This window comes from Pagrus major, chromosome 2 (assembly GCF_040436345.1).
Source record: "Pagrus major chromosome 2, Pma_NU_1.0".
NCBI lineage: Eukaryota > Metazoa > Chordata > Actinopteri > Spariformes > Sparidae > Pagrus > Pagrus major.
The window spans coordinates 17,411,393-17,482,583 of NC_133216.1; the positions used below are offsets into that span (position 1 = coordinate 17,411,393).

General features: G+C 40.2%; 6 protein-coding genes across 7 annotated transcripts in view; 4 read left to right on the top strand and 2 right to left on the bottom strand.

The window, feature by feature from the left end:
- The first annotated feature begins 4,862 nt into the window (after positions 1–4,862).
- foxn1 (forkhead box N1) lies at positions 4,863–10,267 on the top strand. Its single transcript, XM_073492841.1, has 8 exons — positions 4,863–4,982; positions 5,448–5,645; positions 6,285–6,380; positions 7,277–7,398; positions 7,541–7,637; positions 8,933–9,140; positions 9,257–9,697; positions 9,978–10,267. The coding sequence occupies exons 1-8, from the start codon at positions 4,863–4,865 to the stop codon at positions 10,265–10,267; spliced, it is 1,572 nt and encodes a 523-aa protein (XP_073348942.1).
- A 3,893-nt stretch (positions 10,268–14,160) lies between these two features.
- unc119a1 (unc-119 lipid binding chaperone a1) lies at positions 14,161–33,888 on the bottom strand. Its single transcript, XM_073491838.1, has 5 exons — positions 33,765–33,888; positions 16,821–16,934; positions 16,479–16,569; positions 14,393–14,565; positions 14,161–14,273 (listed from the first exon to the last, which is right to left on the bottom strand). The coding sequence occupies exons 1-5, from the start codon at positions 33,886–33,888 to the stop codon at positions 14,161–14,163; spliced, it is 615 nt and encodes a 204-aa protein (XP_073347939.1).
- Positions 33,889–36,223: 2,335 nt separating this feature from the next.
- Positions 36,224–39,878, bottom strand: crybb1l3 (crystallin, beta B1, like 3). The gene is made up of 6 exons (XM_073489724.1): positions 39,806–39,878; positions 38,110–38,183; positions 37,902–38,020; positions 37,679–37,811; positions 36,554–36,696; positions 36,224–36,392 (listed from the first exon to the last, which is right to left on the bottom strand). The coding sequence occupies exons 2-6, from the start codon at positions 38,173–38,175 to the stop codon at positions 36,224–36,226; spliced, it is 630 nt and encodes a 209-aa protein (XP_073345825.1). The 5' UTR covers positions 38,176–38,183; positions 39,806–39,878.
- A 3,393-nt stretch (positions 39,879–43,271) lies between these two features.
- Positions 43,272–45,517, top strand: cryba1a (crystallin, beta A1a). The gene is made up of 5 exons (XM_073493752.1): positions 43,272–43,310; positions 43,462–43,580; positions 43,746–43,887; positions 44,318–44,460; positions 45,370–45,517. Exons 1-5 carry the CDS (start codon positions 43,272–43,274, stop codon positions 45,515–45,517), a joined length of 591 nt encoding a protein of 196 aa, XP_073349853.1.
- Positions 45,518–47,796: 2,279 nt separating this feature from the next.
- Positions 47,797–69,078, top strand: cpda (carboxypeptidase D, a). Of its 2 annotated transcripts, none has more exons than XM_073493736.1 (21): positions 47,797–48,549; positions 49,710–49,957; positions 55,140–55,282; positions 55,372–55,541; positions 56,606–57,015; positions 57,097–57,288; positions 57,927–58,094; positions 58,384–58,493; positions 58,696–58,798; positions 59,185–59,327; positions 59,423–59,592; positions 59,715–60,017; positions 60,256–60,451; positions 60,638–60,773; positions 60,942–61,088; positions 62,024–62,122; positions 62,217–62,281; positions 62,567–62,698; positions 62,833–63,018; positions 65,237–65,339; positions 66,266–69,078. In XM_073493736.1, exons 1-21 carry the CDS (start codon positions 47,900–47,902, stop codon positions 66,490–66,492), a joined length of 4,101 nt encoding a protein of 1,366 aa, XP_073349837.1. In that variant the 5' UTR covers positions 47,797–47,899; the 3' UTR covers positions 66,493–69,078. The 2 variants fall into 2 exon arrangements, with proteins under 2 accessions (XP_073349837.1, XP_073349843.1); XM_073493742.1 differs by having other exon boundaries at positions 62,220–62,281.
- A 1,291-nt stretch (positions 69,079–70,369) lies between these two features.
- The window catches only part of gosr1 (golgi SNAP receptor complex member 1), a 20,443-nt gene continuing 19,621 nt past the window's right edge, over positions 70,370–71,191 (top strand). Inside the window, exons 1-2 of the mRNA XM_073493565.1 lie at positions 70,370–70,435; positions 70,885–70,993. Of these exons, the coding sequence (XP_073349666.1) occupies positions 70,402–70,435; positions 70,885–70,993 (143 nt within the window). The 5' untranslated portion in view covers positions 70,370–70,401. The remainder of the gene's footprint in view (positions 70,436–70,884; positions 70,994–71,191) is intronic.

The following is a 71,191-nucleotide window of genomic DNA, read 5'->3' on the forward strand; positions in this document are numbered from 1 at the left end:
GAGTAGCCAGCGCTTTTGGTTGAGTTTGCATGTGCTCTTGCATGCTTTAAAGGCACAAATAAACCTTCTCGTGTTTACTTGTGTGCACTTTATGCAGTTAAGTTGAGATAGATCACCATTACAGTATGACAGCCTTCGCCATGGGCGAGCTCAGAAACCAGGACACGGCGCCCGCTCACTGCCACTGGCTGTGATCACTCGTGTATCTTATGTCCCATTGAGACAAGTAACCATTCAGTCAGGCAAAGAAAGACTGATGGAAGGCGGAAGAGAAAGCTGCCAGCTGCCAATGACTGCACCAGAAGATCTTTTGGAACCTGTTGCAGCAGGTTTTTTGTGTCTGTATATCTTATTCCTGGGCTGGCCAGGGCGAGAGCCAAAGACACACACACACAGATGCACGCATGCATGAACACACGCACGCACGCACGCACGCACGCACGCACGCACGCAAGCACACACATACACACACAAACAGAGACTGAGGATGATATTCAGAGCTGCCAAAATCTAAAACCAGCCCATCAACCATTTCCATACAACATATTTAGAGAGCAGATCTAATAGAAGTGGCTCAGTGTCAGGGTGCATGGGCCATGAGGAGTGCTGATACACAAGGGAAGTGAGCTCAGATGTTTCAGGTCTGAGGTCTGAGAAAATCCAGGCTACAAATCCATGAAGAAGAGAGGGGGCAGCAATTGATTGGAAAGGTGAGGTGAGTTAATTTGACAATTTTATAAATTTTTTCTACATAAACTGCTGCAACAATTTTGCTCTTTTTGCTCTGATAAACTCTTTATTTACACTTTTAAATGATTTTTTTTTAACTCATATGGGAGAGAGAACAGAGTATTGTCATGATGTTGGTGTCACTGCTGATGGTGTTGAATGCTGCTTGAACTCTGTGACATTGAGCGGCAGCTCTATCATGTCAAGTCTCCTGATGAAACACTGTAACTATGTAATCTTGACAATGAAGCCAAACCTGTTTATGTCATTTGATAATTATAGACAAAACATATATCCTCCACTTCACAGACATGTGTTGATTGCGTCTGTGCGGTCTGCAGTAAGACATCTTTCGAATCAGTCTCAGAGTTAATCAAAATCTATTATCTGTTATTATGTATCTTTATTTATATCGCATGATCGTCTGGATCACGGGCTGTTTTAAACTTAATTAGTGTGAATACTACTTTGGATAAAATATATTTACTCTTGCTGTTACATTTGTGGGATGAAATTATGTAATTACTTCATAATTTTCACACAGTTCTGGTATAACAGCCCAATCAAAATAATTCAATGCAGTCATGTCATTAAATTATGCAATGAGATGCACTGTAATAAAAATGTCTGAGGCCTTGGGGAACCACAGTAAAAATATTCCAAAAGAAATGAAAAAAGTTCATTCACCGTTTAGTGGCAGTCATCAGATGTGGGCCTATGTACATGTAAAACCTTGGCAGTACGAGTTACTTTCGATCATATCTCAGATTTAATCACAAAGAATGAGAAATGTCATTGATGATATTATGATATGATGTTATTTTTAAAAATAATGTCTTGAATCCTCGATGAAAGTCAAAAATATGTGATCAATGTGGCTGGTTGTCGAGGTGACATCATTCTGACGATCCCTGAGAAAACGCCCCGAAACCCCAATGGCGGAAGAAGTACTCAATACCACAATGTAAAAGTACTCTATTACAAGTCAAAGTCATTCAATTAAAATCTAACTGAAATAAAAATATATAAGTATCATAATCAAAATGTACTTAGGTGTCAAAAGCAAAATGTGAATCACGTATATTATTTTATCAGATGACTAATACTGATGAAACAACGCACAAGCCGTGGGCAGCGGTGAGTTATAACAACCTTATACAGTGAAGTTCGGTAGTTTAGTGCAGTGGTTTCTAACCTATAGGGTTCGTGCCCCCTCAGAGGGCCACCAGATAAGTCTGAGATGGTTAATGGGAGAACAGAGAAGAAAACACAAAGTGCTGTTAAACACACTTCATATTTATATTTGAGACTTTTCTTTGACTTTGAATGAAATGTTGGAGAATGGGACCTCTTAGGGGTGCGAACAGTTACTTAAATGAAGCCATCAGAAGCCAGCAGTGGAGTAGAGGTGGAATTGGAAATATACAAGTCAAGTACAAGTACTCCAAAACTGTACTCACGTACAGTGCTAGAGTAAAACTACTTAGTTACCACCACTTTGAAATACACTGCACAACATGCAGCAGGTGAGTTATTAGCATACAGCTTTGTGTCCTGCCCAAAAAAACCCCAAGGGAACTTTCATTAATTCATCCAAACCTTCTAAGAGTGAATGTAAACAAACTACTTCTACACCGCTGTCTACAACTTGTTGGCTTCGACTTGCTGGCTTCAACTTTTGACATTTGTTGGCAGCCTCTCAGCCTCGCCCATTATTTTCCCTGGCTTGCCTCATCAAAAACAACCTGATTATTTGCATATAATACGAAAACGTTTTGGTACATGATGCAAAAAACACGTGAGATCTAATGGGTGGTGTGTGGCTTTTTATGTCATGTTTTATGACGGGGCATCCCGATAGAGCTCAGAATACATCACCTTCTTCATAATGAGCTATATGCTGTAATGAGCAGCTGATAAGCAGTGTTTTGTGCCAATAGGGATTTAGTGTTACATAGAACAAGAATATATGATTATACTTTTATAAAATAATGAAAAAATCAAAACATTTAATGAGATTCTTGGAGCAATGTGTGTGTGTGTGCCCCTCCTCTACTTCGGTTATTTAGAAGAATGCTGTAACGTTGTTTTGCTGTGAAGCTCCAGAAATGTTTTGTGGACAACTTTCCACCAGCATGGGGATGAGTTTGACTGAATTTTAATTTTTTGGGTGAACGTATCCTTTAATGGCACACGGGCACCTGATTATCGTTTTCAAAAAAAGAGTTGAAAATTGCGCACCTGCCCTTTAATATTGGGGGCACAGGAGGTGGAAATGCTGTCGTTCATCTCAACACAGAAAGAGCTGACATGGACAGAAAGAATAAGATCATTATCAAACAGGAAAATAAACAAAACCTAATCAGCTATATTGTTTCTCCAGTGATGTATGTTGTCATAAACAGCATATCTTTAAAGAGTGGGTTAATCTGAGAAGCAGTAGAAGCAGTAGAAACACACTTTTGGCTGAAGATACAGAGACCACTCCTTAAATTTTAAGTGCCAGTAACATCTCACAGTAGCCAAGAAATGTGGGCATGTCCTACTACCCTGTCAACTCAGGAACAAAGCCAGCATTGTTTGTACAGTGCCAGGACGATTAACTTACATTCTAAAAATAATATGCAATACAAATACTAACTAATAACGAACATCGTCTCTATTAATCCTCACAGTTGAACCCAATTATTGTTTTTTTGCTCGTACACCATCTGTACCTCTTCTGTATTGACATGCATCTGATATCCTGAAAAATAAATACCCGGTGATATTTGAAAAACTCAGAAGAAAGTAACTCTCAAGAAAAAGTTCAGTCTGTTGCACCAAGAATTTTAACTAGTTTCTCAAGGTGCGCCTGTGTTTCCCGTAACCTGGTGGCTGGAAGTGACGTGTACTTGGTTTTCATGTGTCAACGCAACTGATGACAACTTTATCAGTTTGGGTTCACAATGTATTAATTTAATGAGACTTATGTAATTCTTGTTAACCATTTTTGTGTGGATGAGGATAAAGAGGCACAACTTGGAAAACAAGTGAAAAAATAATTTTTCATTGTGCACAAGGTGGAATAGTTGTTAGAAGAGTCTTGGGGGGATTCTGGAAACACCTTCAGAACAAAAATATACTGATCTAAGAGAATAAAACAGCCAAAAAGATTTTTTTTTTTTTTTTGTGGTCTTAAAGATTAGAAAGTGACACACACGCACACACCACTGGTGAAGTTTCTACTTCTCTTACTGTAAGTGCATCCGTTCTGGCTGGTGGCAGCGTGTCTGTCAAGCAGAAGAGAGGATTTGTTGCCACAGTGGTGAAAAGGTGATCTCTCCACTTTCAGCTCGACACTTTAGCCTCCTTTGATCTGAACAGAAAGAGCTACTTCCCTCTCTCTCTCATTCGTACACAATACAGGTCAACCCTACTTTCTCTGCCTCAGCATTTTTTGGCTTTATGTGACCTAACAGCCATGGTTTGTTGGCAGTTTTAATGAGCTTGGTGTTTAGGTTACCTTTACCTGGAACGCGAGCCACGTGTCTGTCAGCTCCGCTGATATCAAATGTCACTTTTTAACACTCGACCCCCACCCCGTGTACATCCACTCCAACGTCAAACTTAGGTGTTTTCATAAACCGGCACTGAAAAGGAACTCAACTGTTCTCACGCCTGCTCTCATGCTGTCAGAGGACACAGTATAGTGTATCTTGCAGATTTACGGTCGAATAATGACTCTGTAGATATGATCTCAAAGGATCAGTGACAATAAGTGCTTTGTGCTTCCTGTCATGTGCTGAGAGCAACATCAATCAAAAGTACAATCAGAAACATCCTGATTTTACGTATATACTTTTATTATCTGAATCCACAATTTAAAGCAGGGATGCCTAAACATTTACCTCTCATTTATTGGTCACCCACGGGCCAAAAGGAAACACCTCTTTATACCATTGTATTATACTGTTAAAATGCATAATGGCAAAAGGATCAGACGTTACATTAACTGACTGACTTCTTGCACAGAGTCACTCTGCCCTCTGGCTAGGTCCGGATTTTATAGGATCTGCATTGATCTGGATTGATTAAAGTTTTCCTTTTTCATATTTTTTTAATCTCTTCACAGAAGCAGATTTTGGTGCAGAATGTCAGACTCCCCGCAATTTTACCCCAGCAGCAGCAGGTCTCAAGCATCAACCCCTCAGGCTGGTCTACACACCTGTGAACCCTGTGGGACCTCCTGCCAGCAGATGGCAGAATCACAGGTACTGAGCTGCCTCAGGCCTCAGTGTCTTAACATTAACAGATTCCTCTGTGTAATACTGGAAATATAAAATCAGTTCTGACTCTGTCTCATCCAGCTGCTGTCTGCAGTCCAGTATGTACAGACTGTCTCCAGGCTAGATTTCTATCCTTGTTTCTAATCTTTATGCTAAGCTAAGATAACCAGCTGCTGGTTGTATCATCTAATTCTTCCGTATGTTTCCTAAAAGCGCTCCTTTAACTTTAAGCACTGGTTAACTTACAGAGGTATGTGAGCATGAAAGGCTGAGAGAGTTGTACGTGTGGTATGTTTACTATGAGAGAGGAGATTTTGTGGCCTCCGGGGATTCACACTTGGCAGTGTCTTGGTCTTGTTCCCAGCCCTTATTGGATTGTCAACAGTTAGCATACGTGGTAAATTACATCTTGAATAATTTGTATGTACTGTTTTAATGGTCATACCACAGGCTGATGAAGGCAGGGATGTCTGCTTCACCCAGCATGAGAGCAACACGTTCAGCCTGAGGACTGCAGCTGTGAGCAAGAGCTACAGTGATGATGAGACCCTCGGCTCAGGGTCAGGATCAGCACCAGGACGAGGCCCCGTTGACTCTGATCCTTTCCATTCGTACCAGCGACAGTTCAGCGATGGAGCAGTGGTGGCCGCAGGTCATCTCCAACAGTGCTCGTCGTCCTTCAGCTGTCTGCAGGAGACGCACAGCCCCGACAATTGTTCACACAGCTCAAGTGGCGAAGCACCGGCATCCTGGGACCAGCACAACTGCAGCTTTCAGGTTGCTAGCTTCATGGTACACTGATTTTTATCCCCACCAGTTAGTTATTGCTTGGTGCAATAGTTGATGTCAGGAGGGTGACCACATGTAAGGTTTATTAGAAAGAAAGAGAGCAATAAACAGAGTGGATGACAGAAATGTGTAAAAAATGCACACCTCCTCACGTCTTCATTCATAGGAAAATTAATTTAAATCCAAATTATAAAGCAGCTACTGTGTAAGCAATATTTTTATAATAACAATGTGACAACGTGAAAAGGGTCACTCATAGTGATAACCTACAGAGAATGGTACAAAGTATCCTTTAGCATCTTTACTACTGGAGACTGCCAGAAAGCTTTTCTAACATGTGGTTAAAGGGATAGTTCGGGTCTTTTGATGTGGGGTTATATGAGGAACTTATCCCTGGTCAGTGTATTTCCTGCAGTAGATTACACATAAAAGCATTCTAGTCTAGTCCAGTCTAAATTGCTTCTTTTGAACAATTTCTTTTTGCATTCTCACATTTAGAGTTCGTACACAGAACCACCAGCTGTGCCAGTAGAGCCCTCCTGCTTTCTGTCTCAAGGCTACCCATCCTACAGCTCATCGAGCCCTCCGAAGCAGGTTGGTGTGTTTGTGGGCTAAACCGAAGGATATGATGTTTGTGTTACACACTATGTATGAGCGACAGGTACTGAGGTTATGACTTGATGGTGTCACAGTAATCTAATTGAGCCGAGATACTGTCACCCAGGGACGTTGGAACTATTTGTCGGAGTGGGTGCTGTAAATCAGTCAGACTTATTTCTTTATGAGCCTGAACTAAACTAGACAGTAAGATTTAAGCACCTTTATTGTTTTGACGATAAAAAAACGATGCATAGTCTTGTGTTCATGCCCATATCAATCAATCAATCAATCTTAACAGCTCGAAAGTAATAGATGTGGAAATGTGTGAAAGTGTACAGAAACTTTGACCCATGTGTACGAACATTTTGGAGACTGGAAACTGGCAACACAGAGGTGGTAAATTAAAGCCCAATTGTAGAAATTAAATGTGAGAGGCATTATTTTACACATAATGATGCATCTCACATTTAACTTCACTTCATATCAAACCTTGATAATAGATCCATGTTTCCATAAACATTCAGATAGACAGTGTCACTCACACACACACTCACATACACACGTCTTCCTCACGGTTTCGGCCGTGAGTCACTGAAAAGGACCACTGATGAGACAGCTGATCCATGGGCGCACCTTTCCAACTTGATTTGGGATTTATAAAAGGAAATTTCCGTGCTGGCGTGTCACAATCGACTGCATTTCCAATCATTAATTCCAACTTTATGACTCAAATACAGTTAGAAATTAAAGTCAGACAAACCTGTTTTTTCAAGCATCAGAATGAATCATTGTTTTATAGACAACCATGACTCAGTGGTGCCTTACATAACACACAGGCCTTTTATTAGTTTTTAGATTATTCATAGTTTTTATGTGTTTGTGTTCTGCAGGTCTCATCTAGTCTGTACACTAATCATGAGCAGCCCAAGAGCTCAAAGTATTCTCTGTCCACTCAGCCACACCAAGGGGGCACCACACAGACGCTCTTCCCCAAGCCGATTTACTCATACAGGTAACTTCGTATTTCACCATATTTTTGTGATACGTTTGTATATGTGTACAATTCATATGTGATTGTTATCTTTAAGTTAATCTGATGGCATTGGTTTGTGCTAAAAAAAACCCGTCTAAAAACGTTTCCGTCCTGATTGCAGCATCTTGATCTTCATGGCTCTGAAGAACAGTAAAACTGGAAGCCTGCCGGTCAGCGAGATCTACAGCTTCATGACAGAACACTTCCCCTATTTCAAGGTATCACAGTTAATTTTTTCACCTTCACCTGCTGGAATTAACCCACTGAACTACATAGTTCAAATGGCTTGTTCTTCAAAGGTCATAAAACTGACCATGTTTCTGAAGATGTCAAGTCTCTAATAAGCCCTGAATCATTAATTATCCTTCTTTTCGTCCTGTCTCAACCTCTCAGTCATTATTCATAACATGTGGTCGGTTTGCAGTCTGACAACAGGCTACTAATAACTATAATAATGAGTTGTTTCTTCATTAACTCCTTGTGACACCAAATAATATAAACACTCATAAGAAGCATTGAAGTGCATTAAATGAGAAGTTGGATTTCCCCGCGTGGGTCATGATGATGCGCCAATGATGCAGGATGACATTTGTTGAAACTGCTGAATCAACAAGTCACCTGTCAGGCTGTATAACTTCATGTTAACTCCTCTCCGTTCGTTTGTAAAAAGCAGAACTAAAATGCAAGAATGTTTCATTCTTCTTTCGGACCAAATGAACCCAACTACAGGCGTGAAAACACCCAAAATGTATGCCTCTGCACTATGACTGCGATTAAACTATCCAGCTGCAGGGTTTCACCTCTATTTGGGTCGTTATGTACATTTTCCAAAGGTTTCCACATAACTACAAATCAAATAAGTTGAGACTCACCTTTGGAAGGAGCTCAAAGACTTGCTGCCATTCGTGTTATAGGATGAGCTCTATAGATGGCTGCGTTCCAAACAGCTGCCTGTCACATTAAACCTAGACTGCAGGGCCAGAAAATAGATGAGAAAGATAATTAGTGATATACTTGGGGAAGTCGAGGCTTTTTGCAGAAGGCACAAGATGTATCTAAATACTTTCTGACTGTCAGGTATAGAGTTCAGTTCAGTTCAGTGGACACTTGCTATGGCATGCAGATATCAGACGTTGCAGATGGTGGACAAATTATAACATGTCTTGATATTTCCTCCAGGCATGGTTGGGTATCGTGGTTAATGTATTTGGATTTAAGTGAATTTGTAACAACTGTCATAACATTTGGACACTGAAGCACAGTCAGGCGGTGAGTGAGAGCCTTTTATAATAAGAATAAGAATAATAAAGTGCTTTGATAGATGAATCTTAAGCAGGATACTCAGAAGGCAATATAACAGGAAGACAAAGTCGAGAAAAAGTTCATTCAAGACAAAAGACGCAAAAATGGAAAATGCAAAATTTCAATATAAAAACAAATAAAAGGATAAAATCAGTAAAAATCACGTGTTAATTTCTTTCTTCTGCTTGTCTCCTTCCCTCTCTGCTTTCAGACAGCTCCTGATGGATGGAAGAACTCTGTGCGTCACAACCTCTCCCTGAACAAGTGCTTTGTGAAGGTGGAGAACAAAAATGGTAACTCGTCCCGTAAAGGCTGCCTGTGGTCTCTCAATCCGGCCAAGGTGGAGAAAATGCAGGATGAGCTGCACAAGTGGCGTCGCAAGGACCCCATCAGTGTTCGCAGGAGCATGGCGAGGCCAGGTGGGTCATGGCTCTGAGAAGACTGATTTCCCCAGGAATTCATTACAGTATAAGTTTAAAAGAGTTAATCAATCTTATTTGATTCAAACTTTATTTGATACGCACTTTTTTCACAGAATGCCTTGATCGTCTGATGGCAGAGAGACCAGAGAAGCACAGGTCTTTGCCACCTTACACCACGCCAGCATTGTTATCCAGACTGACTCCTATCTACAGCACCAGCTCGTCATCTTGCACCCCAGCCCAAGTTCAACCACCCTGCCCATCCATTTGTGGTCCACAATATGCCCATATTCAGCCTCAGCAGCCCTGCTACCAGCCTCCCATGGCTGCTCACCCCAGCATCTCATTTGCCCTGTACTCACCCTGTGGAGAGCCAGCGGCCGATGGGAGCCTGAACTCACCCATAGCTGGTAAGATGCCACCTCCTTACAACTGTAGCCTTCAGGCTGAGTACACTGTTGGCCCGAGGAGCATGCAGGACTTCCTGATGGAGGGAGACGCCGGTTATGACATCGACACGCTCAACCCTAGTCTGACTGACCTGCAGCTGCAAGGTATGAAAATCAAGTCGAGGCAATATGATTGGTAGAAAACAAGCAGGTTCAGCTTCATCCAACGTCTGCACATAGTTTCATGAGATATCAACAGAAACATCAGCGTTGATATGATCAGTGAATATTAGCTTTTAAGATAGATCACAGATATGTAGGCTGATAACTGAATACAGAGATGTAAAAAAAAATTTAAGGTTACATATTTTGTATTTTGAATTGTCTTTATTCTCTAATCATCTTTAAAAACTGATCATCATCTGATACTTCTTCATTTTCTCAGGTAACTTATGGGAGGAGTTAAGAAAGGACAGCCTGGTTTCTGATCCACAGGTCACCACCACGACACCGTCCTCCGCCTCTGCCCTCCAGGAAGTCCAGACCAGCTGCATGCAGGTCTCGCCTCCTCTTACTGGGCGACGAAAATCAGAGTACGAGGACGAAAACACAGACAGTGAACGAAATGTCGAGCAGAATGGCTGCTTGAATGGGCTGCATCCTGTGGCTTATTCAGGGGTGGAGAGTTTGGCAGGGTATCTGACCTCCTGTACCACATCCATCTCCTTGATGTAAAGACCTGACTCTTTCACTTCCCCTGACCATCCAAGTTCTCTAGTAACCAGAATGGGGAGTGTTACTGCAGGCAACTTCATGCCACAGTATTAGCATTAGCGGTCATTAGCATTAAATCCTGTTTTTGATGTAAAAAAGAGCTCTTGTAAAATATTTTGTTTGCATGTTTCAGCACACATTTCTTTTCCTGCATTTTTTAAAATTTGCGGCAGCTTCTGTTATGTCTCATTTTGAATTAACGAACGCTATTAAGTTTGATAAAAAAATAATGATTAATATTGTAATTACATTTCTCATGTATTTTGATTTGTGCTTGTTTTTTTTACCCTTTTACAAATTGTAATGACAAATTTGACATTATTATGGTATTTTTTAAATTTTTAAATTCAATTTCAATGACCTATTTTTAAGGGATTAGTTTCTTTGAGCTTTCTCCCACGGTCCAAAGATGTGCACTTTAAATTAAAGCATAGGTGTGTCCATGTGTGAGCCCTGTGATTGGCTGGTGACTATGATAAAGTCCCAACTGCATCGGCTCACCCCTCAGTCTTTCAAAAAGAAAAACAGATAAATAGATATCTTCTTACCGGCTTATAACCTGAAACTCATGTACAGTTTCCTGGATTACTGTGCACGAGGTTTGTGAGCTGATTTAAGTTTAAAATTTTAATTATTGAACCTGCAGCTTTATGGAGCTTTATAGTGAGTTTCAGCTCTGCACCTTTACTGTTTTGGTTCACTCTCCACACTCTCATGATGTCATTTTCGGCTTCAGAGGGCAGCTGTTTTCATCAAAAAAGCTCTAAAAAAGTCCGCTGTACACTACCTGCTAAACACCAAATAGCAGACGCAACTAGCTGGTGAACAAAGTGGGGCATTTAGCAGCTAAAGAGCCAGACATTTTGCTCAGGAGTCAGTGAAGACCAAAAACAAAAAACAAAAAGCAGAGCTAAAAGAGAGTGATGGTTGCACGTAATGCTCCAAATTAATGCTATCTTGAGATTATTGCTAATGTTGCTCTGTAACTGCTTCATGTGTAAATATACAAGTTTGCCATATCAGCTTAAAAGTTAATTATATGTGACAACTTGTTTCCACTGATGTCTAGTGGCCAAAAAAATCTGTTCTGATTTGCTTTTGTATGTTTCAACATCTTCAAGGTCAATATAGTATTATTATTACTATTATTATGATTATTATTGTTTTAAAAACAAACCAGTAAGATAACTTATTGTAGATTTTAGCCATGGGCTTGGCAAAGTCAAGAGCTTCATTTGATGTGAAGTAAAAGTGCCATCCTGGTGGATGATGATTGGTGGGGTCACAGCAACAGTGCAGTAGGACTGTTGTCACAGAAGATGGCAGCAAAGACAATCAGTGAGCTGCAGCTTGTTCCTCATGAGGAGCTATCTTCTGCTGTAACTGTCACATCTTTTACTATCTTCATCTACATCACACACCATCTGCAAACTTTATATGACATGCTTTATTTTAGCACTCCGGTTTACTGCTTTTGTAGCTGCTGCTTTTGTAAAAATGTTGTGCTAAATTGATTCAAGAGTGTTATTTTTAAATAAATCTAAAAGATTTCCCTCTGCAACTGTCTTTTTGAATTCTTACTTCACCGTGTCAGACACAAATTATTAATCCAAGCAAAGTATTTTACGTCTTTAAACATGTCTGGAAGGGATTTTTAATCAGCGCTCTTTAAGTGATTGTTGGTAAATTTCCAAACCTGTGTCTTGAAATGAGTAATACTGTATTTAAAGCAACATTAAGTAGAAAATTACATTTTGTACGATTTTGTACACCCCATGGTTTTTGAGTGCGACACCACTGTGGTAAATACAAATCCCAGGTCTGTAACAATTTGTCAGACATAATGTAGGTGGTTACTACAAACAAAACACATTACATCATAACAATGTTATGTGTTTAAAACTTGTATGTTGAAGTAAACATGTATGTAACGCTGTGATCCTACCCTCTCACTGTAGTTACATAGTGCAGAAACAAGTGACAGAGACACCATTCAGCCGATTACAAGACACTGTACCCTCAACATAAGGGCTGAACGATATGGTCAAAAAGTGACATTGCTATTATTTTGACAGATATTGCAATTGTGATATAATTCATGATTATTGAGGATAATTAAATTTGACATCACAATTTTCATTGTCACTGAAAAACTAGTAAAATCATGATGATGTGGAGTTTCCCCCGGTCTCTGCCAAACAAACACATTTTATTACATCTGGAGAACAAGCTTTGTAGGCCAGAGAATCTCTGCAGCACTACAACATTTCATTAAAACACTGTTTTGTGACACATTTTAACTTTATAAAACAATTGCAGTTCTTGCGATTTGGATATTGCACTTAGTTGTATTGCGATTTCGATTATTTTGTGCAGCCCTTTTGAAGCTGTAAGTTTAAAGGAAAAAGATAACCTTTAAATTTTAACTATTAGCTTACATTTGACTATCAGGTAACATCGTCACTCAGGAACAAATCTTCATTTCACAAATATTGAAGTAAGGGAAACAGGGCTGACAAAAGAAATCCTGTGGAAGCCTATAAGTGACTATATTAAATTGAAAATGAAAATGTAAATACAAAATAGCATTGCAATTTTCCTCATACGTATGTGTTATTTGATTGAAAATCAAAATCAAAATGCATTTATCGCATTTTAATTTTCACATACTCGTACAGACGTTCTATGAACAAAACGAAAACGGAAAAGCTGTTTCACATTTCAATTTCAAAGACCCGCTCCATGTAAACACAATGCCAGCTGTATTCCTCATGTCTACTTGGTTTTCATACCTTTTATTTTGTCTATAGTATTTGTACTGATTCAGATTTTTTTTTGTAACCAACATGAGTTTTACTCAACTGTTATATTTCTTTCTTTACTGATCGTCATCTTTTTGAAGAAAACAAACAAACAATGGATAACAAGATTTCGAAAAAATCCCATATTTATTGCAGTGATGGAATTTCCGCTGTCAAAACTTTACATACTTTTTCATTTTATACTTAAAACATGAATCATAATTAAAGTGTACACAGTGTTCAGTACTACAGAGAACGTACCGGATATCAAAATTGGTATCTGACTTTTGGCTAACGTAGGTTTCCTGACACCTTCAAAATGGCTATTTATTTAAAAAACACTCCTGAAGTAATAGTAGTAGTACTATGCACATGAAAACATACAACAAATGACACATTCACATTAGACAGAGTACACGTTTCTGTTTGTCATTCAAATGGACGACGACGGACCGAGATCGTAGGAGGAATCACTCAGATGTGTGCTACTAGAAATTTAAGAACCTTCAGGAGTAAAAATGTAATGAGATTCCTATACAAACTATATAAATGTACATCTGAATGGATTCATTATTATTCAAGTTTTTTTTTTTAAGGTTAACTTAATTTCTCTCTTTGTTGCCTCGTCTGGTTTAGTGAAGACAAACAACACTCACTGTCTCCTTTTTCTCTTCATGTTAACAGCTATCAAAACACACAGAATGTAAATCAATGATGTGAATCAATGTTTTCCTGATGATCCAGTGGAACCCACATACACAGACTGAAATCAACAGTATGTACAGACACTGCATGTGTTTGCTGCCCACACACTCACTCACACACACTGATGATAAAACTGACAGAATTCAATGTTCCTGCAAAGAGAGAAATCTTATTATGGCCTGGCAGCTGAATACCTGAATGGAAATTCATGGAGTTAACAGGAGTGAGACAAGAGTGTTTAATGCCAGCGAACTGTCCATCAGTTCATCTGTTTCTGGTCCTGAAGTCGTACATGGATTCTGGAAAATGTCTAGAACAGGGAGGAGTGAAGGGTGGAGGCTGCTCTTCCTACGGCCCCCCACTGTAGGAATAGTCTGCCTTGTTGTGCATCACCAGCTTGTTGTCCACAAAGTAGAAGCTGTCAGACTGCGTCTCGTAAGGGTGCAGGATCATCTCACGCACTGAGAGAGAGGAAAGAGACACATGATACTCGGGAGTTTGCATCATTAAATCCTGTAAGATCTAATAAAACGTCTATGTGTGGGTGTGTGTTTGTCTCTGGTGGTTACGTGACACTCACTGATATCCTCAGACAGCGCGGGGAACTCGTAGATGTGCTCACATGTGTTCTTGCTGCTGGGCATGCAGAAGCCGAACTCAAAATCAAAGCTCTTGAGCAGCTGATCGCGGAAGTAGTGTCTCTCAATCATACGGAAGTTGTTGATGGGTGTGTCTCCCACTGTGAACTCCACTCTGCAGAGACATGAGGGGAAAGTTAATTCACCACCGCTGAAGTTGACTTTTTCTCATAACCTTTGGGGCCTTATTTTTGTAGTTTTGGCTTCCTCTTCTGGGGCCTCAGATGGTCTTACAATCAATTCAGTTCCTTCATTTGACATGGAAATGATCTTATCTCCAGGCAATGTCTAGACTTATTGAAAGTTATTGTCCTGCTGGTTATGTAGAGGTATTGCACACAATTTAGTTATGTGTGAAGACTTCAATCTCCTCTATTGCTGGAATCTCGTCTTTGTTTGCTTTGGTTTTCTCTTGGCTGGCAGCGTATAAGCATGTAAACAAAACGTCGGAAATTATGTTAACTGTAAGTATGAATCTAGGAACATTTTATAAATGAGGACCCTGTTGGTAATAATAACATTGTTCTTACAAAAATAATTACCAACATATGGAAACATCATTACCACAAAGTCCATCAGGGCAAAAAAACAAAAAATTTGGAGGTAAAAATAAAAGTGTGCACACCAAAATGCAACATCCATAATGATTTCACACAACTACAGTAAGCACATTATGTTATCCCAATTTGTGATCAAAGCACTTGTTACTCATTTGGTCACAAAGAAATCCCTATGCAAACTTTGAAGGTAAAACCAAAACATTATTTATTATCCAGGAACAGGTTGGATCCTTGTAGAGTCATTTTAGTGATCTCATGGATTTCCACAATGGTGTACGGTTCGAAAAAAGCACACAGTTTAATATATATGGAGCTGGTTTATCTCGATGAGTCAGTTGTTGGGTTGGACTGAAATGAGTGACAGCGTGGGAGTCTGATGATGAACACCACTCAGGAACATTGACAGATATTTGGTGTGTGACTCAGCAGGTGGGCTGGGCCGCTCTGTGTGTTCACACTCATCAGCGCCAGCCTGGGGCCCCACGCTGACACCCACACACACCTCCTACATCCGGGATGTGTCTTCTGTCACTGTGGCAGGATCGACCGGACGTTACTGCATCATTCAGCTTTTTCACTCAGACTATGTTTACATGCACTAAATATTCCAGTTTTTGCCCTTTTTCTAGAAAAGACAATATTCCTTCTAAGTTGTTTACAAGGCTGATGGAAATGAACATCTGAATGATGAACAAAGCCTTCCTCTTCCAACTTTTTTGAAAAGGTAGGCACTGTGATATTTGTGCATATCCAAAAATCTGTTGATCTGACCTGACAGGTGTGGCAGATCAAGATTAAACAACATGATTAGTGCACAGGTGTGCTTTGGGCTGGTTTCAATAAAAGGCCTCTCTAAAATGTGCAGTTTTATGTGGAAAAAACTCATTTATAAAGTACTGAAATATGGACTTCACATGACTAGGGTTACAGATATTCCAAGATTTCCTAATAACTTTGCACGTTCTTAACTTGCATACAACTCGCCTTTTCTTCAGTGGGGTTACACATATTTTATTGGTCAGAGACAGCCAAAAGAAGAAGGGATGAGGGGGACATAGATCAGAAAACCAGTCAGTTTCTGGTATGACCACCATTTGCCTCATGCAGTGCGACACATTTGCTCGAAAATGGGAACAAAAACAAAATTGTTTATATTCTTGTTGAGTGTTGGTGACCAGAAATGTGGACTTTTCTTTGATGCATGCATCTCTACCAAAGCCTTACAAATTGTTGGCTATTGTTGGTGCTGTATGCAAGTTAAAGGATGTTCCTTAAACCCCAAAAATATCAGCATATTCCACATGTCTTAATCTAAAATGGCACATTCTGAATATCCAAACAGAATATGGTCTTCACAGGATCCCTATCAATTTCAGAATATTGTCATATTAGGAAAAGATGTTGAATATTAGTCTGCACATAAACATAGTTTTCATTTGGAACAAATACACACTTAAGGTTAACTTACGTAGCTCCAACCTGCCGCAACTGCAGGAAGGCGGGGGTGAACTGGTATCGGACAAAACGGCCGGCATTGGGGTCACATTGCCTTTTGCCTGCTAAAGAAGAGGCAATAAGAAGAAAAAGAGTGAAAAGAGCTTTTTTTTACTTCCACAGGCCACAGTGTCTCTACTCGTTTATCCTCTGGGACAAGAAAATATCACACAATACCATTTAACAAATTAAAAACACTTAATTAACACTTAAAAGACAAGTAAGATAAAAAAAACCCATTTGGCTCACATATAACAAAACATCAACCATAACTCAGTCTTCATACTATATAATAATCATAATATGCTCCAGTGACCTGGTGCTGGAGGTTTGGTGATCTCAAACAGGACTGTCCCTGTTTCCATGTCGCGGATCTTAAACCTGGTGAAGTCGATCATGTGGACATTTTCTTCTGGAGAACACAAATAATCTGAAAAAGAGAGAAAAATACTCATTAGACTGCTTTCTCTTCCTTCTCTTGACATGATATCACTGTGAATGTAGCAAACCTTTCATGTCAGGCGGCAAGCTGTCAATTAGTGACAAACTGGCACCTCAGCAGATTTCTGCCAAGATTCAGTAATCTCTGTTGTTATTGGCATGTCTGAACCAATCTAATTTACAATAAATTCATTCATGCATCAATGCTTTTGGATGCTTACCACTGTAACCTCACAATAAGGCCAAGGATGTTGTTTGTTTTTTATATGCCAGATCTTTCTGTGTGCCAAAGTATGACGCAAATAGTAAGTACACACCCTCTGAGTACCTCTGCTATAATAATACAGACTCAGTCATTCGATGAGGAGGATACAAGCTGAAAAATGCTTTTGTGTTGCGAAGTCAAAATATGTACAGCCCATTCAGCATGTAATGTAAAATTAGTTCCCTAAACCTGACCAAGAATGTCCGTTCCCTAAACCTGTCCAAGTATTTTAGTTGCCTAAACCTAACTACGTATTTTGGTTTCTTAACCCTAACCAAGTATTTTAGTTCCCTTAACCTATCCAAGTATTTTAGTTCCCTATACTTAAACAAGTATTTTAGTTCCCTTAACCTGACCTAGTATGTCTGTTCCCTAAACCCTACCAAATATTATAGTTGCCTAAACCCGAACAAACAGAAATCTTAAAAAAAAAAGAAAAAGAAAATAATAAATGAACCATATGATAATATGTTCCAAGCAGGATTTGATCCTCAGTCTCTTGATTAAGAGTCACAAACATAACCCACTCAACCACAACAGCATGTTTAAAATGTGGTCTTCAATGTACTTTCGTGGTCCTAAAACAACATCAACTATGATGTTCTGGGAACACCAATATGATGATATCAGATACGCCTAGCAGTCACACCTCCTTACAACAATATTGCTGAGTAGACAGGTTGCATCGCACCATGTATGTTTTTTTTTATGTATTTACAGTCATGGAAACTTTCTTCTCACAGGTTTCTGTTTTCATTGAACAGCAGGATTGTCAAGCTGAGTGAACACAAGCCCACTAAAAGACAGAAACCCAAGTACCCTGAGCAGGGTGACAGATTTGGCCATGCTGGCACTGTGTGTGTGTGTGTGTGCGTGTGTGTGTGTGTGTGTGTGTGTGTGTGTGTATGAGACACCCCCCTCCCAACGGGGCAGGATTAGACCTAAGAGGCTTATTGTGTTTTACCATCACATGGACCGACTGGTTGGGATATACACACACACACACACACACACACACACACACACACACACACCCCTACTATCTCATTAGGGTTAAGGTAAGGGCAGTTATTATTGGCAGTCTAAGTTGCATAAGGGTTAAAGGGTCTTTCTTGCTGATGACCTTCTCATGCAAACAGAGTCAGGGGGCAACAATGGAGGTCAAAATAACATGTATTCATGCACATGTGTCTGCGCATACACACTCTCACACTGCTGCATCCTCTACTGTTTCCGAGGGTTAGTGAGCAGATGGACCACACAGGCTTTAGCCACCTGCTTGAAGATATTTATAGACATTTTCATTGCAGCACACTTTACCTGACAAACACCTTGTCTAAAAATGTCCCTCTTGTGAAACAGGACTATTTAGAGCTTCTTGCTTAATACGGTGGACTGCATGTTCTGACATTAATTATTTAAAGCTGAAACTTGAGCAAAGATGACAGAACATTAAGTGTCTTTTTTTCTTAAATTATTGTTCGTCCAGCGCAGACAAATACCACTGAATAATTAGGTAATTTAAATGTAAATATATATGGGGTACAAAAGAGATTGAGTCAGGCTGCTTCATTTCCAAACCACATGCGACGATGGGACCGACCTCATCAACACTTCTAAGCAAATGAACATGAAGAATGTGTTGTATTTATTGTTTAAGTGTTTCACAACGCTTCACGCCACGTATGGATCTTGTGATATGTTAATTCAAAATGTACAGGTTTCTAAAAGCAATCTCTAAACTTCAGTTATCAATCATGTCTATACAAATCAGTGATGTTTTGATGAATTATGCATTAAAGCATTCAAGAAATTGCATTTACAACTACACTAAAAGGCCGGCTTTTACATACATACATCAAATCATATTAAAACAGAACTCTTTTCTGTGTATGTAACATTTTATATTAGAGCAAAGTACGTTATGTCATCATTTTGACTTGTGTAATTAGTATTTCCATGTTCTTTAATGGTCATCCGTCTGAAATGCACTTGATGCTAAAGTTAGCCACATTAAATGACATGCAGCGCTGAAAAAATAATATCTAGATTAGTGCCAGTTATTAACAATTAACAACCACATGACTCGGCTGCACAAACATGTCAAGAATTAATGGGCAAATCATCAATAACTGCAAAAAGGCATTTGTCTGTGTAAATGCTGATGGGAGGCAAGGAAAGTTTATCTTTATAGCTCCATTCAGAAAAAACTTGAAGGGGTTCTTTGTAACACTTTACATGTGTTAATCATTTTTTTATTGGCCATGTGTGAGCGGAATGTGACATGTATTGTAAATATTGTATTGTATTGTATGTATTTAAACCCTGACACTTGGTCCACAGGTGGGGAGCATGGAAATAATAGCTTCTTCCCCTTGCTTGGGATGGATGTTTTCTTCAAACATTGTATATATGCATGTATGTGTGCACAGAATGCATGTATATGTATTTTCCATGAGGCTCATCCATGGTGATTATGTCCATATGGACGTGAGTGTTGAACATTATAAGACTGGTCAAGACATTTCAACGTAAAGCTGCTCTGGCTCATAAAGTCTCTTTATTTTGCCGTCCCAACTACAGTAAGAGGGTTAGAGAGCGGCTGTTTGATGCAGTGCCCTCTAGTGCCAGTTCATTTGATGTGAGGAGCTTATCTGCTCTGAGAATATTACTGTAAGCCTACTGTTAGTCTGAGACTTCTGAAGCAACAGCAAGGAAACTCTTTCACACACTATTTATAGAGCACTAATGTATGTGGCCTGAAGGTAATCATGGTGGGGAGTGAGTTTGAGATGGACAAGCTTCAAATAATCATCAAACTGGACTAAATACGGTTATATAATACTGATCCAAACTCTCTTTAGCTCACAGAGATGAATGGTGGCCACTCGTATTAAAAATATTTGCATCTATAACATGATTTATACACAGCAATTTAAATTTACTGCTCCTCTTTACTGTGACAGTAGATGAGTGGTGTAATGTACATGTACACTTGGTCTCAGGCCAACTTACTGATGGAAAATGTCAATCCAAATGCAAACTATAATGTAATTGCAGCCTGAAAATGATCAGAGTGGAGGATTTATTGATTTGTATGTTTGTATATGTGGTACTGCTGACAATGAACTTCATATCATGCCGTACTGAAAACAAATATCACAAACTCCAACGCGTTGTGTGGTCAAGTCTCAATATCTATAAAGTAATGTGATTAATAAAGAGTTCATTAATAGGATTCATAACGAATCAATACAATTTGTAGGACTGTACTGATTGTAATTACCATCTACTGTATGGAATGCCAATTCAGTCAATATTAAATAAAAAAGTAAATAAAATAAATAAATTAATTAATATGCCAATGAAATAAATCCTGAAATAAATAAATAGGGAAAAGATATATGAATAAATCTAAATCTAAATATATAAATCAATCAATTTCTTTCATTTCAGGGTATTTTATTTCATTATTTATTTTATAGGCACATTTATTTATTTTATTATCATATGTATTTATCTAATATTGACTAAAATGACATCCGTACATCAGTTTCTCATGTAAATAACTTTAACAGAATCACACAAACCTTTTTGTCTGTCGTACAAAATAAAACACACCATAACCACACTAGAGAATATTTTATTATCCTTAACTTGTTTAATACCTTCTGAAGGCAGCGGCGATGTTCAAACTACAGTCACATCATATCAGTAGATGTAAATAGTGAGAGAGATCATCTTCCTTTTCCCTCAATGCAAAGCCCATTTCTAAAGGGTAAAATCTACTGGGTGTCTAAGGGTGTCATCTACTGAATTTATAATTTCTGTCAAAAACGGCACCTAATTGAAAATCTGCTGGCAGAGCGCTCTGAATGCATCTTGCGTATTTGTCACTGAGCAGCTCTCTTTGTGGGCAGATGACCGATAGATGTATTTTGTGAATTGGCTACTCGCCAAGCGTGCTGAAAAAGGCAGATGGAGCATTTCATCTGATAGCACAGCCAGTGAAGTCACTTTCTCCCAGTCCAGTGCAAGTATTCACACATATAAGCATGTCAGTCCTCCAGTCTCATGGAGCCCGGAGCTGGTTACAGACATGAGATTTTTACAGCCTCTGCACATGGAGCAGCTTGACTGATGAAGCATGACTGTACTGTCTTTTAGAGATTTGTAGGAGTAGTAATAAAATCCTGCCCTTCTCAGAGGATCACTGTTTAGTGACAACAAAATGAAGTGTGAGCTGTGGGGCGAGAAAAGGAACAAAACACGCACTCTGAATGATGAGAGTCATTTTCAGTTTGTGTGAGACAGAGAGGGAGAAACATGGAGAAAAGAGACCGAGGATACAGAGGAGGAAGACAGAGACAGCCTTAACTACTGTATCTGATGAATGAGGCGTCTTTTACAGGCCTCAGTCTGTCTGTTTTTATGATGGAGCTTGCATTTGGGATTATTTAGGATTATTATATAATGCATTTCTTATTTTGGGTAAAGCATTCTCATTTGTCAAAGGGCAGACAGATTTCAAACTGGTTTCTGAAAGCACCCAGTGGGGACAAATCCATTCTGGTACACTTAGTCTGTCAATTAAATCATATTCATATCAGTAAATTCATAGTAATTAAATCACATTACACATAGTGAACATTAATACTTTACATGGGAGCTTCAGATAATGAGTACAACTTTAACTACTACTCAAGTCATGTACTTGAGTACACTTTTGAGGTACTTGTACTTGAGTATTACCATTTTCTGCTACTTTATACATCCATTCCACTGCATTTTGAGGGCAGTTATTGTACCTTTTACTCCAATACATTTATTTGATAACTTTAGTAACTAGTTGCTTTGCAGATTGCATGCTGCATCAGAGCCAAAGCAGAGCCAGTTACTTACTAACACTGTCTGCTATAAAAAGAAGAAGGCTGAATATTGGATCCAATAATCGCCAAAGTAACTTTTAACATGATATATTTACTTTTACTTAAAGTATGACTCTCGGACACTTTTCACAACACTGGTATCAAACCACTTGGATACTCACAGTACATTTTATAATAATAAAATATACAAACCATTTGAAATACAATGGAAACTTTTTATTGAAAGCTAGTGTGAAATATCTCCAGTGACGTCTGCAGTTTGTCTGTCCATTTAATACAGGGCTACAACCAGCATTCAGTTAGCTTAGCTTAGCTTGACCATGGACCATATTCACACGGTGGCCATTTTCTTCCGACGTCACGTTCAGTAGGGAAGCTCAAACGCTTGGATAAAGTTATATAAACGTAGGGAATCAGACACGTTATTCATTATTGATCGGGAACTGAAAAGACGATAGTTCATGAAAATCTGGAGGGACATATTTGATACCCGCTAGCTACATTAGCCTTCACCACGTCATAGCTAACATTACTCTGTGATTGTGTTCAGTGTGTTTTACTTCCAGGCTTAAATAAATGTGCTCAAAATGTGCATTATTTCAGAATTAATTACTCCTTTTTTCTATCTTATCGTGTAACACTATCAAATGGTAATGTTAGGTAGGAAGTGGCTGAATGCTAACGCTAGCTGTTATCTAACGGAAGCTACTAGGTTACCTTGAAATATGACCCAATGTCCCTCCAGGTTTTCACTATCCGTTCTTTTCAGCTGGTGACACATCAGGAGGCGATGAAACTATAACAATATGTCAGATTCCCTGCGCATGACGTCAGAGGAAAATGGCCGCCTAGTAAAACGAACACAGTTTGTTTATCGTACAGATTAAACAAGATATAACATGTCTTTCTAGTCTGCTAAGCTGCGCTAACAGTCTGCTGGCTTTGGCTGCATATTATCTATACAGATATGAGATCAGATATCTGATCCCGTTACTCTTGGCGAGAAAGTGAACGCAGTAAGCGTATTCACCAAAATGTCGAACCAGTAAGTTAAAAATGCGCTCTAGCTCCAACACAAGTCGTCTGCTTCTTTCAACCATACTGGAGACGTTGTTGCCTGAGTCATTGTTAGGCGACTGTGCATCTAGCATCCATCTGCAAACAGCAAACTATTAAAAATAAATTAAAAAAAAAAAATCCCTGCTGACTGAATCACCTTGTCTTGAAACTATGAGGGTAAATGATATACATGTTCATACCTCAGTCCCTTCTTTCTTTCACACACTCAAACACACACACACACACACACACACACACACACACACACACACACACACACACACACGAAGTGCTCCACTTCACTTCCTTCAACACTGTCACCTAGCAACGCTCCTTCTGATAGTGTGCCAGCTCGATTAGCCTGTCTTTTCCCTTCCCCTCATCCACCTGGCTGCTCCGCAACAACAAGGTGCAGCAGCGAATCAAAGGAGAGTATCTCAGGTTAGGCATCAGTGGTATGCAAATGAAATGTTCCTCGTAAACCTGAGGCCTCTTCCTATAGACTGAGGGCATCTTTTTGTCTGATTTAACAGCCTCGGAGCGCAGGAAGCCTAAGGAGCTGGAAGACTCGATACAGAATATTAAGAGGGTGTGTGTCAATTACAACATGACATGATAGATTACATTTTATTGTCCCTGTAGGGAAGCATGTCATTAACACCCAGCACAGGTGATCTGCCATAATTACACACTGCTCTTTCTGCACTTATTCAGAGGAGGAATTTACAAGTCCACGTTTACTTTTCACATCTTATCTTGATTTCATTGTATCTAATTTCTTGTTTTTAGCCGTACAAATGATCTGGCTGAGTGTTTTCTAACATTCACTCTCATCTATGCTAACACACATTAATCACAAGCCTCAAGACCAACAGCAGACTCTTGTTAAACATAGCACTTTTCACTCTACTGGAACACAAAGTCAACAAAGTCCTGAAAAGATCCGTTTGGCAGAAGCCTTTCTGAAGAGAGTAAAATTAGCACCAAGTCTTGAGTCATGCTGTGTTCCTGTGTCCAGATACACAGAGCCTGTCTGACACCAAAATGGCATTCATAAAGAGCGAGCGAGCTGCCACTTATAGCTCCTTAATCCCCAAGATTAGCATGGAGTTACAGACTTTCAGCCACAGGGATTGACTTCACATGCCTTATTCTTTCCATTTGACTCTGTGGTTTCCGATCAGTGCCGAGACTGCGTGTTCGATTAATCCCACAACATGAAGAAGAACAATGCGGACATGTTTACTTATCTCCATGGTGAAATCCATAGCCAAAGGCAGCTAGTGACATTAGCATTACATCTTGATGTTCACATCATGATTTACAGTGCACCTGTGTATGGCAGGCTTTTTCATGTCTCTCCGTTAACAGCACCTGTAGGCAAACTGCCGAACCTTGAGGTTCATGCAGAGGTTGCATTTATGAGCAGCTGAATGCAGATGAGATTTTGTCCTCTTATCTTTCTCCGGCCTGCATCAACGAGTTGGAAAAAAAGAAAGAAATCTGTGAAAGGGTGTTACGGGGACGGATACTGTGATATAAGCTCTCTGGGTAAGAGTGGCACTAAAAAAGACACCTTTATATTTGTGCCTTCGATATGAACGTACAGTTAGCTTAGCTTAGCATAAAGATTGGAAATAGGAGGAAGCAGTTGGCCTGGGTCTGCCTGAAGGTAACATAATTCTTCTACTAGCACCTAAAAAATTCACTGATTATTAGATAGATATGAGGATTGTTAGGAGACACACCAGGACTGTCTTGGTGAGTTTTATTTTGATTCTGTCAAGTTTGAAGTGTGTTGAGTGTGTGTGCGAGGCAGTTAAGTTCATTGTAGACAGACGGTGTACAGTTGTATGTTTCTTTTTAGTAAGGAAAGTAAAAATATTTCCTTTCTTGACGTTTTGTGGGTTTGTTTTGTTCACTTATTAGAGTAAAAAGATATCCTGCTTTTACATCTCCTCTTGAGGGACAATGTGGACGGGACGAGACAGGACGGGCCAGGCCTAGCTGGTTAGCATGCTAACTTCAGTTGACATCTCTGCGACATAGTAGCCAGACGTCTAGTCAGACACCATTGTTTCTTCACACACTCCCTCTCACACAGGGAAGCCTCACAGCCAAAGGTAAAAAAAAATCCGCTTATCAGCACTTTGATGGCTTGTTAATTATTACATTAAAAAATCCCAAGATGTTAGATAAGAAGATTGATACCACTTTCATTTAAATATGACGCTACAGCCAGCAGTGGGTTCATTTAAACAAGCATGTAAATAGGGGGAAACAGCTAATAAAGCTAACGAAATCCGCCGACCAGCACCTCTATAGCTCAATAACAACATGTAATTTATTTTGTTTATTTAATATTTAGTGGTGACTTCAGAAGTGCTGATCACACATCGACACGCGGTGACGGCTCACAGCCAAATTTAGGGTCGTGCTCCGAGAGGAACCTGAAGTGACACTAAGGATTTGTCTGTCCTCCTCCCTCCACTCCTCCCCTCCTTCCCATAAGCATGATCTAAAAAAAGAAAAAGCTTTGCAGACAGTGACAGTTTGTACCAAGGAAATCGAAATTTCTGATTATTGTGACAACTTGTAAGATTTTTCGTTCGAATTACTCTGAAGGAAACAAATCAATCAAGGCTGCGTCTTCAGTGAAAAACAGTAGAGTGGTGTTATATTTGTGGAATGAATGTCTTTTTACTGACAAAAGTCACCATGCTAAGAAATACAAAATGATGTGATTCCAGCTATTATTGCCTGTCCATGTGAGCTCCCACTTGTAACTCATTTGTACAACAGGTTATTGTAAGCAACAGCAGCATTTCTCCTGCTCTAATGTCTCCCTTTATGCACAGCTGGGTGCCTAAAAGAAAGTAAATCCAGTGCTTGAATAAAACAACTAGTTATTTTATTATATTTATATTGATGCCTACTTTAATGGAGTCTATAAATCTTATTCATGAGACTAAAAGTTCCCTCATGTAAGTCTCCTAGGTTAAAGTTGTCACAATGAACGACGAGTAAAGGCAGCCACCTCTACAGCAATACAGCAAAAACTGAGAATGAGGCTGGCTGCGTTCTGTTCAGGATCATCCCTGTTTAATCTGATTTAGATCTTTCAGAAACTTCATCCAATCAGGACAAGGTAGGACATTAACTGTGTCAGCTAAGCAACCCTGGACATACATGAATAGAAAATGATGTATTAGAGTGTTTGAGGATTTTTTTTTGTGTGTTTCTGAGCAATCGTGGCCCAAGATCCCGGGGTCAGGATTCACCCAAGGGGTCACAAGTTGAATCTAAGGGGATGTGATCACCAGAGTACCCACCGACTGCTGCTCACTGTACTGTGCTGTAGCTAGCTGCTGTAAGCTGGTTAGCTCAGTTAGCTGAGCAGCTAGTGGCACTATTAGCTGACTGGCAGTGTTGATGTTTACACCACGGCAACGGAACCGGGCTCAGCAGCCTCCAAGTGAACACGACCATTTTGGAACCGATCACAGCCTTCGAGAACCGACGGATGCCAGTTTGACGACAGGCGATACTGCGCCATCGTTGTATTAAGAGACAGGACAGGCCGCATGACCTTTACGGGGTCACAAGGCCAAAAAGGTTGGGAACCTCTGGTTAGGACACTGCAACCATGTTGAGCTTGGATCATAATTATGTACTTACGAAAAGCCTGTTGGCTGACATACTGTAGTTATCATGTGTAAGCCACTGAAAATCCACTTGTGCCATCTAAGAGTTATATCATCCATGATCTGGCACGTATTAGCAGAGAGGGAGCATCTGAGTGGGGGAAATTTATGCTGCTGCTCTCTGGATTTCGGCCTGTGTGTCTAATTTTGTAGAGACGCATTTCGAAAGGGGTTACCAGCAAAGATTACAAGCAGAGCGTGTTGAACATCTGACATCTTCCCCCCAGCAGCGACAAGGCCTTTAGGATTATTCATCGTTTATTGGTACAAGGGGTCTTCTGAGCTTCTTTGCAAGTTGGTCTATTAAGTGAAAACTCTGGACTTTAACACAGTAAACTCTTACATAATGCTCCTTCGACATGTTAAAATTTGGTGCCTCAGTGCGTAAGACCGGGCACAGCCATCAGTAGTGTTGATTACTGATGTGGATGCAACGAGCCAGCTCTCTCCATGTCAAATCACTCTGAAAGAGCAACCTTGTGACAGCTGTGCATGGTAGATTAAGAACCGGCAGCACCAATCAATTTTAATTAAAGCTGCATCCATTGTGTTGGCAGACATCACAGAGTGGAAATCCCGCCTGACGTAGATAAAGCGCTGCTCTGTGTCCCACACTTATTAAGGCCAAATAATTGATCACCCATTAGTGTAAAAGGAACCAGACTATACCGACAGAGGATCTAGTGAGGTAGAACTCCTACATCCCATAACGCTATAATTACTTTTTAAAGGTATGTTTCTTCTTATTGTCTGTATCTATTCCTGTGAATAATTTTGGCATTGCTGTTGCGTAAACTTTGAAAAATACTCACTTTTATGAGGCTCATGAAGAGATACACAGTTTTTTCATTCAAGTATAAAATATTAACAGACCGTTGCTTAAGATCAGGTGTAGAACAAAACATAAATGATTGTCATGACGGTTCATTTGATACTGATGGACACTGGATGGCATCAAGCTCGTCTTGAAACAAACACATCCACTTCACAATTCCAAGCTCTCTCTTTTTTTCACCTTCCATACAACTCCTTACTTCCCTTTGCCTTTGACAGACAAAGTGAGCACCATTACGCCATGAGGGCAGGCCTTTCTCCCAACCATTGTGTGGCCAATTACAACAGATACAACCACTTTTGCTTTAAGACACGAGGCGTTAAGACGTAAGACGTTTTTCTCTATCCTCCATCTGCAGCTGTGTGCTTTTATGTGCTTACAGGTGAGTCTTACTACACTAGTCAAGGGCCCATCAGGACACTGAAAAAAGTTTTGACATTGTGGACGTTAGCAGATCCCTGTATTCTCGATAATGTATTGTCAAAGGGAGTGATGGGGGACAAGGTTCGAAGTCCTTGTCTGTGCTAAAATAAATACATTTATCTCAAGTTAATCTGGCAGCCTGAGTTCGCTGTACCAAGTGATTATCTTCCAACATAACATGTTAGTTCAGAAATTCAACTAAGGATACTGCCTCATGTTTGTATGCCTCCGTGCACCAGTGAAGTTGTTGTTCTTGAGCTATGGCCTATAGACTAAAATCTAATCAGTTCGTCCTTGAGTCAAAGTGAACATTTGCATCAAATTTGAAGGATTTTCCTCAAGGCGTTCTCGAGATATCGTGTTCACAAGAATGGGACGGACGGACACAGAGAGGGAATTTTGTTCTAAAAGAATAAATAAAATTCTCAGAATAAAATTGAAGCAGGCTAAACATTCGGTCCAATGCAGCGTTACGTGGCACGGTCCCTTCGTTGGGCAATCAAAAACATGCAAGTACACATTCCTGGTGGACTACTTTGTAATGTGAATGCTGTATTTCTACTAGGACTGCAGCAACTAATTGATTAAATCAGTTCAAATCAATTATAAAAATCTGTTGGCAACAAATCCCATCATCGATTAGTTGGGTCTATGTTATGATGCAAAGCATGCACTGTGGTAACGGGTGGGGGGCAGTAAGCCAGCTAATGCTGCACGTAAAGAATTATAAGAAATGATGCCGTCTCCTGTCTCTGCAGTAAGCGTTTGAGAATACCACTTGACTTGTGTCCATTTTAGTGGACAGACACATGATCACAGGTTCTACTTAAAAGACATAACGGATAGAAATACCTTCTGCCTGTTTTCTCTCAGTTTGTTATGTAGTCGGGCCCCTGCAAATATTTTAAAGCTAACACTTTACAATACAAAAATAGGTTGAAGCCATGATAGCTTTGCAGAATGTTACTTTTAGTGTCTGATCAAACACACTAATCTGTTACTCCAACTGGACTTCCTGGATCACTGTCTCACTTGCACCTCGAACAACACAGGTGGCTGTTTTCATCCTGAATCCCCACTAACAGTGAGTTACTGCAGGGATCTGGAGCTCTAACATTGGTATGATCCAACTGAGGAGTGTGTCATTTTAAATAGATGATTTACATTTAAAAACTCTTGCAGTGAAATTGAAAGACTAAGGAGCGTCTTGTGTAAGAGGCACAGTTTTCACTTTTCATCCACAGGAAATCCTCACTCTCTCTCTGACTCCACTGCACTTACATGGAAACACAATTAGACATGGCGGATGAGAGGAAAGTGGCTACAACAGAGCAGCAAATAACTATTTCAACACAGAACAATTCCAGAAAATTTGACTTCAAGTGTGGGAGAAAAATATATGTTAATTAAAACCAGAGACAACTCTTTGTCACCCCTTTACTGTCCATCAGTAATTACTGTAATTCTTGTTATTAGATTAAAAACACAACATTAGTTCAGTTACAGCAGTATTTCTGTTTATCTGTTTATCATAAATCATCCATCATGTAAACAGTAAACTGATAATGTGCCATTTTTCATATCCCAGCAGCGCCTCTCTGCTGCCTGGATTATATTTCTTCTCCTCTCTGCCTGCGTGACAATGAGGCGCCGTGCCTCCCTTATCAGCACTGAACCACCGTGACAGACTGGAGCTGGGCTGCCCCAAAATGGTGGCATTTACCTCCCAAAAGCAAGACTGGAGAAGTCATTTACACTGTAGGGTGAGGCATTTTCTGCTTCCCCCTTCTCCAACTGTGATTTTCTTTCTCTTGCAGCAGAAAATGATTGTCTGAATCGTGCTGCGCACTATGCTTATCTCGGCGGTGGAGGTCTTTTGTAAGGCCGGTCGTTTAAAATGATTGCGGAAATTTTGCTCTCATCACTGAACAGGAAATAAGGAAGGAGATTCAACATCAGTTCATTCGAATAAACCCAAATATCATCCACCTACCGCTCAAATTAAAAGAAAATGTATTGCTGACTGGTTGTGAGAATATCTATTTTTTAGTGGATCTTACACATATTTTATTTGTCTAGGACAATCAGAAGCCAGAACATTTCTAGTCTGATATCCACAATGTAAACAAACTCACTTACACTTCAGGCTCATTAATTACCTGAGGTGTATCACGTCATTGCAGAATGCTGCATTAAAGCCCTCCTGACATAATCCAGATTACTTAGATGTCAATGGAGAGCGGAGATTACCGCACCATCATGAGTGATTTAGGTATAATTGCACTGACAGAGCTTGAGTGCTGCTTTTCCAAATGAAAACAGATGTGATGGTCTGAGAGGGGATGAGAGCAGGGCGATGGTGTGAAGGTTTTTGGGGATTCAGTTTAGACTTCATGGTCAATCACTGCTCTAAACATGAATGAATTCAATTTAATGGATTATTTGTTTCTTGTGTTTTGTGTTGTCAGTTCGTTAAAGGATCCAATTGACTGACTTGAGAGTGAAAGCAGGTGTTAACCCTGCTGTTGTTGGAGGCACTTGGATTACTAATAGTGACAATAATCTGATGTGGGTTTTCCTCATGTTGTGTATTTATACATTTGGTTTAAAGATAATGAGTCGGGGTTAAATGCAGAATAATGTCTGACTTTGACAAAAGAAAATCATTACACATTAAAAAATCTAAACTTTATGTGGAATTATTGTTGGCAGCGCTGTCGCAAAGACAAACACAGGACGAAATGTGTTTATTCATTCATTGAGTCTCTGATGGAGATTGTATCTCTGCTGTACGGTTAAATTAAATTCAAGCTGTTCCACAGAATTACTCAAACACAGATTAGCTAAAATATATCCTTCTGTTAACTCTATCTGCCCCAGGTGCTGTAACCCAGTCTCCCTGGGACACATGTTTTGGTCCTGTCCCTCCCTAGTCAATTTCTGGACCCTCATATTTGAATGTCTTTCAGTTTTATGCATCACACCCCTCAAACCTAACCCACTCACTGCAGTGTAATGTCAGTGGAAACATGTGCCACAAACCTTCGGAGGAAGGCAACAGCATTCAGTAGCCTCATAGCATGCAGACTGATTCTTATAAATTGGAAATCTGACAAACAACCCTCTTCAAGAGATGGATACAGGAGGTGCTGTCATTGCTCCAGCTTGAGAAAATAAGACAAACTTTGAATTGATCTTATGACAAATTCACTAAAATATGGTCTCCATGTAAAGGATTGACTCTCTTTTCAAACTTTTTGTTTGTTTGTTTTCTTTCTGTTTTTGTGCTGGTGATAATGGTAGGCATATATGTCTGTTTATATATGTATGTGGTTATGAAATGATGCTAGCCTGATTGGAACAGTCTGCCTTCATTTTACTACGAGGCTCATAGGGGACCAATCTAAATGCTGATGATGTCATTATTCTATTGCCATTTCATTCTACAATCAGTATTTACTTCATGATAATAAGTTAAATCTAAAAACCTGTCCATTGCCAGTTTAAAGTCCACTTTCAATGTATTAGAAATTGTGTGCTCAGTGGGCTAAGCATTAATAATAGTGTTAGCATTCATTCTACAAAGTCGCTAAGCTACATCTTCAAGAATAAACGATGCGTAGTACCGTTCACATTAAGGACGAGGATTAGCATCCTGTTACCATGGAAATACTGGTTTGGGTTAAGTGACTGGATGCAGTCATGCCCATAATTTGCACAAGATATCACAGAGGCTACGAATAAGGTGGATAATGGCGAAATCTGTGATGTGCGGTTATATTGTGCCAATATTCTATTGATGATATGACTTGCGATAAAACAAACACTGAAGCGCCTATATAAGATCTTCTCTCCTTCCTCAGCCATCGTGGTAGCTAACTTTGCAATCGCTACCAAATGGAAACCATCTATCTGATGGTAGCTGACGGCTAGCTGGGTCTCCATCTCAAGCACGCTGATTGTGAATCCATTTTGCATGTAAATAAAATATAGATCTTTTTCATCCATAACTTAGTTATAATACTTCACTTTGTATATACTGTTAATAGTTTACTGTTCCTTTTTTGTTTATTGTGTTTTTAGCATTTTTGATTAAGAAAATCATGTAGGTGTTAACTAGCGAGGTTAGCCCAAGCCCTGAGGAAGAACGCCGTGCTTTGAAGTCAACTTTCATAGTGGCCGAACCATGTAATTACAACGTCATGTGATGCACCGGGGCCCAGTGACTTCTTTCAGTAAGCTAACATTGTGAAAGAAGCGGCTGTAAAACGGCGGATTACTTTTTTGAGCGTTACAACCCTCGCAAAATGACTTGTTTGATTATTATCAATTAAGACATTCAGTCCAATAAAATTTGAAAAGTCTAGAAGAGCCGCAAGATTAAATCATTTTTAATTCTATTCAAGGTAGCTGGGCGCTAAACTGGAAGTTATCCGGCCCTGTTGGCGAAAGTCTCGAGTGCACACGCTCTACAGGCCCCACAACGCGGAAGATCCGGGTAATTTTATACCTAGGAAGTTGAGCCATTTTGTCTTCATGCGCCACTGAGCAACATTGTGTCCAGATTTGAATGTAACATCCTTGGGTTAGCCTTTCAGCTAGCCTAGCTGGCTGCTAAAATGAAGAAATAAAATTAGATAAAATGTTTAAATCCCTTATCTCTCATTGAGGACGAGGCTTTACTGCTGGAGAGTGCGAACAAGAGCCATGACGACCTAACGTTAGCGTGTGGCTAGGCAACGTCGCTAACGGTTATCCATCTGATGGATCATAAATATTAAAAACACTTTTAATATATAGGCGACAAAGCAAACAGTAAAAAGTGAAGTATTTTAACCAAGTTACGGATGAAAAAGCACTGAGGTAACTACAGACGAATACTGTAGAGTCGGCAGCCTAATCCAGGTGGCAGTGTATGATATTATGTAGTACCCATGAGACAGATTGTTAAAGTTTGTGAAGTTCCTCTCCTCTGACTCCAGGTCAGAGCCTTTAAAATCCGGCTCTGTGACATAATACGGAAACACTTTCATATTATGTTAAACAACAGGCTTGTGTATAGACTTCCTCTCTTGCATTAGTTTCAGCTGACTGTCTTACTCTGTAAGGAGATATAATCAGCCGATCCCATCTCCGGCCACCTGTTACCTCAGAGCTACAGGTTGTCTTGAGATGAGGATGTAGTAGGAGCCAGATTTTCCTCAGCAGGATTTGAGCAGCACACCAGGAAGTACACACAGTCACCTGCTCTCTCTTTCAATGCCTGCACACTCAGACACAGAGCACCTCCAGACACACACATGGGTGTTACACAGGGAAACTCAACATGCTGCTCGTCCCATACAGCATGAAATAACAATACCTGTCTTCAGGTGGTGTGTTAAACCTGTAACTGCCCACTGACTGTGACACACACTGGTTTAAAGTCTTATTTAAAGCTGCAGAGGTCCTCTCAGGCTGTGTCGCTGTCCATGGTATCTATGTGTGGCTCCTCGACACAGCCAATCAAACCAGTAAATTAACACTGGGAACGTGTTTCATTATGAACAAGGAGGCAGCGGCAGATGGTTCACACTAATCTCCTCTAACTGTAAAGCTTTAACTACTCTTCTCACAGTGCCAATTACAGTCGCAGGTTACTTACTCTTGGTGATCTTCTGCAGCCCAAGCACATCCTCGGGCGTTATTACGGTATTTCTGCGCAGTTCTTCTTCAGTTGTAACCGGGATCCCCATGTTTGATGAGTTGCAGCCTTGCTGCACTTTCATGTCCAGCAGAAGAGGGCTGTTCGGTGTGAGACCTGGACAGGGACTGAGGCTTTCTGCTGCTCTCGGCGTCGTCGCCGCAGGAGCCGATTTACTTGCGTCGCAGCCTTTAGTTGCGCGCTGGCTAATACACGGCACAGCAAACAGGCTCTGTGCTGCTCCAAGAATAACTCATTCTCCGTGCCTCCTCCCCTTCTCGATCCGGTAAAAGATAAAAATCAGCCCCTTAGCTCCCTCCCCTCCCGCGCTCAAGGCTCATCGGCTCTCTCACAAGCTATTTAATCCAAATCCTGTGGCTTTACCCCGACCAGTGGTGCGTGGCTCACAGTCTGCGCACCTCGTCATCTGCTGTGATACACCGGCGCGTGCATGGCTGGGCTTTACTCAGGAGAAGTAACTGATTACTCAGTACTCGAGTCGTTCCTCACTTCAGAGATGAGCTCCATCCATCCCCCCCCAGGTGGGGCAGAAGTTCACAGGTGTCACAGATAATCTCTTGGTGAGAGGATTCTGTTTAAAGGTGCACTATGTAGTTTTGGGGAAGACATTTTTAATCAGGAGAGAAAGATCTTCATTGATATTTTTATGCCTGAACAAACTAAATAAACAAACTCTTTGTTTTCATGACTGAATAAACAAACTGACCTTAAAGGACAACACAGTTTCATACTGTTTTACTTTGTTTATATGTGGCAGACCCTGCCCCCTTTTAGCTTCAAACAGTGTTCTGGGGACCTTATTATCCTCTGAGAACAGCTTGTTCATTGAGTTATGGGAAAAACATTTCTGAGTTTGTATTATTACCTCATTAATATTGTAAAAATTGAAATTCTCAGTTTGAATTTCTTCCCCAAAACTACACAGTGCCCCTTTAAGAGAAGAGTGCTAATTCATCCAAAAGCTGTTTGTATCTTTCTCTTCCTTAGAAACATATGAAAGGTTATAGGTTCTCACTGTGCATTCTAGCTGAGATAAAATCTTGTTGAGGTTCGCCTCTATAGCATTGTAGGCTACACCTCAACAGCTAATTGTATCAACGTGTGGTCACAGTTTTAACGCTAGTTATAATACGTAACATTAAAGCATAAGGCTTTCATAAGGTCATGAAAGCGAGCTCATATCCATGTTATGTGAACCTGATATAGCAGGTATTGTAGAAATGTTGATATAACACATATGACTCGTACAAATTTTGACATACTGTATCTTTGGTTTGCAGAAATGTAAAATGGGGAAATTTCATTATGATGACTGGGCTGTTTGAAGAGTTATCTTCAACTGAAACTGTAAAACTGAGGCAGTAAATCCAAAACAACGAGCTGAAAGAAACACTCCATAGAGTTGATGGGAAATAACTCTCATCAGGTTCATTCAAAAAAAGCGACCCTTTTCATATCATACTTGTTTGATCCATGTTTAATAAAAAGTGCTGATTGGTGACACTTTAAATAAATGTATATGTGTATAAGAACATTATGACCTGAAGGAAACAAAGGACAAGATGAGACTGACTGTCAGCTTTATAATACCTTTATTTCATTTTTTTCATTGGAAAGTTGCTTTCCAGATGCCAGCATCCCTGAGAAAGTGTACAATGCAAATCTCCTGGACAGCCCCATCAGTGAGCTGAAACAGGGCCAGCCAAAAGATATTCACAACTGCAAAGCACAACCCTGCGCGGCCACGTTTCTCTTGTTTAATCACAGACTGGCCAGTTCCCTCCTCCAGTCACTGAAGTTAGCCTTTTGCTTTGTGATGAGGAGACAGTGCCTCCCTCTGCTTGGCAAACTCACTGCAGGGCATGTGCAGAGCTGAGAGGTGTCCATGGTAGTACTTTGTGAGGAGTGATGTGATAGTTTATCCCTTTACTCTCTAAAACCTGTGGATCCCAGGAGAGGGAGAGCGCTTTGTTGAACAGGCTTATTGGCATCATTTCAGCTGGAAACACATAGGCGAGTAAATAAAAATTAAATAAAAAGGGGTATAATAGCTTTGAAACAAACTAAAAAAAACACAAACTATCAACTTAAATTTGCTAATCCCCTCTAATCCCGCTTTCATAAATATGATAAATCATATCTTCTTCCTATGAGGTCTGTAGACAGAGAGTATTGCTACCGTTTTTACAGGTGTTACAGTCGCTCTGGGAGTCTGTGACAATCATTCACGATGCCACATACTCCCAAACCCTACCAGTAAAAGCACTAACAATATTCAAAAACCATTAGCTTGTGTGGCTAAGTGGCCATTGAAGAATTTCCAGGGGATGGTAAGCAGCATTGCAAGCCTGGCCCCTTGCTATTCCCTCCTGTTAGCCCACAGTCTGCTGGATTCCTCTCTATGCGGTCATCTCGAAGCAGCCCCTGCGGTGCGTCTGCATGTCCCTCACCCTGCGGATGGACTGGATCTGGGGGTGGTGGGCTCCCCAGTCATTCCAGTGCTTGTAAGGGCCCATCTCAAACACGTACTGGTAGCCACGGTAGCCGGGGTACTGGTAGCCCACCCAGCTATGTGAGGAAGAAGAAAGAAACACATGTGAGCCAAAAAGTTCTACTTTTATCTTAGTTTTCATTTTGGATGATCTTAACAATCTCTTCGTCAGTTCCTCTGACTCTAAGGCCACCATACAGGCTAAAAGCAGGATACAAGATGACTTGAAATGACTTACGTTCCACCGGTGACCTGAATGCTGGCAACACGGTCCTGGAAGCCGTAAGACCACAGGCTTGGGATATCCTCATCACACACCTCCATCTTACGACCCTCAAAGTTTGGACACTCATACAGGCAAATCTTGTGGTCCTGGGGATCCTGTGAGACACAAACACCAGAACCAGAATCAGGTTTTATTCCAATAAGCAGTAAAATGCTATGTATCGGGTCAGATAATCTGTAGATCCAGAGTGTACAGTAAAGAACTACAAGTAAATGTATGTATAATTTACTTTAACTATCGATACTCAAGTACATTAAAATCAGATACAGATATATACGTTACTTAAATACTATACATATGTGTTACTTTCACTTTTATCAAAGTCATATTTTTACATGATATTTATATTTTACAACACTGGACACCTGTAGATCAATTACTGTCATGTCCAGGGGATCCCCAGCAAAAATGGCAATCATTTATTTTCACTCTAATTCCATCTTTAAGTAAAACAGTGACAGGATGTATGATTATGTTAGTCATGCGTTGGGTACACTTTCTGTTATAAAACATTTATTTCAATTAAGTAAGTAAGTAAGTAAGTAAGCAGGTAAGTGAGTAATTCTTATCAGATGAACGACGCTGGGACAAAATTTGTCACAGTTTAGAGGGTCCTAGATGTGAAAAAGTTTGATATCTACTGTTGTTAGATGTTGTTTTCAGATTTGGCCAATAAAAAGATTTCAAGCAAGAAAAGTCCAACTAGGGTCGCTACAGTTGTTGTTTGTTGTTTATTTATTGTTATGTATTACTGATGATGGGCTTGAATAGAAATGTTGCTTTAGAAGCTAAGACCAAACCTCTGGGGGAAAAACACTGAATACTTGCAATTGTCTTCATTTTTTCTAGTCAAATTGACACATAGTGACATCTCAGCGTATAAAAGCTTTAATCCAAAAATACTGGCAGTGCAAAAAGCCTATAAATACACATATAACTGAAACCATAAAAGGCACTTCCCTTGTGCTTATAGAGGATGGATGAGAGGATAGAAAACAGTGATAAAAATCAGCACTTGAAGCCACAATAGACAGGAAATGCAGCACAGGAAAAACCTGAAGGCTGATCTCAACTTACCATCTTGACGGGCCTGACCGACATGAAGCGGTCACACCTGTAGCTGTTGGACCAGGTGTCCCAGCGGGGATACTCTCCCTTCTCCAGCATGAACATCTCACCGGTCATGTTCTGCTGCTCATAACCCACCCAGCTAGACAGACAGACAGATAGATATTTTACTTCCAGGGATTGAACATACATAGCTGTAGCACATATTTGATTGGCAGGTGTAGTGACTCACGGTCCACACTCCACCCTGATGGAGCCGATTCTCTCGAAACCCTTCTCACAAAGGTTACGGGATTCTCCGAACAGGTCCATCCTGCGGCCTTGGAAGTTCTCAAATTCATAGAGGTATATCTGAAAAGTAAAACAAGTTCAATGCAATCGTTTCTGACGTCAGATATTGTCAATGCATTACAAGTTTATGTTGTTTTTAGTAGATGTACCTTGTGATTGCGCAGCCCGATGGCAGAGTGGCTGCCAATACTGCCCTGAGCACCGGAGTGAGACATGATCAGATCTGGAGAGAGAAGAAACACAAAGTCAGTCGGCCATTTCCAGTTCACTGGAAGGTTACGAAGAGGGTAATTACTCTTTATTGACTGCTGGAATACAACATGTACACTGTGAGCGATGTGTAAAATGGCAAGCCAAGTCAATATTTACATTTGCCATCAGCAAATGTCATGAACTGAAGCACCCTTTGATATATCAAACATATTAAAAGTCAAAATAAGAGATGCTGACATCTTTCAAAGGATTCAAATCAGCTCAGATCAAACACTTTTTGCCTTATTGCTGAAAGGGAAAATTTTTTCCATGTAACTTAATTTTGTGATGAGCGGACGAGCAGAAACTTAATGTCCATCTTTATGTAGGATTTAAAGAGTTAACTAACACCAGGCTGAGAAGCAGCATTTTGCTGCCCTCTCTGGTTGAAAGTTTCTCACCATGACCAAAATCCCTGATGGCTGAAGTGAATAAATTTGCTTAGCAACCACACCCAACAGTGATGTCATAGTCTACTGACACACCCTGGAGTACACTACTACATCACTGCAGCAAGGTGAGAAGTTAAACCATTTCAAGTCAACAAAAACAGGGTGTTAAGTTGCTTCTCGAGGTTAAAACATATTATAAAAACAGTTCAGCATACTTCCTTCTTTTATAATTAGTTTCTTCTATAGTGGACCAAACATGAACCTCAATGCTCAGTGTCTCTCTTGTATTTTTTGATTTTCTTTTTTGCTCAATAAAACTGTTTTATTCAGGTTTGTGGAAGGCTATGGTGCACCTGTTCGGTGGAGAATTCAAGAGCCCTCCCGCAATAATATGTTTTCAATTAAAAATTATGTGATTTCACATCACTTTAGCTCATTATTATGACCATATCTGTGAACAAAAACTTGTTAAAGCTTGAGCAGATAAATAATTAACAACCCAACAAGCTCATTCGTATAAGTCATTTGGCTTAAGTGTAACTCAAATCACCTAAATCTTTTAATGTTGACTATTAAATTTAAGCTGTACGAGCTAAAAAGATTTAGCAGCTTAAAATTATTGGTTTACGTTACGTGTTCATTTTGAAGTAATCGGTTTCCTCAATTTTTTTCAAAATGAAATCACTTTGTCAGATTTGACAGTGTATATATACTATATTGATAATCACATTTTAATGTTCTGCATGCTCAAATCTGTCCCGAAAGCTTTTTTTTAGCAGCATAGTTTCATCTGATTCTGTCCTCAAAGTGGATTTCCTTCTGTACATTTTCCAGTACATCCCCTGGTACTTTGTTATTTCCACGAGAGGAAGAATACTCACTAATTAGCCAAAAACTAATCTGTTCAAACCTGCCAAGATCAATTTTAAGGATAAATGATCCGGCACAGTCCCTCATCTTTTCATCCATCTTACCTCAGGATGACAACATGAGAGCAGTGTGAAAACATAAAATCATACCAAGCTGCATTTTGTTAATATACCATCTACTCAGTCCCAAATACAGGTTTAAAAGAGAAGTCAATCCTTGCTTGATTCTTTTCAGCCCAAATAGTAAACAGGAAAACCACAATATTCCCTTCAACATCCAAATGTTTTTAGCTGTTCTTGAAGAGTTAGAAGACCTGAGAGTGGAAACTTACACTTACAATTGCAGGCTGAAACGGACCGACCTTTGGTGAAAGTGATGGACGCAGGCCTTGTGAGTGGGGATATATATATACATTCACAACCGACTGAGTCTATAGAGGCAGGATCGTGACTTCTCATTGGCTGGGAGCTGTTTGGAGCACGGTGCAGGGGTCAAAGGTCACGCTGCTTATCTGCACATAAGTCGTGCTGACTCGGCGGCCTGTTTTGTTGTCCAGCACCATTGTGGGGAACCGGTGACAGTCACTGTCATCAGCAGAAAGTTTGCCTGCCTTTCAAACCACACACACAGAGTTAGTTCTGCAGCTCTCACGCTCTCACACTTTCTTTCTAAATTATTTCTCTATGTTTTATCCTTCCCTTCTGTCATTGTCTCCAGTTTTTCTGTGCTCTGATTTGTCTTTCACCTCCATATTTTCTCTCTCTTTCTTTTGATCCTCAGTGCAGCCGGTCCAAGCCTTTGAGCCCTGTGTGTGTAATGTGCTGACTGCAGGAGTGGCATCCATCTCTCTATTGTTTAGACAGGCGACTGTTGGACACTCTTTTGCTTATTGTAGTGCTGGACAGGCTATATCCATGCATACACATCATATACAACCACACCTACACACTCCGGTCATATGCACACATGCGTTTGTACACCCACAGTGGATTGCGTGCACGCTAACAGAATATTTTCTTTTTTGGAAAGCAAGTGAAGGATAATATCATGTGATCGATTTTCTATAAGCAAAAATATTCACATGTTGTGTTATAATAATTGATATAACAGGTGTATCAGTATTGTCCCATGGATCTCTCACGTCTGTGGCACTACGATCCTTTAAATGTTTCCAAAACATTATGATTTCCATCTGATGTGATTTTCGTGAATGTTTTGCAGTGTTGAACAGTGGTGAACGGCCTGTGGGCAAATGTTTGTGGCATGAACTTGAAAATGGATTATTAGAGCACTGAGAATGAGGTCAGAAGAAACGTCATCTGACATCTGTGCAACTTTAGACATTTATAGAGTAGACACAGGAAGAAAAACAGAGATACAAGATTAATGTCACTCTGATTCTAATTAATTTAATACAACAAAATTATGTCATCATCTTTCTGGAATATCAATTTGCTCAGACACTAACGAAAAGAAAAAAAAGAAGCACATACAGATGTTTTATTCTGCAGCCAACAAGCTCTCATACATACTCTTTGTTGACCTGAAATCAGCTAGCTTCATCCTGAACACAGGAAGAGACTCATTCAAATTAATCCCATACTAGCCGTAAAGAAGAGGTGGAGGAAGTAGAAAATATTTTGCCAGAGTAAGCAAATTGAACTAAAACATCAAAAGTTACGGTACTCATGCAGAAAGGCTTCTTTTGAAGTGTTTTCATATATTTAATTAATGTTTGATTCATGACTTATTTCCCTCTAAGATTAGAGGGTATAAGTACAATGCAACAAAATGGAAATACTCGAATAGAATACAAATATTTTGACTCTGTATCGTACAATACTTAAGTCAATGTACGTAGTTATACTCCAAAACTGCAGACAAGGATAGTAACATACATACTAAAAGTTTTAACATTTGATGTATCAGTAAGGACATTAAATGATTGCTAAATCACAGTTCATCAACCCAGAGTATAAGGGTCTATGTAGCTTTGCAAAATGTGTACAAATAATGGAAAGGTTTTGTTGGGGTTTAGGATTAAGACAGCTATAGGTGAACTACTGACCCATAGAGAGGCTCGTGTGAAATGTTAGGAAGAATTTCAGTTTTGTGTTAAATATGACATCAATGTACTTTGTGGTGGAAGAAAAAATTGGATCCTTTACTTAAATAAAAGCAGCAATACCACACTGTGAAAAATGGCATTTTTCAGCTAATCCAGCCCCAAAGAGTAAAACAGCTCATTTAGCTTTAGAAGTACAGTTGGAATATTTTCTCAACCTGTAAAGGAACTTTAAATCATTTGGTTTATCCGAAACATTCACATTCAAAATAAGCAAAATTAGAGATACTGGGCTTTCACTGCACAGGAAAATTAAGAATGTGAAAAAAAAATCTGAAAGTAACTTGTAACTAAAGCTATTAGACCAATGAAGTGGAGTAGAAAGTACAATAGAATTAAAGAAGAGTACAAGTAAAGTAAAGTACAAGTACCTTGAATTTGCACTTAAGTACAGTACTTGGGTAGAAAAAACACATTAAATGAAGTACACTACAAGGTAAGTTATCACTGTCTGAACGGATGTGTGTAAACGTGTAAGTGTGAGTTCCTTTGTATGCTCTGAGTGTATGTGTGCCTGCATTAACAGGCCTTTGTATGCCTTTCTCTGTCCATGAATGTGTGTGTGCATTACTGAGCATGTGTGTACATAGGAGTGAGTGAAAAGGTGGAAGGACCAGAGACGTGAGGTCAGTAGAGGTGGACATGAGGCACAGATTGGAGACAGAGCACAGCGCAGTGTGGAGAGGACTCAGTAAGATTATCACTTATTTATATGCACATTATTTTATTAGACACGTTTGTCATTTTGAGTCTTTCAACGTATCTTCAAAGTAAAAGAGACAAAATGTTCTGTTTGTAGGCAGCCATTTCTGTTTTTGTGCTTTACCACTAAATGTGTTTTTCTTTTTTTTCCACCAGAGTCACTGGCAAGACCATCCACATCTATGATGATCTGTTTCCTGGACCAGGCTTTGCCAGGACTTGGTCCAGCCCACCGGTCATGGACCATTTGGAACTTGTGCTTATCTGCACTGGGCACGGTGCCCTCCATCCAGTCCCACTGCGGCGAACTAAAGCCCAGCAGCTCAGTGCTGAACAATGACTGGAGCAGCAATGTGCTGACTCCTGCCCCGACCCACAGGCCCAGCTGCTTTTCAGCACCAGCATGTATAAATAGGTCCGTTTACTCCGGGGTCAGGACATCGTTTTTGTGGAGCCCCCTGTGAGCACTGCACCGCTATTCTTTGGGGCCGGTCAGGTAAGCCCTCCATCTCAATCCAGCCTATAGACTTGAGCACACCATTGTCACTTTACATTTTTGTGTCTTTTGTCTGCGTTGTTTCTGCTGAGCCATGTAAATGTATAGACTGAGGTCAAACATGCAGATGCATAGACACACTGACCACTGGGAGAACAGGCAGCATTGTGCCTACGTCAACAGCTCGCTCCATCAAGTGTGCGCATGAAGTAGCTTCAAGAAAGGTTTCATTCCCAAACATATAGTTTGCATTAGGTGATTTGTTCTTTTATATAAATCAAGATCCTTTCTAATTCTCTAAAGAAAATCATAAATATGCAAAAAACAAAAAAATATGAATATGCCTCACAATAAACATTATCTCTAGTGAGCGTGGAGGAGGTGAAAGGCTGTTTTTGAGCTGTGTAATGTTTTCCTAATGATTCTCTCTGCTCTGTGCACTGAAGGTAAATCAGCACTGAGAAACACAGTAGCATGGCTCTGAATAATCCCACCCCACTGGGACCATGGAAGGTGAGTGTGATATCTTCCCGCGGATGTAATTTTATTCGTAAGCTGATTTCATGCCTGGCCTGATGATGTCAATGATGTGTGTGTCTGTACACACATCAGTGTGTGCGTGCGGCCTGTGCATACTACATGTATGCATTTGTGTCCTCTCCAGATCACAGTTTATGACCAGGAGAACTTCCAGGGGAAGCGTCTGGAGTTTACCTCAGCCTGCCAGAACATCATGGAGTGTGGCGTCGACAACATCCGCTCCCTGAAGGTGGAGTGTGGCGCGTAAGTCCAACAAAGATCGACCTGTCAATACATTTATATTCTTAAAATCTAGCAACAATTTAAAAACATACTAAATATGTCTACAAATTCATTAGTATCTGATGATCAGTCTGTTCCTGATGGTGTGTACATGTGTCTGTATGTCCGTCTGCTTGCTGCTGACAGCTGGGCAGGATATGAACACTCCAGCTTCTGTGGACAGCAGTTTGTGTTGGAGAGAGGAGAGTATCCTCACTGGGAGTCGTGGAGCGGCAGCAACGCCTACCACATTGAGAGGATGATGTCCTTCCGCCCCATCTGCTCTGCTGTGAGCTTCTGTTTCCTCCCTCACAGTTAAAAAGCACTAAGTTTGACTCAGAAAAGTGACTCACTTGGGATCAGAACCCTGTTTTCTCTTGTAACAAGCCTACAGAGTAACTTTGGACATCTCACTCAAATTTTATGAATATGGCAAAATTATACAACTTTGTCCTGATGGGAGGGCTGTCTCCAGTCTCTCTGTACATGTAAATGTGTGACTATTTACATAAAGAAAGAAAAAACAAGTAGAGAACAAAAGAAACTTACCTTATGTAGAATGTCTTCAGAAGTGTATATAGCATCTACTGAACAAACATTAAATCCTCACTTGGTATATCACTGTGTTCAGTGTCTTCAACAACAGCTTTGTAGGATATGATATTAATACAGTATAACAGATGCTGAATTTGTCTTTTTTTTGCATCTTGTGCACACAGAACCACAAGGAGTCCAAGATGGTGCTGTTTGAGAAGGAGAACTTCATGGGACGCCAGTGGGAGATAAACGATGACTACCCCTCTCTGCAGGCCATGGGCTGGGGCAACAATGAGATTGGATCTATGCAAGTTCAGAGCGGCTCGTAAGTCATTTCTGTGCTGTATGTATTAACCACCAGGCTGCATTAAAGCTACATTATGTAGAAATTGGCATTTTGTGTCTATTATAAGACACTGTATCATCAAAAGGACTTTGAAAGCTGTAATTTTAAGGTAAAAAAGTTGCATAATGTTGCTTTAAATTCCTTATGGGACAATATAACAGAGACATCAGTAAGAAATAAATGCATCAAGAGACAGTGTCCTACACTTTGTTTTACTGTTATAACAGCAAAAACTGTATTTCATACTGCTAATACTGACAATCTGTAGACACAGACGCCTTATCCACCATTTCTCAGGTGCAATGCATTGCATATGCATTTCAATATTCATCGCAACCCCATGTCGTCACTTTATTTGCGACTATTACTGTCTCAACAACACGCTGTTATGGAATTTATAATGTTAGGATAAGCCCCTTGAGAAGTATAGTTTGAAGTAGGGCGAGGCGATATAGCTTTAAACAATATTGGGATACTTGATATGATATATACCTCGATATTTTGAAATCTCCTCAAATATATATTATAATGGATATTTTGACCAAACAATTCATTATTTATAGATGACTGTTGGTGCATGCTTTCACAAAATGTTAACACAATAAAATTAATGGTCAATAATTATCAGTAATGTGCATATAATGACTGCTGTAATGCAGCTGTTAAAACCAGGAAAAGACAACTATACTGCCGTATTACCATATAACGATATCTAAAATCGAAGTCTCATATCACAAGAATGATATATTATCTATATATTGCTGAGCCCCAGTTCGAAATGTGATTATTTTCAATTCCATGCATTTTATTTCATGTGTAGGCTCCATTTCACTTTCTGTTTAAACCACATGTTTAACCATTAATCACTGTTTATCTCTCCTCCTCCAGCTGGGTGTGCTACCAGTTTCCAGGATACCGTGGTTACCAGTACATCATGGAGTGTGACCGTCATGGCGGCGAGTACAAACATTACAGAGAGTGGGGCTCCCATGCTCAGTCCTTCCAGGTGCAGTCGCTGCGTCGAATCCAGCAATGAGACCTGCAGCCTCCTCTCCCAACCTCTCACTCTTTACCTCCTCCACCTCCTTCTCCTCCACCTCCTCCCTTCACCCAGTCATTCCAAGCTTTAACCAGCTCTGTCAGACCTTAGTGAACTAAGGCTGACACCTCCTGGTGCTTCACTATCAAGATGTTTTTGTTTTGTTCTGTTGCCAAATGAAAATAAAGAGAAACGTGATAAAGAGAAAGAATTAAAGAAAGAAAACACTGAAGAGAAGCCCCTGACTGACGCCCCACTGAGGAGAGACGAGGAGGAAGTTGAAGGCCTCATGGCGGCAGGGTGGTGATGTCAGTCAGAGTCATTGCTCCTCATATTTGTGGATAAAAATGGTGCTACCAGTGATCAATAAAGAAGGAATGGGCAACATAAAATAAACAGAAATACAAGAGTCTGCTGCTAAACTCCATGGTGCTCAGTTGTGATTTATTTTCATGTTTACACTCAGGCTTCTTCACTGATTGTTAACATTTACAGACAACAAGTACTGCATTCACATCAAATGTTGGGTCACATAAACTATTACTCCTTGCCCCTTAAAGAAAGGCCTATAAATCCACATAAAGCTTGCTCCAAAGCTGAAAAATACTGTATAAATTAGAAAAACATTGTCTTGGGTATGCATTTATTTTAGGAAGGCTACATCACCGACATTGTTAATCATGAGCAACAGTTTTCTGTGAGAATACCATCCTCTGATATCGTTGAAACACAGGATGAACGCTTAAGTACATGAGTCATGACTGAAGCAAAACAAAGAAGTGAGACGTAATGGTTGCTCCACCCGTGCACACAATAAGAGCTACTGCATAAAGGTTACTGATAACAGATAATGGCATAACAGCACTGCTAAGAGGAACATTTTCACTTAGATCCTTAGTGTTTTCATAAGGTAATGTGCGGCTGGAAAAAAAATAGCTGAAAACACTTATGAAGTGTTTGTGATATTAGTGGGTGGCCATGAGTATTAAAATGTCAGTGTGAGCTTGAGTGAAAAAGGGTTCGACATGGTCCAAATAATCATGGACGCTGCTGGAGTGTCTGCTCTTCTTTTTAAAAAAATATATAAACATACTGTATCTTTTACCACTTTCATATTATGCTATTAATAATGTAACAGAAACGTTTCAGGAGTTTTGATTCATAGAACACATACGGTAAATCTGACACTTACAGTATTACAAAATGACAACTAATCAGCAGTATATTTCCTAAGAATATACAGCCCCCGATGTGTTACTTTACACATATTTTTCATTTTAGTAAAAACAATTTGTAATAGTTCAGTTTCAGGTTAGCCATTTAAAGGTGAAATATGAAAGAAACTGGCCACCAGTCAAAGGTCACTCCAAACTAATAGGGAGTGTATATCCAGAGGAACCGCTAACTGCTGTTAACTATTCTCTTTTCTGTTGCTAGCTATGGCTGTAGCTACTAGCTGCCCTTAGCTAGTTGGCTCAGTTAGCCATACAGCTAGCGGTCCTAAGCTGACTTAAGTCTCCAAAGAGCTTGGCTCAGCAGCCTCCATCTTTGACATAGTATTAAAACTGATATTTCCTCACATTTTATTGACAATTTTTGTGAAATGTTTTAAGCTAAAATTCTCACATTCTTTAAAACAAGGCACATTAGCAACATAAATGTCTGAGCAAAGTCTCCTGAGAACTTAATGTAAAGTAAATTTAAGTAGTAAAGTTTAATATAGCACTTTTCACAGATTAAGGTCAGGAAGTGCTTAACAAACAAATTCAATTAAAACATCAAACCATAAAAGGGTGAAAACAACAAACATAAGTAACAACACATCACAGAAATAAGCATATAGCAACACTTGATAGTATTAGGTGAGTCAAAGCCAAGTTTGAATAAATAAGTTTTTTTCAGACTATAGAAATACAGGACTTTAAAAAGTATATTATATGTATGAAAATAAATAAATTACAATAAAAATAGCAAAACAAACCAACAAGTAGGGGTGAAGTGGTGAAGGAGTGAAATTAAATGCCTATCATGTATCTTATAAACACAGATGAAAGTATGACGGTGAACTTGACACATGTAAGAAGTTTGGGGATAATCGTGCAAATCGATAAAACCAACTCAGGTAGGAACAGACTCATTCAACCAAACAAACAAAAAACATGTCCCCTCCGGCCCACCTTAAAATGTTACGTCATCGCGGAGCCCCGCCCCCTGTGAAGTGAACGGAAGTAGACGGGAACAGGCCAGGCGGGCCAGACGGGCACTGACAGCGAAAATACGTCTGTCGCTGGGGAGACAAACACCCATAAAATATTAAACCCTGGCGTTTGTTCTTTAATTTGAAAGTCCGAATGGTTTAGAAGTAGAAGATACATCAACATGGTACACATCTGGGAGCATTTCTCGACGAAGCCGAAACTACGGGTGTCACTTTTCGCCTTTCTTCTCTGTCTTGTTTTCTCCCCCGGTGACGCCAGGCTGCTCCGGACCCGAAGCGTCAGCCCCTCGACGGAGGACACGGTAGAAACTTACAACAAATACTACAATTATGTTGAGCTAACCCGACGTTTACAGTCCTTAGCCCAGAAATACCCTCACATAGCTAACCTGTCGAGTATAGGTCGGTCTGTGCAGGACAGGGAGCTCTGGGTGATGCGGATCACCCAGGACCCCAACACGGACTCACCGGGGAAACCCAAATTCAAATACGTCGGGAACATGCACGGCGACGAAACCGTGTCCAGGCAGGTGTTGGTGTACCTGGTGGAGTACCTGCTGACCAAATATGCGGAGGAGCCGCGTATTGCTGAGCTGGTGAACAACACGGATATTTACATCATGCCCAGCATGAACCCAGACGGCTTTGAGAAGTCGGTGGAGGGGGACTGCAGTGGAGACAACGGGGGCCGGAACAATGCCCAAAATATGGACCTCAACAGGAGCTTTCCTGACCAGTTTGATGGCACGACTGTCAACTCAGACAGTGTCCCCGAGGTCATGGCTGTAATCAGATGGATCCAGGAGAAAAAGTGAGTCTCCTCAGAGTTGTTGTGAGGTCGTGTTGCCCAGAGCACAGACAGGAAAGGCTTCAGTAAACTTGATCTCACACACACCTTTCAGTCAATGAGTGTCTCACAGTGGAGGAGAGTGACAAACATCTTCTGTCAATGAGAAACTCAATTGTCTGTCCTCTTTATAAGGACCTCAGGGGGAGCAGATGCGACTCATAATAAACTCTGCAGAACTGGGACACCATAATAGCATGGAGTGTAAGACTGAGGTTCACTGAGGAGCAGAGCTGAAATGTCCAGTTGATCTATAGAAAATTGACCTGCAACTGTTTTGACAGTTGATTTTACAGCTGCAGCTACGAGGAGGAAAAATAGTTGCCAACCATTTTGATAGTCAGTTAATCGTTTCAGTCATTTTTCAAGCAAAAATGACAAACATTCAGTGGTTCAAGCTCCGTGACTGTGATCATTTTTATTTGATTTAGTTGATAGTATACTGAGTATTTTTGGGCTCCGCTCTGCTTGTCAGTAAATAAAGGCAATTTCAAGATATCCCCTTATGCTTCAACAAATTGTCATGGACATTTTTCAATATTTTATGACATTTTAGGGACCAAATTATTAATTTCATTTATACAATATTGGTTGACCCAGTAGCTGCATGTCATACCACCCTCTCTTCCCTTATTTTCTGTATCCAAAACAGCCATTAATGCCCAAAACATCTTAAAAAGAATAAAGCCAAATCAATCATTAGCCCTGACTTTGCAAACATTTGTGTCAATGAGTAACTCTCTTCCTTCTTCGTTTCGGCCTCAGGGACTGACAGGTGTGATTCATAATAACGTCAGCAAGAACTACTTTCTCTGGTGCTTACGGCTGAGGTTCAATGCTGTGAACAATGGGAATTTCCCTCTAAGCAGCTTCACATTTCATTATAGTATTTTTTTCCCGTGGAACCCTTCTGCAGAATTGTTCCCTTATAACCTTTCAAAGGACAAGACTACAGTTTTTCTACTTAATTCTCACAGAAATATCACATATGACGAGATCCCGAAAGCAACTCTAATGTCAGAGATGGGGGACTGACTCCACACAATAGAAAATACATTCTTTAGTTAGCCCGAGGCTCATATGAATCTTGTTCTTGCTTCTAAAATGCTCAATTGTCTCTGTAGATTCGTGTTGTCAGGGAACCTGCATGGCGGCACTGTGGTTGCCAGCTACCCTTTTGATGACTCAGCCTCCCACAAGCAACAGGGACACTACAGCCAGTCGGAGGACGACAGTCTGTTTCGATACTTGGCCCTGGTGTATTCCAACAACAACCCTGTGATGAAGACTGGTCATCCAAACTGTCCTGATGCCATGGAAGAAACGTTTGAAGATGGCATCACCAATGGGGCGAACTGGTATGACGTCCCTGGTAAGATGATGCATTTTAAATTGGTTTTATTGACTTTGAGCTATCTATTGTAGTTGAGAGCTGAGGATATGAGCTGGAGTCAGTTTACACAGTGTTCATCCTGGTCACATCCTGTTCAGTATGTGTCATATGGACAGTCAGTGAGTCAGTGAGCCTTCTCACTTCTTGTTATAGACCTAAAACATCTGGTAATACCTTCAAGTGAGACACTAAGGCTTTCTGTTGCCATGGAGATGGCCAAGAGGAATTGGTGGATTGTGTCTTTGAATAAAGACCTATTGTTGTGTAAGGGGACAGTTTGTCCAGTCATTCTCTTATGTGCTTCAAGTTTTATATTTGTTGTAGACAGCAGGCAAACAGAGCTGTGTAAAGTATTTGTAGTAGGGGCGTCACAGTCCTGCAAATCCCTGGTTTGATTTTCGATTTTAAGGTCATGATTCTTTTTGGATTTTCAGCACTGATGGCTATGGCAGTGTACGACTGTCACATTTGGATTTATAAAGATCAACAGATAGTTAGCTTGAGGCCCTGACAACTGTCATTTACATTTTTCTGATTCTTAGATAGAAAGGGGTATTGGACAACCACTGTTCGACATTATCCCGGTAGCTTTTTGCAAGTTCAAATAATATTCACCAAAAATAAAGAGTCCAGATTTCAATGAAAAATAACACCCTCACAGTTTGGTTGCAAGGAGAAACCCCTCTTCCTAAACAAATCATTAAAGGATATCTAAAAAAAGAAAATAAACCCAACATCTCTGACGGTGTTGGAGTTTCCTTTGGTACCGGTCAGTTGTTCGTCTTAAGACAAAGGATAAGTGTCTGGAAATGCAGCTGCACGCTACTAGGAAGCTAGCTGCATTGTCTTTAAAGTGTTGTTTATTTTACTTTTGATGCACTCAAGTAGGTGTTGGTAAAAAAAAAAAATGTTGGAAGAATTGCTTTTACTTTTAATTTTGAGGAACCAAACTTAAACCAGTGGTTCTCAACATTTTTCTGTCATGCCCTCTTCAGAGGCAGACAAAGTCAATGTCCCCCAACCCACATGTTTATCAGTCTGCTGACAATGATAGGGGAAGCATCTTATAAAAATGGATCCAAGTTGAATTTGTTGCAGCTTGGTTTTACTCCATATCTTCCCCTGATCATCTGCGTCCCCCTTTCAGTGGCTCTATGCCCACCCCAAGTTTGAACACCACTGGTCTGTCCTTTGTTGCTGCTTGATATCTCCCCATTTGAGAGCCAAGAATGTAACTTCTTGTTGTCTGCCTGTTTGCAGCGTATGTGGGTTTGTACAAGTAACATGCGCAAGCTACAACCTGTTTGAGAAGATGCACGAACAAACTATTACAGTACCTTTTACAGCTGAGGCTGTTGTCATGCACAGGTTTTCTCCCACTGCAGTTCATACGTAATAAATCATTCTTCTATCAGCAACTGAATAGTGTTGTTCATCAAAACGCTTAGAGGCAGATTCCAGTTATTCTTTCAGCTAATGAGCTCAGTTAGAATCCAGAGATCATTGTTACGGTGCACGTACTGGTCTTATGGCTGCACGGTGTAAAGTTTTGTAGATTCGAACAGAGCTGACTAATTCTTCATAGTCAACATTGGAACTGAACAAAACTAATTTCAGTCTCTTAATATTTCAGTCATTGAAGCACTGAATAGTGTGGCCTAGTTTTGGGTTTGCCAAGGTGTCAAAACACTGAAAAACTGTAAGCGCTTAAGCTCAAAATGTGCACCACTTACTGAGTTTGTTTGTCAAAGCCTATAATTACTAAAAGTGTGACAGCAGTAGACAACTTCACAGCATATTGTGGGCATATTCAACCCTGTGGTCCGTTGGGTTACATCATCTGACTCATATGTACAGTATATGTAACCACGTTCTCTAGTAGAAGCTGGTTTATTTTTCTTCGTGAACCCCACTTCAATCGGGGTTCAGAATCAGCTCTGTTCACATCACTTGTGCAGAAACTTGATCAGCACACTTTTGTTTTGTTGGTTTGTGCGACAGGCTGTGAGGTGGTGATGTCAGTGCCTGCGGCTTCAGGTTACCACACTGCTTTTCCCGTTGAGATGTGCTTTGTTGTAGTAAATTATATGCAAGGGTGGTTTTTCTTCCAATTGGTGATTTCCCAGGGATTAGCATGCACTTGCTGTGCTCAGGTTAATTTACTTGAGTAAGCTGTAACTCTCCAGAATGAGCACCTTGTTTGCTCCCGTGCATTTCTTCTTATCTTGTTTCCTTTGGTAAGCGTGTGAGATGTTTAGTGTGTGTATTTCCCAATTTCATTAGTGGTGCCAGCTACTCCATGTGCAGGTAACAGTTTTTTGTTCACAAATTATAATTAGGTCATTCAAATTCAGTTTAATTTATTGTTGTATTTATTGGTCCATGAGGAGAAAGGCTACAGGCTGAAGCAAAAGTAATTTATTTAAGAGCTGCTCTAATTTAATTTATCTGCATCCTCTCCCCAGATTTTATAATGTAGGCAGTCGAACTGACTCATAGTTTTAGGTTTCTTTAAAAAAATAATCATTTGTCCCTGTTGCAGCTCACTTTAACATGATATTATGTCAGTACATGTCACACATCTGTCTACCACCAGAAGGAACTGGAGCTGTAAATCATTATCAAAGCCATCAGCACAAACTCTGTGTAAGTCTTGGCTTTAATTGCATTCAGAAAACTACAAGCACAGTGAGAAAACGAATGGCTGTCTTAATTAAAGATTACCTATTTTGTTGCTGCAGTTTCTCAACTAAAACATTCAGTATTCTGGTAGAGAACGCTCTAGCTGTAATAGAGGCCAGTTATTAAAACTTTTAGCAGCAATACCGTCCACATACAAAAAAGTGTTAATCAGACGAATAGACAATGCCTGTATCTGTCTGTGACATCTGAGTGGATGAAATGTCACTTCTAAATCTGGGCTAATGGCAGATGATGGAACCGGCCAGGACATTGTAGTGACATAATGAGTGACCCAGGCAGAGCGCCAGGACCAGGAGTCAGGAACAGGAGGTTTTTTGTGTGGCAGTCAGGGCTTGAAATAATGATTCAGCATAACACGTTATCTGGACTCATAATCTTTTGACGCGGTCTAGCCTCAGAGAGCATCGTTTACTTTTGAACTGTAACCGTCAGCACATAACTAGGGCAATTTGGTGTTGTTGAAAATGCATATTGTCAGTTGTATTTTTTTCTTCTACCTGTTTTGTCTTGGGTTATGTTCACTCTGTCTTGTAATGTTTCATATATTCAAAGTCTAAACTGTTTCTGGGTCATTGGTTCATATCTTAAGGCCTAGGTTTTTGTTATCCTGTGTGTGTTGAAAGATACACGTCACTGCCTGTAGACATGCAAGAGAACAAGGTCTAGAATATAATTTTACTGTATGGAAATACAGCTGTATTGCTGTGATAATCTGAGGCCTCAGAGTGCCTGTTAACACTCTGACCTCTGATAGCAACTGCTGACTGTCACATGACAGTAATTACTTTCTTTAGTAGCATTTCCTCTTCCTTATCATTAAAAAATGCTCGACTACAAGGGATATTTTTGTAAATCCATGAAGTTATCCTTTCTTCTAAACATCCCTGTGCTTTAACCAGATTTTGGCTCCATTGTCTGGCCAGTGGTTTCCTGCTAAGTTCAGGGTGTGTCGCTGTGTCCGGTACATAGACAGGATATTTAAGGTTGGGGCCCCGATAGTATGATTGTGTTTGTCATGCTTTATCAGCACGTGGGAGGTGTTTACTTTGAGTGAGTGACGCTTGATTCAGTTCAAACTGCTTCAAGTAACTCACACAGGATGACGCCTAACGTCTTATGACCCGGACATAAGGGCTTTAGGTTGTTTGTCATGTTATTGCGGCCAGGTAAAGATTTCCAAAGCTTGTCTGGTGTTATTTGCTCATCATTAACAGGTTTGGTTTGGTTGACATAGCACCCTGCTGCCACCACAGGGGTAAAACCTCTAATGAATTACCCTGACACACATTCAAAATAAGCTCAGAGGGCAGGGCTCTCTGCTAATGTTTGTACCCAAAAGTTTACTATAGAGGTATTACCCCAGAGCATACAATGGGGATGCCCCTCCTGTATTCATTAAAAATTGAACCTATCTGTTCTGTCAACAGATAAGAAAATCAGAAGCTTGTCAGACGAGCTGTTTAGAGTTTATTATGTCTTCTGAAGTTGCTCTTTACAGTTTCCAGTGAATGACCTGGCAGCCAGTCACCCTCGCTAAGTTCCAGACCGAACAGCTGTTGCTTGACCGGGAATGACTCAGACAGACCTCTGTGTTTGTGGTCGAAGCTATATTTCGGTACGCCTGCCCTCAGAGCCAAGGCATATACCACATCACATGCTGCAGCATTTCTTTCTAAGCTTGTGAGGGATGCATTGTAATTTTCTTTATTGCACTTCCTCAAGTCAAGTCAGTTACTGTATGACTTTCAGGAGGACCTCAACATCACAGACGGTTGGTATGAATGTCTGGCAAATTAACCACACGGTCAGCACAAGCGGTAGAATTGTCACACTTACACTTTGTTCATTGGTAGTCCAGCACAATATGAGGGAATTTAATAAAATAGGTTGCAATTATCTGTTGTGGTGTGGTCAGTGTCTTCCTCATTGAAACTGGTTGGTTGCTGGTTGCTTTGCAGAAGTTATTTGTCAGTGTTTGTTGGTGCCTGAGTCTTTTCACTTTGACTGCTACAAAGTGGCAAATAGTAGCTGTTTGATTGGGTTCCTGTGGACACCCAGCAGGCAGTCATGGCAACCCTCCTGCTGTCGCTCCAGTGGGACGGCCAGCCGAACAGCCGGCTCTCCTGTGTATCATTCTGTTTGCCTTACTTTGGGGGTTAGGTTTACTGGCAAACTGCCCATGTCATGGCTTGATGCCACATTAAACACTATCTTGAAACTGTGGCATTGAAGATACTCAAACCTTTCCAGACAAAGCTTCTTTCTTTGTTAATCAATTGGCCTGGCACCAGTGGGGGTCACATTTAGGGAGGCAGGGCATAGGTAAGATTTTACTAAATGATTACATCCTGTAATTCCTGGATTGAGACACATCCTTCTCTCTTGTATAATATATAATTGAATGTGTTATGCCATCTTTAGCATGATTGGTTTATTACATTGCTGGCCTGTTTTCTAGGAGGGATGCAAGACTACAACTACCTCTATGGAAACTGTCTGGAAATCACCATGGAGCTGAGCTGCTGCAAATATCCTCCTGCCGCTGAGCTCCATAATGAATGGGATCTGAACAGGGAATCTCTAGTAGCCTATATTGAAAAGGTAAGGGTGTTTTTTTTTAATTTATTGAAAAGAACAATGCCATTATCATACAACATGTCCTTTGTATTTACATTACTGATGTCTTTCAGGTCCATATAGGTGTCCGTGGCTACGTGAAAGAGGCGATAAATGGAGCTGCTCTCACTAATGTCAGCATTGTGGTGACAGGCATTCGCCACAACCTGACCACAGCAAAATATGGGGACTACTACCGCCTCCTTCTCCCAGGAACATACAACATCACAGCTGTGGCTCCAGGGTGAGTATCACCATTAACCTTCGTTGATTCAGCAGGTTTTCATAAATAGAGGTTATAGATTAAAGTGCGAAACAAAAGTCAGGTTTCAAATTTCATGACAGTGACCAATGACAGACAAGTGAGCGGTGTGTAATTGGCTGCTTGTTGCCAGATCACAATGAATTAAGCAAAATTTGTAATCTGCCTCTTCAGCCTATCATACAATGAAACTCTGTCTCGAGGTATCCATTATGTACTGAAGAAAAACATAATATCAGTTACTTCCTCTTTGGAGTTTCCGAGCACACCTTTGTCACTGAACTGAAGAATAATGTGTTTCACAAGTTTACTGGTGAATGACTTCCTGCTACAGAGACTTCAAGGTCGAGTCAGCGTTTCTGGAGAAATATAGTTTATTGTTCTCACTCCCAGGTCGTTGGTATTTGACGATTAACTATTTTTATGCAGAATCACTCACCCCACCTTTAAAGGACTGATATTTTTTTGTTACAGCATCTGTGATGTCTTATTATGCTACTTCCTGGTTATTTTAAGATGGAAGTGAAGTCCTTAAGTATGCAGTGTTTATTTGCCTATACTGTGGCGGCCTGTCTCATTGTTTCCACCACAGTTTCTAGCCAAAAAAATTTTCACACTTCTCATAATAAAAGATCTCTAACAATGTGTTTTGTGCCGTTGCTTTAGCAAAGCATCTCACTCCCAGTCAGTCACACACAGTCTGAGCAGAGCCATATACACTCAACCTCCCCCTCTTGTCAAAGTCGATGTCTTGCTTTAAGCCACTTCCAGTGCTGTGTTCTGTGACATTGTGCCTGACAAAAGTGAGAGTAAAGTACAACTCTTTATTACGTTTGATAAATGGCAACGCGCCATGCACCGCATCGCATGTGAACATGTATTGAGATACACATGCACAAAATCTAATCTTGCTCTCAAATTGCACCAGACTGACAGATAAAAATTTCCATCCCTTCCGACCCCCCTTCAGAGCCAGAGATCTACCCACCAAAGTCCTCAAAATCTTGTGGGAAACACTGAACATGTGTATTGTTTTATGTCCACAGGTACACATCAATGACAGTCTACAGCGTCCAGGTCTTGGAGGGCAAAGCCACAGAATGTAACTTTACCTTGGCACCTGTGGTCAGTGAGGCTGCAGGTAGCACCACTACTCACTCCATACCATCCACCAATGATCCAAACATCCCCACAACCACCGCCAACTCTTCTAACTCCACCCAGACCCGGGTGGTTCCTTCTGAGGGAAACAGCCCTCCGTTGCCTCAACCTGAACACCTGTCCATCCAGCCCCAGGTATTTCGTCACCACAACTATGCAGACATGGAGCTGTTCTTACGCAAGTACAGCAGTGAGTTCCCCTCTATCGTCCATCTGTACTCAGTCGGCCGCTCAGTGGAACAACGGGAGCTCTATGTGATGGTCATTTCAGACAACCCCACAGTCCATGAGCACGGTATGTCTTACACAGATACTTAACGTAGTTACTTCCTTTGTTTTTCCTGTAATTGATGTCCTTTTTTTGTTTCCCCATCAGGTGAGCCAGAGTTTAAGTATGTGGCCAACATGCATGGTAATGAAGTGGTGGGTCGAGAGTTGATGCTTAACCTCATCGAGTACCTGTGCCATAACTATGGTACTGACCCGGAGGTCACTGAGTTGGTCAACAATACCCGTATTCACATCATGCCCTCTATGAACCCAGATGGCTATGAGGCATCCAATGAAGGTAAGAGAAAGGGACACACATGAAGAAGCCCTTACACAGGCAACAATATAGTAACACTACCTGCACACTAGGAAATTAAAGCTTGTAACATTATGGCAAGTATTTTGGTATAGATGGCACACGGGTGTTTGATTTATAGCTTTGGATACATGAGCAAAGGTGTACTGTTACAGGACCTGAACAGTAATTTGATCGCTTGACTAACAACCCTTGTGTGCTCTGTATGCTGCTAAGAAAGCTATCAAACTTACAGCCAACACAGGGCTGCAAAGTGACCAGACCACTTTCATATAAAGGGGGAATACTAATTAATCACTAAGAAATAGGCAATACAGTGTTTCCCACACATAGACCTCATAATGTAATAAGCAGTTTTTGAATTGGTGTTATTTTTGGCATTCAAGCTGTTCTTCTCATATACTTTGCAATTATCATCATTGCAATCATCTTGCTCATGTCAATTCTATTTAAGTATGTGGAAGTTTCACAAAACGTGTGCTACTAATCATGTACCATTGTCTTTTAGCCGATAGCAAGTGCTGATGTGTAACAGGAAGTATAGAGGAAGTGGAGATGAGGTTGTAAACATGCTGTGGTTACAGATACATAACTCACCATTTGCACTAATTTCCTCACAGGTGATATAAAGGGCACCAAAGGGCGCAACAACAGCAACAATTTTGACCTGAATCGCAACTTCCCCGATCAGTTTGCCAACATCACAGAGCCCAGACAGCCAGAGACTGTAGCTGTGATGAACTGGCTAAAGAGCAACGCTTTCGTCCTGTCGGCCAACCTACATGGAGGTACGGTCTTGTTTTGAGCTTTTAGTGCCAGAAATTGTAGTCTTTCAGTGCCACTGTCACATTTTTAATAGGGATAGTCTGTTAATCATGTTTGCAATTTTAAATGTTGTGTATGTTTTTGCGTGTTTTGTGTTTTTTCTTAAGAAAATCTTGGGTAGCAAGTAATTTTGTTTTTCTTGTATAAAAAAAGATATTCTATACCTCATTTGATACAAAGGGGAAATAAGGACTTTGGCATACAAAATAGGTAAATTTTTTCTCTGTTTTATCTCTGTGTCGTGGACTCTAGGTTCCTTGGTGGTCAACTATCCCTACGATGATGACAAAAAAGGGGTATCTCAGTACAGTCAGTCACCTGATGACAAAGTCTTTCAGCAGGTTTCTCGGGCCTACTCACAGGTAACCGGACACTGCATGTCTGCAGGCTTGAATAATGTCTGCTTGTGGTTTCATGGTGTAATTGAAAACAAAATTGGGGCTGACAAAAGCCACTGGCTTTTTGTGAAATCAGTGATGAAATGATTGGAGATGAAAAGGTTTGAAAACATGACCACAACAGTACTCATTGTTGAGTTCTAACTTGTGTGTGATGTGTGTGCAGGAGAATCCTGCGATGCACAATGGACACCCTTGTGAGGAACTTTACCCTGATGAATATTTTGATGAGGGCATCACCAACGGTGCCCAATGGTACAATGTTCCTGGTATGCCTACATTTTTTCATCCTCCTTTGTTCCTCACCACATTAATTTTGTTTTTCCACAGGAGATCAACCAAGGCTTGCGTGCATATGAAAGATTTTCAGTTTATTTGTGTAATTAGGAAAGTTATTTTTGGTGGAGAAAAGAAACTTTTCCCACATGGCAAACTTCTGTTTTTATAGCCTCAAATCACAGAGATTGATATTTATGTTTTATGTACAAGTTTCGTCAGTTGGTTTGTCTGCAAACGGCATATTAGATCTTTTAGATATTTAATTATAATTTCAAGTGATTTCTGATTTAGAATTGAAATCTAGATGTATTCTGCACATACTGAAGTGGCTTTAAATCAAAGCTTTCAAGTTTAGGACTCCCTTTTTTTTCTCCAGGTGGCATGCAGGACTGGAACTATTTAAACACAAACTGTTTTGAGGTGACCATCGAGCTGGGCTGTGTGAAGTACCCCCTGGCCAAGGACCTGCCACAATACTGGGAACAAAACCGACGATCTTTGCTTCAGTTTATACACCAGGTGATAAACACAAATCTTAACATGAGCCTGGAGTTTCTCCTCACTCTACTCAGTTTTGCGTCTACTCACGTTTACATGATAATCTGCCTTTGTAGGTCCACCATGGAATAAAGGGCACAGTCTCTGACAGCAGGGATGGTACAGGAATTCCCAATGCCACCATTAGTGTGGAGGATATAGACCACAACATCACCACAGCTCATACTGGAGACTACTGGAGGCTGCTGGTCCCTGGGACTTACTCTATCACTGCCTCTGCCCATGGGTGAGATTTGGATTTTAAAAAAAGGAAGGGCAAACAGAAAATTACCATGATGTTTCCAGACAGTTCCCTGCGGTTACTTTCCCTTATTTCCAGAGTTATAATTAACTTTCTCTGTTGTTCAGATATAAATCTGTGAGGACCTACGCCACAGTCCAAAAGGATGGAGTCGAGGTGGTGGACTTCAGACTTACCCGTGTACACTCAGACCCTAATGGCCAACCAATTGAGGGCCCCCAACCCACCCAGAACCCATCTGAGAAGGAGTTTGAGAGCTTAATCAAGGCCCTCTCTCTAGGCCAGGGTTTGGAACAGTTGGTCAAGGACACAGCCACAGAAAAAAGCTTCCGCTATCAACGTTACAAAGAGCTGTCCGCCTTCCTGAGAGGCCTCACTCTTAACTTTCCCCAAATTACATCTTTACACAGGTAGGGAGACTTGATATTTCCCCAAGCCCTGTATTTGAATCAATCAACATAATTTCCTTTTACAGATACATAAATGTTTGACATCATATCTGTATATCCTTTGTATGCCAAAGAAAATGTATAATCACTGTCCACATCTGCTCTGTGTTTCATAAGTTATGAAACACAAAGCAGATCTTATAATGCAGCATCTTATAATGCTGACGTATATTTCTGGTTTCTTGTCTTCTGTGTCCAGTTTGGGTCAAAGTATAGAGTTTCGAACCATTTGGGCTCTGGAAATCTCCAACAAACCAGGGGAAGCTGAACCATCTGAGCCCAAGATCCGTTTTGTAGCAGGGATCCATGGCAATGCCCCAGTGGGCACAGAGCTGCTACTGGAGTTTGCTGCCTGCTTGTGTATCAACTATGGGAAGAACCCAGCCATCACCAGGGTGAGTCTTAGGACCACTTTAGGAAATACATTGTATTATATCTTGTATGTATAAAGTTAAAGTTCAATTTCAATTTGCACTCTTTCACATCTGGGACTAGGTTCAGTCTGTTGTACAATCTTGTCTTGGCTGGAAAGAAACAGTCCTAGTAAATGAAGTATATGGTTCTCCATTTCCCTTCCCTAGCTGGTCAATGAGACTCGGATTGTCATCGTGCCCTCCATCAACCCGGATGGGCGAGAACAGTCTGTTGAGAAGCAGTGCACCTCCACCCAGGGCTTGGCCAATTCTCATGGCAAGGATCTGGACACTGATTTCTTTGGTCAGTTGACTGGATTTGTTGTGTGTTCAGTTAAACCGAGGGACAGAGAAACTGACACAGAGACAAAAGAACAAGATTTATTGTGAAAGAAACAAAGACATATCATTGATTATACATGGGTACATAAATTGCCATAAGTTATATAAATTTGTTTTCCTCCTTTTTTAGGAAATGCATCTCAGCGTGTCGTAGAGACTCAACCTGAGACCAGAGCGATGATGGACTTGATTCTGGACAAGGGCTACACTCTGTCTGTAGCCCTTGATGGAGGCTCCCTTGTTGCTACCTACCCTTACGACAAGCCCGTCCAGTCTGGTAACACCACTATGCAGAAGGCTGCTTTTTGTTTGAATACTTATTGAAAAATTTACAAAAAGAATCAAAGTTTACAGAATATTGACTCATTTTAATCATATAAGGGCCTGATCAGACAACGCAATTTTTGCAGTGAGAGGTGCCTTTTTCCAGTTGTTTTAGTTAATTAGCAAAGCACCTCGTGTTTTTGCAAGAGTGCTCTGAATATCTTGAATCATTGTCAAACCCTGACCCTGACTCTCCGTAAAATAAGAATAATAATAACCCTTGTACTGACCATCATCCAGGACAAGCTCCTAGACCAGCTGTTGGTAGTACCTTTGATTTGTCCTCTTTCTGAGGATCTCATTTATCCACAAACAAACAAGGCAACGTGGTGAGCCGCGCATTGTACAACCTGCAAAACATGCTCTGTCTGATCAGACCCCAAGTCTGTTTGTCTTATGTTTGAAATGGAACCATTTATCAAGATTACAATTATTTAAAGATTGCCCCCTTTTAGGGGTAGTGGCTAAGGATGGAAAATTAGTGGTTATTATGAAAAGCTTGTGGTTAGATTGCTGTAAAAATTGGTATGGATATTCTTGATGTCCTGAGGATAGATGAATCCTGATGATAATGATCATTTTCTACATACATTCAAGAAAATCTAACTGGCTGAGTTTTTTTGACATTATCTAAAGCTATAAAACCAGTGCGAGGAAATAGCCACCTTTGTACTTGTGTCCAACACACACTAGACTGTTGTTTTTGTTTGAAATAAAATGGTGAGTAGTCATAGCACGTCTAGCTCCTCTCAGCTTTTCATTATATAACAGCAGTTTTCCAAGCTTTGAACAAATGATCCACCATCTCAACACTGATTGCTGTTAAACATTTCTTGATAGTACTAAATTTGGCTGTGTGGTTTTATTTAATCTTTCTTTTGTTTCCAGTTGAAAATGAGGGCACATTGAAGTACTTGGCAAGTGTTTATGCCAACAACCACCCCAAGATGCACCTCGGGGAGACTGGATGTTCAAATAATGGGCAGAGTATGTCATTTTAGTACTAAGAATAATTCTTGTTATGTTGGTCATTAATAAGATGATAGCGGTTAACAGCCAATTGAACTTTTCTGTTGCTCAGTAGGCAACATCCCAGATGGAGTCATGAGGGCAGCAGAGAGACAAAGTCACATGGGGAGCATGAAGGTTAGTCTTTCCACAGCACTGTCTTTGATAGCGGCTGCTGCAGTCAAAATGCTCTCCAGGCTGCACTACATAGTATTTTTATCATATGAACTGAAAGGAAAGAGCAAATTTTTCGGTTTATTTTTGCAAAATGCTGTGTACTGACAGCTTGTCAAACAGTTTTGAGATCCTGAATGTTAGTTTAGTGATATCTGTCAAATCAAATGAGCAGTAAAGCAAAGACAGAAATGGGCCTCTGCTCCAGTACTATCTCATGTGTCATCTTGTGTCTACGTGTCTTCCCAGGACTTCAGTATGGACTTTGGACACTGTCCAGAAATCACAGTGTATACTGGCTGCTGTTTGTACCCTCCTGCTGAGCAGCTGGCTACACTCTGGGCTGAGAACAAGAAGCCTCTCCTCAGCATGTTGGTGGAGGTATGATGTGAGATTTTATCAGCACAACATGGAGACATTGTGTACTTTAACCAATTTTAGATTAGATATTTCAACTATTTAAGATTATTATCATTATATATCCCTAATTTTCTCTCAATGTCTACTCCATCCAGGTCCATAAAGGGGTGCGTGGTGTGGTCAGGGACAAGAGTGGAAAGCCTATTGTTGGGGCGATCATTGTACTCAATGGAGGAGTGAGAGTCTTTACTGTAGAGGGCGGATACTTCCATGCACTCCTGGCTCCCGGCAACCACAACATTGAAGCTGTCGCTGATGGCTACCAACAACAACGCCAAGAGGTACACAGTTATATACATACCATGTATTATGTGGGCCTGCAGTGTATTAGCTTTCAGGCAGATGGCCATGAGTGGATAACACTGAATAAGGAAATCTAATTTATAGTGTCTGATTAATTCATAGATTCATTATTTTTTTATTATCTTGCAATTCAAATGTTATTTAGCTCAGTACTAAACATGTGCTGCACCTGGGGATGATAATGCAGCATAAAATAAGAGGCTCACAATTTCTGGTTTTGAATATAGATTTTTATGCAACTGTTAGAAAACAGAAAGAGCCCCGGATGCAACCATATGTGCTCAGTTGAACAGGGAGCGATCATACAGTATACTGCATTATTTAAATGGTTGGCAGGTTTTCAAACAAATGATTTGATGATGATACTTTGGAGTAGGACTGCACAATTAATCACAAAACAGCTTTGTAATGAAGTTTTGTAGAAAGAAAACATATTTGTTTGGTACAGACCCCCAACAAATGTCACATCATCATGATTTTAATAGTTTTTTTCAGTGAAAATGAAAATTGTGATGCAAAAAGTTACCGTGAATCATATCTTGATCATAGTATTTTTCGAATAATTGCAAGATCTTTTACCTTATCGCGCAGCCCTACTTTCTCAGTTTAGGCAGATGCAAACCAATTATAATTCCATCTTTTGCAGATTTTGGCCTTTTTGGTTTGCGTGATTTTTTTTTTATGTATAAGAGTCTGTGGGAGAATATCATCATGGTTCTCCTTTACGGTCTATGTCTATAAAAGGTGTAGAACGGAGCACACAAAATCTCTCCATCACCTCCACCTTTCCATTTGGATGCTCTGAAATCTGAAGCGTGGGGTAGGCCAGTTCTTTAAACAGATGTTCCTTAATGTGACGTCCCAGCTCCAGACTGTAGGCTGCGAGCTTCCCGCTCGGACTAAAGAGCAGGGGATCCACCACTGAGTGATACGTCTGCTGGTACTCTGGTATGGTGAAGCCGTGGATCATCAGAGGTCCCGGCTGACTAGCTGACACAGTCCTCTCTTCAGTAGTTAGGGCTCTGACGCTGTGGGGCACTTTGAGATCTGGAAGAACAGCTGCGTTCCTTATATACCTGTCCTCCAGGGGTTTCGGGCGGTCTGCTTCACTCTGCTCACATACAAGGTCCAAATCATACGTTGGAGCCAACATGTATTTTCTCTCTTTAATAGTCTCCCCATATTTCTTAGGACAGCGAATACTCTGCCTCAGACCATAGGGACGCATTTCATTCCTCTGGAAATTAAAGCGACATTAGTGTTAGTTGACTTGGATGCCTCTGCACAGGTTCTCCTGTGTCTTGATGTCAGAATACAAGCAGCAAACCATTTTTTTTTTACTGAAAATTGGAAAGAAATTATGATAAAGAGGAGCACTTACTCTTTCACAACAATTCTTTGGGTGTGTGTTCAGACCACATCACTGAATCACATGGGTAGAAATCCTTGTTGACCAAGCTTTAAATCTAATTTCCTCATTTTGTTTTTAACTGCACTTAAATAACGACACTGTGAATAAATGAGATGCACTTCACTTCCTGTGAAGAAAAATCAAGCAAGTTACAAAAAGTAAATTCTGAGATTCTTGTAAACTACCTCTCAGAAGATCAGCTGAGTAATTTTTGATTTTTTTGAGCCATCGCTCAAATCCTATTTTAGATGTTCAAGACAACCTGCAGCAGATTATACTAAGCAGTCACACCTGCAAATGAGGCTTTCTAATTAGGTGATTAACGACCCCACTTCTGTAGGGAGCTTTAGCAGACAGTTAAATGCCTTCAAGCTTTGTTTGGAGAAACAGGCAGAATGGATGAGATGATGTGGTAAAGCTTGATTTTTTTTTTTTCTTCTTGTTGTTGAAGTTAGTTAAGAAGTAAGGTTAGTAAGAAACAACAGCAATAAAACATAGTTATATGAATTTCACAGGTCACCAAAACACGCTAATGTTCTTTTCTCATCATTGTTGGTGAAATTTCAGAAACAAGTAACCTTGATTAACATTGCCACAGCTTTTAGGACCAGTGTTACCTTGCAACAGTTTATATTCAGAGCCTACCACACCCAAAATAATTATAGAAATAAAGAGTTTGATTCTGATCTTTGACTTAAACCTCCCCCATTAAGAATGTTGCTGGAAGCCTTCCTAAGACACAGTCAGATTTAATTTCATTGAAAAATGTTTTTTCTGTGTTGCAGGTGGTGGTATCTTCCTTTGAAGCTGCTAGCTCCATCATCATTGAGTTTGACATGGACAACAGCATCTTCGGCCTGCCCAGAGAGTTTGTGGTGGCCAGTGCAGGTGAGCAAGTCTGTGAAGAGGTCTTTTGTAACCAATGTAGACTGAATGCATCATGTGATCTGTCCACTTAAAAACAAACCCTCTAACATAGAACATTTTTTATTTTATTTTGGTTGCTGTGATGTGACAAAACCATCTTCCAGCCTATAGTTTTATATTGATCTGTTTTGATTTAATGTTGCTAAAAAAGTTTAAAACAAATTACAGTAACAAAGCGTTAAAGTGTAAAGTTTAACTTTGCAGAATGCAAACGTGAGAAATAAAGTGTAGAATTATAATAGAAATAAATCAATAAAATATATGTAATCAAACTAAATGGCAATCACATTATGCAAAAAGAAATGTATAAAAAACAAAACAAGTAAACAATAAAAATTTTATTTGTAGGAAAACCATGTGCTGTTGTGGAAGTAACATGGAAATTGGAACAAACAAGTACTGACCCATCATTCACAACAAAGCACCAGTACAATTATGTTCATTTTCACACAACTACAGTTTAAACATTTTGGCAATTTTACGTCGGCCTACTGGAAAACTGACTTTCCTCTGCATTGGATCATTAAGAAAAGAAGGGAAAAAGAGAAAACATGTTTCATAAAGGAAGAGTTATGTGTTGGGGCAGCCGAGGGATATATGTAATGGCCTGAGACCAGGTCCAACATTGAACTTGACAGTAGATTTACCAGAAGAGTTTGTTACTCTTATGATGCCAATCTGCCTACTTATAATAGTGGAACAAAAATGTTTTTTGAGGCATTAAAAAAACTGCCTCCCCTTTCTGAAAAACTCCCGCAGGATCCGTCATTGGCACAAGAGAAGTGTAATGTTAATAGTGTGTCAAGTCTTTCAATGTTCTCCCAGCTACAAACTGTGTATGTAGTATGCTGTCAAGCTGACTTGTGCATTTCTCCTCCTCTTTCCAGCGGCCTCCATGACAGCGTTGGTGGTGACAGCGTGTATCATCTGGTGCGTGTGCGCAGCCAAGTCTAATCGTCAAAAAGACGGCTTCCACCGTCTGCGGCAGCACCGTGACGATTACGAAGATGAGATCCGGCTCACCTCTATGGGCTCCAAGAAGTCGCTGCTTGCCCACGAGTTTCAGGACGAGAGCGAAAGCGATGAGGAGACACTGTATGCCAACAAAATCTGAGGTGAAGCGTTGCACTAATTCGACTGGTGGCTCAATATTATTTTGATTTCCTTGTTTAATTTAACCCCTGGCCTGAGGACCAGGTTGAACTCTGGGCTGAAAGACACTTTGTTCTGTTGTACCAACAAGCTCTGAGGGGTCACTCAGTTATTAGTGCTACTAAATTCTGAAAACACAAAGAAAATCCTGTTGGTGTCTGGACTGTAGGGCAGGATGTTTTTGCTCCATCTCTACCTGACTGGATCAGGAGAAGAAGACAAAGAGGGCCATTTAAGAAGAAGAAGAAGAGAGAAGTTAAAGCTTGGTCCACTGTGGCCCTCATCCGTCCAGGTTTCGAATCCTGCAGCTTTTTTTCATTTCCGAGCCACGCAAGAGTGCTCTTTTAGACCACTACCTGTCCTGCCTGGCTGAGGGGCTCCAGCCGATAAGTCCAAATAAACTTGTTAGTGGATGTGTAATGAACTCTGGATGGAAGTGCTCAATCTCACACAATCTCCCCACTGATATCATGCATTTCTGTCAATACTGCTTTGAGTTAGGAAATTAAAATTGTTTCTTTTATCCACGACAGCGTTGCCACAATGAAGTGTCTGAGCCTTTGGGAGACTGAATCCAATACTGTGCCTTGGCTTCTTTAAAGTTTACAGTCCGCTCGGGCTGTAGTGTATGTGTGTGACAGCAAGCAGCAACATAGTGAATAGATTATATTCGGTCCATGCTGGGATTTGATCCATCCTATACTCAGGTGGTAGGAAAAGATAGAAATGATGATTAATGGACTGCTGAGTTCCAATGTTGCACTGTTTCTGCACAGATGACTCAAGGCTGGCCGGCCTGGGTTCAGTAGTTTTATATTTTTCCTGTGAGTCAATGTGTTGGCCAGAATCATAATAATGCTTTAAAGCATCAGGGAGAATCTGTTACCAATGAAATGCTTGAATGAAACCCTTCCCAGTAAGTGCAGGGTGCTCTCATGTATGCATGGAGGTCGCTTGCACTAAATAGAAAGCAAGGATTGTCCCATATCATTGTCCAGGAAAAAAAAATTACGAATCTCTAAATATGTAATCATAAAAAGAATGTATTGTTTTTTTCCCTTTTTTGTTTTCACTATAGGTTTCAAACCGTCTGTACATGGAAAGTTGCTGCTGACTTTCTTGCATGTCACATTGAGTCTGTGCCCCTTCTTTGTGCATTCTTACCGTGTCTATAATTTCTCAGAATAATGAATATCAAGCCTGTTTTCATTTGAAATGAGTGTGAACTCCCCCACTAAACAAATGTATTTAGTGCAAAAGTTGCACGAGGTTTGTCCGTCCATTAATGATCACTATGAATCAATATCAGAGCCACCCATTCACCATGATTTAAAAGGTCCAGTGCAAAGAAATTCATATTTTCCGAACTTCAGAAATCAGAAAACAAAGGGTGTATAGATCACAGTCCATTTGATTGAGAGATGAGGCTGAAAGGGGCTGCGCAAGATGTTTTAAAAAAAAATCACATTTGGATTATTTTGACAGATATTACGATATGATTCACAGCTAGTGGGAATGATGATTTTTTGCGTCACACTTTTCATAAAATTATTGAAATGACGATGTGACACTTGTTGGGGTCTGTACTAAACATGTTTTCTTACATCTGAAGAAAACTGTAAGGCAGGGCATCTCTACAGCACTACAGACTTCATTATAATGCTGTTTTGTCACCAATGTCCTTGTTTTTCAAAGAAAGAACGTGTCAAATTGTGCAGCTCTAGTTAAAAGCTGCAAAAATTCTAGTAAGTGGACCTTTTTAAATTGAGACTATTCCCTAAACACAAAAGATTAAAGCTACTCAGAACATAACTATTATTGTGGTGTAAATTTGACTTGATTCTTTTGAGGTTTAATGTGCAGTGTCAAAGATGAAGATATACTTCAGACAGTTGACAAGGGTGCTGAAAAAGAGGTCGCAGACAAATTGCCTTAGTAGTTTTACATAACGTCACAGTCTGGAGTGAAATTGTGAGTTATTCACAGAAGGAAAAAAAAGCGAGATTATGTTTGTAATCCTGTGCTGAAATGTCCAACATGGCAGAGAATTTAACTTCAAGTATCTTCAAGCAAACCAGGTGAACTGCCAGGAACCAAACTCGTGGTTGTCTTCACATCAGAAAATGCATTCCTAACAATTCAAATTCTTGCACTGGATCATTAAAATCAGGTAAAAAAAATTGGGACCGCTATGCATGTTTGTCATCACATACATAAACACGTTGTTTACTAAAGAATTTGCCTTGATTTTCATTTACTTTGGGAAGAGATTCTTTGCAGCTCTCATCAGTGATGTTAAACCTGATATCTGTCTAGAGAGACAGTTTTGTATGTTATGTTTCTTATAATGTATCTGTGAGTGCGTGTGTATGGATTTTGAAAGTTGAGCGTGTGCCAGGCTCAAGCAGTGTTGGTGAGAAGATTTTATATGAACTGGAATCAACTGTAAATAATGTTTGCCAATTGTGAATGGGGAGTGCACTTCATGTTAACCGTGAATACGCACAAAAACTCATGAAACACAATGAAATAAAACATCTCACAACTCCTCTCTTGTTTCTGTGTTACATATGACACTGATCGCATTTTTCTATGACACTTCTTTGAAACAGATTGTCCGGCAGTGAAGGAGAGAGGAAAAATTTAATACCTGGGTCAGAAGTCTCTCACAATGAACTTTAGTGTCACTATGATTAATGAATGAAGTTTGCCTACTTTGAAAACTTAATCATCTGAATAAAATGTCATTTTCTTCTCTTGTGTGAGTTACGTGAGTAAAAGAGCTCCTCACAGGGTTTGAGACTCCAGGAATGTAACACATACTAGTTAAACGACAGGTAGTGTGACAAAGCCATATAAGGTAATAAAGGCATCATTTGTCCGCAATGTGGCCTTTCTTCCATTTTGAATTTCACCTTCCTTGGCAGATAAGTTCAGAAAAAACACTGCTATAGCAATGACGGATCACAAGTATATGTTGAAGAGACCCTCTATCCACTTTGTTTTGTTTTGCACTGTACAGTATGTTTATGAATATCTTTTTAGATGATTGAATGTGTCGCTATGTGGAACAAAAAATGAATACAACTACAATAATGTTCTATGAAAGGATAGCAACAAGAGAAAGTTTATGATGTGTCTGTAGCATTATTAATTGAAATAAGTTTTAATTCAGCTTATTTGTTCACCACTTCTTGTTATTTTTAATAACTTGGGCATGGGGGTGATGGCTAAACAGGTTAAACAGGTCGTCAATCCCTGGCTCCCCCTTTCCATACAGGGAAGACATGATGCATTGACTCACAATCGTACAAATATAACAAAAGTTAACACACTGTAGAACACCATTTCAGCTTGAAACATTTAAACAACTTGTCGACATTCATTAATAAAATGATGACGTTTATCAGACCAACTGGATAGTGGTGTGTGTGTGTGCTTATAACTCACGCATACACAAGAATACTAGCATTAAAATATAAAAGAATGATTGATTTTAAGAAAACTGCTGCAAAACTGCTGCAAAATTGATATATTAAACCTTTTAACATTGCTCTTGCTAGTTTTACAGTACAAAAATAACATAAAATCACACAATTGAAACATAAATAATATATTGTGCATGCATTCAATAATTTGCTTTAAACTAAACAAATAAACATAACTGTAATTGTTGAAACTTAATGTGAAAGCCTCTAGGTGGCGCTGTTTATATACGTGTAGCTGGTGCATGGTGAGCCTGGCTGGTGTTGTGCCTGACAGGCTCAGCTGAGGGCGACAAGCCTCCACAGCTGACTTTAGTGCGTGAGTTGACGTCTTCCACTGACGTAAGACACAACCCGGAACTGGGTGACGTCCCAGAATAACAAAGATGGCAGGAATAGGAAGCAGCAACTATTGGGAAGGTAAGTGAGTAAAAATGGACTCTATTTACAGTAAACAGTGTTTGCCACAGCGTCTAGTACAGTATTCATAATGTCACAGTTAATTTTCCGGTGTCGTTGTCGGCGCATATAACACCCACAGTTTAAACACATACGTGTCGCTACAGCGACTAGCTAGCTAACATGTATGTTAACGTTGTTCCCTAAGCTGTTAAATCTGTGACACCTCTCTAAACGGGTTGTCAAGTAGACACACTTAGAGTCCATTGTGTCAGCTCTTACACTCATTAGATGGTAATTTGTATAAACCATTTTCCTCATTTTCTCCTCGGTTGATGTAATGTTTAGCAAGTTAGCTTGTTCAGCCGACGGTACAAGTTAAGAAACGTTGCTGTAACCTTAATATCTTGCCATTGGGTTTGGCAACAAACTTAAAAGTTTTTTTTTCTTTCTGTGTGATTGTGTTACAGATCTGCGGAAGCAGGCCAGACAGTTGGAGAATGAACTTGACCTGAAGTTGGTCTCCTTCAGTAAACTGTGCACCAGCTACAGCAGCTCCAGGGATGGACGTCGAGACACGTAAGATCAACTTTTCTGTAGAGTCAACCACCGCCTAAAGCGAAAGTCTGTATAGATCATGCAGGTGATGGGATATGTAGAAGTAGTAAGGCAGAGGTAGCCTGACTGGATTTTACCAACCAGTCTAAGTACACTCAGCAAGTCAAACTGCCTCTGACTACTACTAGGTAAACAAAGGCACCTGGTTGGGAATGATAG

Excerpts from the sequence above, each read along its gene's own strand:
- cryba1a (XM_073493752.1), top strand. The coding sequence starts at position 43,272 with ATGGCTCTGAATAATCCCACCCCACTGGGACCATGGAAG. Across the intron at positions 43,311-43,461 it reads CCCCACTGGGACCATGGAAG|ATCACAGTTTATGACCAGGA; the intron begins GTGAGTGTGATA and ends TGTCCTCTCCAG. Across the intron at positions 43,888-44,317 it reads TCCGCCCCATCTGCTCTGCT|AACCACAAGGAGTCCAAGAT; the intron begins GTGAGCTTCTGT and ends TTGTGCACACAG.
- unc119a1 (XM_073491838.1), bottom strand. The coding sequence starts at position 33,888 with ATGAAAGTGCAGCAAGGCTGCAACTCATCAAACATGGGGATCCCGGTT. Across the intron at positions 16,935-33,764 it reads GCTGCAGAAGATCACCAAGA|ATTATTTGTGTTCTCCAGAA; the intron begins GTAAGTAACCTG and ends TCTCTTTTTCAG. Across the intron at positions 16,570-16,820 it reads CACCAAACCTCCAGCACCAG|CAGGCAAAAGGCAATGTGAC; the intron begins GTCACTGGAGCA and ends CCTCTTCTTTAG.
- foxn1 (XM_073492841.1), top strand. The coding sequence starts at position 4,863 with ATGTCAGACTCCCCGCAATTTTACCCCAGCAGCAGCAGGTCTCAAGCA. Across the intron at positions 5,646-6,284 it reads GCGATGGAGCAGTGGTGGCC|AGTTCGTACACAGAACCACC; the intron begins GCAGGTCATCTC and ends TCTCACATTTAG. Across the intron at positions 9,698-9,977 it reads GACTGACCTGCAGCTGCAAG|GTAACTTATGGGAGGAGTTA; the intron begins GTATGAAAATCA and ends TCATTTTCTCAG.
- cpda (XM_073493736.1), top strand. The coding sequence starts at position 47,900 with ATGGTACACATCTGGGAGCATTTCTCGACGAAGCCGAAACTACGGGTG. Across the intron at positions 55,542-56,605 it reads ATCACAGCTGTGGCTCCAGG|GTACACATCAATGACAGTCT; the intron begins GTGAGTATCACC and ends TTATGTCCACAG. Across the intron at positions 60,452-60,637 it reads AGAACCCAGCCATCACCAGG|CTGGTCAATGAGACTCGGAT; the intron begins GTGAGTCTTAGG and ends TCCCTTCCCTAG.
- crybb1l3 (XM_073489724.1), bottom strand. The coding sequence starts at position 38,175 with ATGTCTCACTCCGGTGCTCAGGGCAGTATTGGCAGCCACTCTGCCATC. Across the intron at positions 36,697-37,678 it reads CGGTCAGGCCCGTCAAGATG|GATCCCCAGGACCACAAGAT; the intron begins GTAAGTTGAGAT and ends TGTGTCTCACAG. Across the intron at positions 36,393-36,553 it reads ATTCAGGTCACCGGTGGAAC|CTGGGTGGGCTACCAGTACC; the intron begins GTAAGTCATTTC and ends TTCCTCACATAG.